The 72,089-nt window shown below is 41.3% G+C and overlaps 2 protein-coding genes across 2 annotated transcripts; both read left to right on the top strand.

Annotated features, from left to right (window-relative positions):
- The first annotated feature begins 15,202 nt into the window (after window positions 1-15,202).
- On the top strand, window positions 15,203-24,226 carry CAV2 (caveolin 2). Its single transcript, XM_027731070.2, has 3 exons — window positions 15,203-15,420; window positions 15,545-15,732; window positions 22,679-24,226. Exons 1-3 carry the CDS (start codon window positions 15,271-15,273, stop codon window positions 22,827-22,829), a joined length of 489 nt encoding a protein of 162 aa, XP_027586871.2. The 5' UTR covers window positions 15,203-15,270; the 3' UTR covers window positions 22,830-24,226.
- A 6,621-nt stretch (window positions 24,227-30,847) lies between these two features.
- Window positions 30,848-50,246, top strand: CAV1 (caveolin 1). The gene is made up of 3 exons (XM_027731073.2): window positions 30,848-30,984; window positions 31,784-31,948; window positions 47,915-50,246. Exons 1-3 carry the CDS (start codon window positions 30,955-30,957, stop codon window positions 48,254-48,256), a joined length of 537 nt encoding a protein of 178 aa, XP_027586874.1. The 5' UTR covers window positions 30,848-30,954; the 3' UTR covers window positions 48,257-50,246.
- Window positions 50,247-72,089: the final 21,843 nt, after the last annotated feature.

The raw sequence follows: 72,089 nt of genomic DNA on the forward strand, positions 1-72,089 counted from the left end.
GTTAATCCAGACAGTTCCATCATAGGATATTTCATGAAGCTATGTACTTCTTTTTCTGACTTCTCACATGGCCACGTTACATCAATTAACAGTGAGCAGTCCCTGGGTTCACTTCAATCCAAGAACTGCAATTCAAACCATCCCTGTTGTTGCAGACTACACAAGATGGAAATGTCTTCACTGTCTGCACCAGCATTGCCTCTCATGTAAAGTCCTGGAGTGTCCAGCTCACGAGGGTTATGTCTCATCCATGGGAGCAGGAAGGGTTTCTGAGCTGCAGGACCCACACACCCAGTCCCCACTCGTGAGGGTGCTGTGTCTACCCTGTCCCTCCCTAGCATGATGTGGCTCCCACAGGAATGCAGCCTGCCTAAGCTGGCTGGCTGGAGGCTGCAGCACATTCCTGACAGATCTAAGGTACAAAACACATAAACAGGCAGTATAGCCCTTATTCTATTCTCAGTTACCCAGACATCAAACAACACCCAGACTTCTATTGTGTAGGGATTGTATCTTGATGGGTAAAAGAACAAAGAAATGTGTCAAAACATACAGGAATGTTTCTTCCGATATGTTCGCATTTTTTGGAGTGTTAATTAAATAAGCTCAGGTGGCTTTCACTGATTGTTTACACTTGAACTTTCCATTGGCTTAATATTCCATAAACCTAACTAGACAAATTATTCATTCATAGATTTTTAAAAATGGGTGCACTTTGTTTCAAGATACAGATGCTGGTATAATAAAATACTAACAGATCTCTCAGTATGAATAAACAGGAATCAGTGTTTATGCATGATACAGAGAATTGTGTAGGGAGTTCTCCACATTTAAATGGTAAACTAAGAGCAATTTAATTACAGCTTGAAAGCCAAAGGGAAGTATGTTACTATCTTATCCTGCAGGACACAAGGTAATTTAAAAAAACAGTGGCATGTCAGTGATAGCATAAACAGAAATACAAATTCAGACTAGGCACTATTTGGAATGCTTCATACCTATACAGATCTGTTTCTGTTTCCAGTGATGATTTGCTGGCTTGGCCACTTCCAAAAACCAAAAGAAAAAAAAAGATATTTTTTAAAAGCTGTCCTAAAGAACACTCCATATATCTCCACCATATAATACTGGAAAAGAAATTGAAATGCATATAATATACTTTTTTATTGTAAGACAGTTTATACAAGTTCTGGATTGATGTTCTGCAATGAAACAAAGAGCAAACACTTGTAAAGACAATTACATTTTCTTTCTTCTAACAAGAAATTAGGAACAATAAGCTTTCTTTGTTTCCTTGCATGGTGACAAAAGGCTGTAAAAAAAGATATTAAGAAACTGGGCCACCAGTGTGGGCACCAGACTGTAAAAGTCATAGCACTGATAACTCTGCTGATGCTGCGAAAGGCAGCATTTTGGACACATATTTGTTTTGGTTAGTTTTTTTAATCATTATTTTTTCTGAAGGTGTTTCAAAAAGGAGCTGAGTTTGTCTCCCTTGTTGCTTAGCAGCAAAACAAATTCACAGTCTAAACAAATCCCCCTGCTAAATTTTTAAGCTAAAAGTACAGTAAGATGTCTCCATAAGTGAAAATAATGCATTATGTTATTAAAACACCTTTGGCATCTAGGTTCTCCTACTTATTCTCACCCATTGGTATTGTTTTCTGGTTGAGATAAGCTGGTATATTTCCAGCTGGTATATTGCTAAAACAATTTGCAAAGTAGATATTCCTGCAGTCAGCATATATTAATAGCTCTGAGACCAGAACAGTCTGTGATGCTGCCTACCTTTGCACAATGACACCGTGGTTAGCAGAACCACTCTATAAATAAGCTGTGAGTTCTGTGTTCTTGGCTTTTTCAGTCTCAGGAGGCTGGAAATTAAAGCCTGAAAATCACAGGGAAGTGCATTAACCAACCAACACAGGGGAAGAAGCAGGATATTGTAATTTTTATTGGCACACAAGACAAATAGTCTAGCTGTTCCCACCTAGCTGAAAATTTTAAAAAGAATTTTATCAAAATAATATTAGATGCCAATTTTTCAGCAAAAATGGCTGAGCCAAATAAGAGCACCCAGAGTTAACTCCAAATCAATATCCAAGAAGCCTATGAATAAAGCAATCTATCAAACCTCACACAAACCAAACTTTAGATATGATGGTGTCACACAACCACATGAAAGAAATTACAAACATTTTTACAGTCCACAGAATTAAACCACTACAAACAAAGGTTCCCTTAAATGAGTGCCAAGGAACCAGAAACCACAACAGCCACCTCTGAGTCTGCCACTCTGTTCTCCTCACAGTGGCTGAACCTTTCTGTTACGTCCCTGGAATTAACCTCTGCAGGTCGGCACTTTGCCAGGTCCCATCAAACAATATTTACATCTCTCTTATCTGGTCATAAATTGTTAAATTTGATCTTTTGGCATACTCAAAACAATTACCTACCTGTCACAAAAGTGTGCAGTGCATTGCTAGGGCCATAAAAGAATCTCTATTATGTTTGCAAGCTTGTGCTGGTAGATGGAGTCAGTAGACAGAGAGACCGCCTTTCCTGAATGAATGGACTGAGTTCCCAATCTTGAGTTCTGATCTGGTGAATGGAATTGAGATGCTTAACCAACCACCCAATCAGTTGTTAGCATAGTTGTTACCTAACCTGACCTACTCCAGAGCTCTTCAAAAACCACCAGGACCCCTTAGCAGTGAGAATAGTTAGTATCAAGGGAATGGGACTTCAGTGGATCACTGATTTTGAAGTCTATCTGCTAGACTATTAACATATGTGGGCATACTTAAGCACATTTCAATGTAAAAATGCTTTATTTTTTTTCCTTTTTTTTCTACTGTCCAAAACTGGAATCCAGGGATAGATGTTTCTCTTGTAATGCCAGACTTCACTGCTGCCCTGTGCCTAGCAAGCAAATGGGCTTGAGTTTCTGCTTTGGTTACCGTACTTGTGTCCCCAGTTCTTCTCGGTTCAGATTGTAGAGAGGTGCTGTGCATGAACAGGTCTTCAGTGACTCTAATTGATATACTGGCAGAGCTGACACCCTGCTTTGAAAGACAGTGTGAATATAGGGAACTTTAAACAGTTATTTTCGCAGGTTATTTTCCCTATCAAACTCTTTGATCATTAACAGAGGAACAGATATTGTTTCACTAGTTAACCTCAATCACTGCATTATACAGTTAATAAACCACAAGCAGCTTGTTTCACAGGAAGCCTCTACCATATGGATCTCTACTTCAGTATCTTTCAAATCCTCCTCACAGAGAAATCAGACCAAATTAGTCTGTCTTACATAGAAAAGAATAGGAATAGGTGGTCTCAGCCTTTCAACCTCTCCATCCCTCAGGTTTTCAAAAGACTGAGCCACCCTGATTTCAACCTACAAAAGGGCAGCCCCAGAATGTAAACAATTTCTTTGTGCTGAATCTCTTTTTGCTTTCCCTGAACTTGAGTTGACATGAAATATTTGGCTGAGCTGTGCGCAGACTCCGAAAACCAAGTCCCTTTCTCTCTGACAAGCATGTTGAGATAAAAACACAGATAAGATTCATAGTTCCTGTAACTTCTGTACCTGGGAAATACAAAACCTTGGCAGCATTCAGCTTCTTTTGGACACTGTGTAAAAGCCACTAGAGTGGCACACAAGTGGCAAAATTCTTCTTCATCGAGATTGTTCTATAAATTCCTGCTACAGAGGTTATTAGTGGAGATTTGTATAATGTCCAAAAGGTATGATATGAGGCTTTTCACCTTCCCTGTATTTCATTTTTACCCATTCTCTACCATTCCAGCTTGAGTGATGCTGTTTACCTTATTTTGCTACAGTGTCTGCTTTCTTGCAGCCATCAGGACTTGGACGCCCAGAGCACACACACTGCCAGGGCTGATAAGAGAGAACGAGTTTATCAGTGGGCAGGATGGCATAGCCAGTACTGTACTCTTCTGATTCTTTATTTGTTAGTCATAGTCTGCAGATGTTATAGAGAAAATAGCTTTGCAACTTCTTCAAACATTGCACACAGAGAAAGCATGTGGCACTTCTCTGCAAACGCAGGAATGTTTGGCCAGCATTACCCACTGCCCAATTGGCTTGTACAGAGCACTTAGAAAGGAACAAATTATTTTGGTTGTTAAGGGTATACTTATTGCAAAAACATCCTTCCGCTAACCATGTCAGGCTTCAGCTCTGTTCCTGAATTTTTTTTAGATTTTTGCCCACCGCCCACTCCTTGGTGAGCTCTGGGTAAATGCTCTCATTGTCTATTGTTAATCATCTTTGCATACATGATGATAGCTGGTTTTTGATCAGTGTCTGAACAAGAACCTTTTCTGGATGGGTCATGAAATAGGGTGGAATTTATGAGACATCTTTCTCCAGATTATATTGCCTACAGATATGTTCTCTCAGAGACACTCTGTAATACTGTGTAAACACATTCTCTTTCATGTCACAGTGATTTGGAAATAATGTCTCTGAATGGAAAAAAATGGAAAGAAAAGACGTTTTCTCACAGGTCTGTGTCAAAATGGTATTTTTAAAAATATCAGAATAATCTGTAATATCAGAATAAATATCAGAATAATCTATGCAACAGGTGAAGGTGAACTTTTTTTCCTTCTGACACCTACAAGAGGGACAGTTAGACTGCACAGCCCTTGTTCTGCAACTGCAGTCTCATTTATTTTTTAAAGATCCCTCCTAGTCAGCCTCTCACAGGTGGTCTTTCCAGGCAGACTGAGCATTTTTGGTAAAATACATCCTTGTCAATCTGCAGAATATCTGGCCCTAAGGCGCCTTGGCGCCTCAGCTTTCCTCCCAGCATTAACAAAAGTCATCGCAAGCAACAACTCCACAGGGAAACTAGTCATCTGCTTCCTAACAATGGGATGGGCAGGCAGTGAGTTAGGAAAAGAGTGGTGGTTTTTTGACCCTACCCATACCATTGACCTGATCAACTGCAAATCAAGGACTGGACAAAGTATATCTCCACTGGAACAAGAGAAAAACCAGTAAACATCCTGATACGCTGGTTTTTCATCAGACATCGTGTTGATCCCAAAGTTGAGTCTGTACTGTATTTTCAAACTCACTTTGAAAATGCAGGTTGCATCCATTTTATCACATGCAACAGGCAGAGACTATTTAAAACAGCTTTCTCACTCCTCATAGATTTCCTACCAAGCACGCTGAACTGCACTTTTCCTTACTACACATCAGTTCAAGAAGCAAAAGATATACCAGTGAGGCAAACTAAGTGGCTGAAAATATTTAATATACTGTTTCTGAGAATTTGGGTACTTATACAGTATCACACTATGACAATATAGTCCGAGGATGTGGACTATAAAATTAAACTAAGAGAAAAGGACAGTCTGTCAGAAAGTTTTGAATCTTCATGGTACAACTGGAAGTGAGGTACCCAGTATTGTGCAGTACAAACTAACATGTTTTTAAATGGCACACTGGGCATGTATAAAGGCAATTGTGTTCCCTGATATGCTTCACAGGATTAATAAACATGAGCTTGACAAAACTGCAATTCATTCCCACACAATGTAATGGTGATGAGTTACACAGATAAAGACAATATAGCACAAAAAGCCCAGTTGTCTTGCCAGAAATTATATATAGAGAAAAACAACTCTGATCTACCAGCTTTCAGCGTTCAGTCACCATACTGATGCTTTCATATTTATGTCAGAAGGTCCTCAAGAGATGTGTTCTCTTGTCTTCTCTTTTAGTAACAAATTTGAAGTAAACTAGAAATCTTACAATTAAAAGAGTTAAATCTAAAATACTTGGTTAAGACACCAAAATAAACCTGGAGCTGCTGCAATGGAAAACAATGAGTCATAATCCAAGAAATTCCTCAGGGTTACCATGCTCTCAATATATGTCAATAATAAACCTGATGTTCAAAGGTTCAGAGTGGCCAGCATATGTTTTAGACAGTTACCAACATGAAAACAAAGTGTAGATATATATGAAGCTTCGTTGCCCTTGTGCTTTGGGGACGTGCTTCCCGTGTGTTTCCTTAGAAGGGCCCCAGTATCCTTCTCAAAGCATTTCTTGGCCCAGTGTGAGAAGGATTTTTAAGGAACCAGAGTTCAGTTCAAGGGAACATTACCTCAAAGGGCAAGAGGGATCTAAGTCTCAGGAGTGGCCTAGAGTTCAGATTATCGCCTGTGTTGTTTTACCATATATAGCCTGGACAGAGGCTTTGACATTCAAGGCTCTGATTTTGCTGTCATTCTCAAAAGTTTAGCTGGAAAATCTGGAGCTCTGACTTATTTCAGCTCTATGATCTACAGGTTTCTAACAGAAGGATAAGGGTCTTCATGCAGAATTCTCTGTCAAAGAGAAAAAGAAGAAAGTCATAGAAAAAGTCAAGAACATACGCAGATAAAAAAATAACAAAAACTCATCTATAAATTGAAGCAGCCTACAGAAAATAAAAGGGACAAACCTTCAGCTGGTATAAACCAAAGCACTGACTAATCTTAAAGCTATAACGACTGAGAGAGAGCTCACACAAAAAATAAATGCACTGCTTGCAGTACAAACAAAATAGTTTTGAGCTGTTTTCACAAACACAAGACAAAAAGAAGAGAGGCGAAAATCTATCTATAGATTACTTTACTCCCTGTGTGCCTGTCAGGAATTTTACAGGTAGTTATAGCTGTTTAACTATCAGAAAGACTGAGTGAGAAAATGGAAAGAATCCAGAAAACAGCAAAAATGATCAGAGAGCTGGAGAGACTGATATGTAGCGGGTGACTAAAATAGAACTGAATTTTTAAGACATTGGCACTATGACATTTAAAGAGATACAGCAATCTACAGTCTGAAAGGCATGAATACAAAAAGAGAGGGACCTTTATAGAAAAAGAGGAAGGGAAACTAAACAAGAGAAAAAAATGCATGTTGGATTTTCAAAGTAGACTGAAGTAGCCTCTCAAGAATGGAATGTGTAAAAGATTTGCCAGTCTAGGACTAAAAATGTTCTCTTTTCTCAGATCTATCTACAGTAGGTGTCTTAAAAATTTCTTATTCCTGTTCTTATTAATTCATCTCCACAGTTCAGTGTTCCTTGCTACTAAGACTGAGTAGTAGCTAGCATTTTATTCAAGGATCATCTGGCTCTGGTCAAAACAGTTTTTGAGAACAAACCAATCCCTAACTTAGTCCCTGTTCTCTGCTATGTCTCCTGCCACTGCCGCCGCAAACATAAACATTGAAGGAAATTTTAAGATGCAAGCATCACATACACAATACTTTCTTTCAGCACACGTTGAACTCACTGGCTGCTGCCGACTCTTCAGGCAAGGGTTTCCTCATTACCCTCGGATTTAATAGAAAGCTGTGTGATAGACAGAAAGAGGAAGAGCTCATAGCCTTGGGAGGAAGTAACCTGGAGGGGAAAAAAAATGGAAGCAGCCAATTGGACATTAACCACAGTTTGCTAGACTTTGACTACTGATCATGTGTATCCTGTCTGGAAAGCAACTTTGAATTCTATCTGCACCTATCTCCTTTCTTTGAATAAGCTGAACACAGCAAAACACTGTAATACATTCATACATATAATGTGTATATATATTATATATGCAGGTGTTGTAATACGTGGACCAGTTGCACTGACATTACAGGGGCAGGCCAACTCATACTAGAAAAGTCTTAACAGAGAGAAGGAATGTAATCCAATGCACCTTTAAGAATTGGAACAACTACACTTCTAATCTAAATGATTAGAAAAATTATCAGTTGCTCACATGAGCATTTGTCTTCCATTCTCATCTCTTTTTTCAGTGGAGTCTTCAAAGTATTTTTCAATTTTAAAGGCATTTTTAAATTGTATGTCCTTTGAAAAAGTATTCTGCAAATTCTACTTTTCTCAAAGGAGCAGCCAGATAATTCCTAAAAAACCCAGATGACAACTTTATGGAACGCGTCCTAAGAGAGCTGACTCAGAAAAATGCCCTCCCTGATCTGCTGCTTGTCAACAGAGTGGGTCCTGTGAGCAAAGTGGAGATTGGTAGCTGTCTTGGCCACAGCAACCACAAAGAGATTAAGTTTAAAACCTATGCTGACAGGAGCAAAAGTGCCAGCAACACCTCAGCTTTGGACATGAGGACAGCAGACTTCAGGTTGCTCAGGGAATTAGTAAAGTCCCCTAGGAAAATGTTTTTGCAGCTACTGGGGTCCATCACTGCTAGTCACTTTTCAAACATGATCTCCTAAGGGCAGAGAAGCAGCAATTCCCAAATGTCAGAAGTCAAGCAGGTGAGGCAGAAGGCTGGCTTGGCTGAGCAGGGATCTTCTCTTGAAAATAAGGCAAAAAAAGGAAGGTCTATGCCCAGTGGAAGCAAGGTCAAGTGATGTGGGAAGAATACAGAGATGCTGGTTACAGATGTAGGGAGCAAATTCATGCAGCCAAAGCTCAGCTGGAGTTGAAGCTGGCCAGAAATGTGGGGAAAATAAAAAAAGTATTTTCACATATATTAATTGCAATAGGCAGTATAGAAACATCATCAGCCTGTTACAGGATGCAGATGGTCTCCTCACCAACAGGAAGAGAGACAAGGCAGAGGTATTTAACACTTTCTTTGCCTCTGTCTCCAACATGGATGACAGACCAAGGGTGTCTCAGTACCCTAGGCTGGAGGACCATAACTGCGAGAATGATCACCTTCCAGTCGACCCTGAAATTATGTGGAATCTGCTGCTCCAGATGGATTCCTAAAAATCTGTGGGGCCTGATGGGATTCATCCCAGAATCCTCAAAGAGCTGGATGATGTCATTGTAAAACCTCTCTCAGTGATTTTTAAGCAGTCTTGGGAATCCAGAGAGGTCCCAGCTGACTGGAAACCAGCAAATGTTGTCCTGATTTTCAAGAAGAGCAAGAAGGAAGACCCCAGAAACTACAAACCTGTCAACCTGACACAGTTTATCAAAGGAAGCCAGTTGATGTAATCTTTTTGGATTTCAGTAAAGCTTTTGATACTGTTTCACACAGGATCCTTTTGGATAAAATATCCAGCACAGTTGGATAAACACATCACATGATGGGTAAGCAATTGGCTCAGGTCGAGCACAGAGGGTAATAGTGAATGAGGTAACATCAGATTGGTGACCTGTCACTAGTGGGGTTCCACAGGGCTCCATCTTCATCCCAGTGATCTTCAGCATCTTCATAAATTACTTGGACTCAGGACTGGAAGGGATCCTAAGCAAGTTTGCAAGTGATACAAAACCGGGAGGAGCTATTGACTCCCTCAAAGGCAGGGAGGCCCTGCAGAGAGACCTTGACAAGTTAGAGGACTGGCACTCACCAACCGGATGAAATTCAACAAGGGATAGGGCACCTGGGATAGGGCAACTCTGGATGTTTGCATAGACTGGGGAATGAGATGCTGGAAAGCAGTGCCATGGAAAGGGACCTGGGAGTCCTGGTCGATGGCAAGTTGAATATGAGTCAGCAGTGCCCTGGCAGCCAGGAGGGCAAACCGTGCCCTGGGGGGCATCAGGCAAAGCATCACCAGCTGGTTGAGGGAGGTGATTGTCCTGTTCTGCTCTGCACTGGTGTGGCCTCACCTTGAATATTGTGTGCAGTTTTGGGCACCATATTATAAGAAAGATATTAAGCTCTTAGAGAGCATCCAAAGGAGGTCAATGAAGATGGTGAAGGGCCTTGAGGGGAAGCTGTACAAGGAGCGGCTGAAGTCACTCGGTCTGTTCAGCCTGGAGAAGAGGAGACTGAGGGGAGACCTCATTGCGGTCTACAACTTCCTCATGAGGGGAGGAGGAGGGGCAGGCACTGATCTCTTCTCTGTGGTTACCAGTGACAGGACCCAAGGGAATGGCCAGAAGTTGTGTCAAGGAAGATTTAGGTTAGACATTAGAAGGAGGTTCTTCATCCAGATGGTGGTTGGGCACTGGAACAGGCTCCCCAGGCTTGGTCACAGCACCAAGCCTGACAGAGTTCAAGAAGCTAATTAGCACCTAATTAGCTAACTAATTAGCATCGTGCAAAGTGACACTTCATCAGTAGAAGAACGAATAAAACAACCATTAGCAGAGTCCTATTTAAAACAGAGCATTTAGCAATCTCCAGAAAACATGGTGCGATCCAAGGTAAAGGAAGCTCCTTCACTGACAGCTAATCACAGAATCTTTGCAGCAGAGAGGTACAAGAACAATTACTGCTTTTATCATGATTTTCACTCAGAATCTGGTTTAACTGTTGGATGCTCATGGAGAAATCCCCTGTTCTTCCTGCAGACCCCACCAGCACCAGAGCTGTTTCTGTATCTCCTCCACAATATCCTCTTTCCTTTTTCATTTCAGTAGGCAAATAGCCCAAGCTCTGAACTTCTGATGAATATTCAGATTCTGGTTTCATGCTACACCAAAGTTTAATGCCCTTCTTTGCTCTGCTTATATGAATAAACAGTCATAAACACTTGGGTTACCACATTTTTACAAGCTACCACGAGTCAGCTGAACAGTGGCAGCTGTTGGACCACCATGCTGCAAGGTTAAAGCAGATGGTTCTCCTCCCCAACTCTGGCAAGGCTGAGGCACGAACAGGCTCTCCATCATTGTTGAGTTGCCATCCAGCATTGAGTAGCTCTCCATACCCTACATTCCTTTCTCACCTTTTACAATGTACAGCTGACCCACCAGCAGGAAGCCCATTAGGGTTTCTTATAATCTTTAACAGTCCCTATACTGTTGCAAATGTTGAAGTGGCCAGCAGGACTAGAGAAGTGATTGTGCCTCTGTGCTCAGCACTGGTGAGAAAGACATTGAGGTGCTGGAGCGTGTCCAGAGAATGGCAGTGAAGCCGGTAAAGGGTCTAGAGAGAAAGTCATTCGAGGAGCGGATGAGATTTAGATGGGAGAAAAGGAGGCTTAGGGGAGACCTTATCACTCTCTACAACTACCTGAAAGGAAGTTGTGGCCCGGTGGGGGTTCTCCCAGGCAACTAGGGATGGGAAAAGAGAAAATGTACTCAAGCTACACCAAGGGAGGTTCACACTGGACATCAAGAAGAATTTCTTCACTGAAAGGGTGGTCAGGCATTGGAACAGGCTGCCCAGGGAGCATCCGTGGAAGTGTTCAAGAAATGGATGTGGCACTATGGTTTAGTTTAGGTGTTCAGTCAAAGGTTGGACTCGATGATCTTGGGCGTCTTTTACAACCTTAATGATTCTATGATTCTATGATTTAATACATATCACACGTGCAGTCAGCCTCCGAATCCCAGCCTGGGATCTTTTCAACTAGATCACCACTTCTTTCATCATTCAGATCTGAGTCTCACAGAATCATCGTGAGTTTTACTCTGTAACATGTGCTAACACATTAATAACAGTTCTGCTGATACATCCTAGAAACTGCAGTGAGAACCAAAGATTAAAAAAAATAAAAACACACAAGACTGAATTTTGAAAACACTCTAAAAACGTTTCCAGACTTGTACTGAAGGGAAAAAAGAAAAAGAAAGTATTAAAAAATGTATGAGCCCAGCCCCTTTGCTATTCCCTGTGCTCTCCATCTGCTGACGAGGAACCGTATTCCCATTGTCAGCATTAAACAGCAAACTCACCCCTCGCTGGAAAGTATTTGAGCACTAACTAGTAAATCATCAAAACAGTAACTCAGGAGACCTCATGGGAGTACTTTCTTTCTTCCTTTCTCATATCAGAAATCAGAGGCACGCTGAAAGGTACTATAAACGTCTCTATTACTACTAACCTAGCTTAGCTAAAAGAGATCCAGAAAGTCCTAAAACCAGTTCTTGACCTGAACATATTTATCGTGTCATTTCTACTCTGACTCTCGAAGCAGATTTCACTCCAACACATATAAAACCAGCCTTCGTAGAAGCATTTGGCTTAAACTCAGCAGCGTTGTATATAATTCAGCCAGCAGCGTTGTATATAATTCAGCCAGCAGCGTTGTATATAATTCAGCAAAATAAATACAAATGTTTAGCCATTGCTTACATTTATTTGCATTGACTGGTCAATGAAAATGCTGAATTTTACACTCCACAGGACAAAAAATGACAAGAAAACGAACTGAGAGCAAGGGAGTTTCCACACACAGGGGCAGGATCTAATTATGCTTTTAAATTGAACAAGTCAAGGGTCATTGCTTCAGTGGTGACAAACTGGCATACATATGATGCACATACTTTTTTCTAAAAGTCTCCCATCAGGTTTTCTTACACATACTCTTCAAACATGTAGTCTATGAAACAATTTTTTTCTTGAACAGATATCAATATCAATACAATATTTTAGAGTTTACAGGTAAAACCTCTCTATATGTGTCAAATTTGAATATTTAAACTGCCCACTGTGTAAACAAGAAAATCTACATTCTAATCAATATATGTAATCTGCAAGATCCTTCAGGTTTTGCTTCATTTTAACACATCTCGCATATCCCTGAATGCCACACAAATTTCTGAGTTCTCTATACCTGCTTCCTTCATGTGGATTTCCATCCAGGTATACATTTATGAGAAGGAAAACTGGGGAAAGGGTTTGCAACTTGTCCACTAACACTGCCTGGTTCACTTGTTGAAATCTCAGCTGTGCAGCTGCCTTTCCCTTCCACCCTGCTGCATGGCCAGGGGAGGGCTGTAGCCACTGTTTTTACATCTCACTCCTAATGTAAATAAGTACTTAGAGCCCATCTGAACTTTTTATATGCCAGTATATTGTCTATCTGTGAAATGGTAGTAACAAAAATTCCCCAGATATGTCATAGAGATATGAGGGTAAAATAAAAGACTCTTTTCACAGCTCCTCTGAAATCATTCAGATTTTCAATACTCATCTTGAAAAGGGAATAACATATCTGAAGTACACATCTGTTAAAACTCCCAACAAAATTACAATGGAAATAAATTGGTATCCTTTATCTCTTTGAAAATATAAAGTGCTATTTATATTATAATCCTATATGGTACTTTTAGATTAAATTAAAAATATTTTTTAAAGGGAAAGGAGAGAGAAAACAGGAAAAGGACACCCTGAGAGCTGAACTCATCCTGACAAGCAAAATAGAATGGATGAGGCCCAAGTGGCCATTGTCTATGTCTTGTTGCAAAGACAGAGGTTTTCTCAAATGCAAAATATAATTGTGAAAGCTTTTGCCAAAAGACATATAACTGACATCCCTGCTGTGGTCAAGAAAGACAGTTTCTATCTGTATATAAAGCACTACAATAATCAAAGCAATGCTCAAAGCTTAAACAAGAATATCCTTATAAAACAAATATGCTTTTTTCATAAAAAATATTCTTTCAGGAGCAATTGCATTGCTTTATTTTAAATCCTCAGAGATTACAAAGGTAAACACTTCATTTTCCATGGTGCTGTCTCAACATTTATCAGTCATTACAATAACAGATTTCAAAAAGCAGGTGGACATGAACAAGAGAGTGCTATTTGCTTTTTATAAGGGCGGCTGGTACTGCAAGCCCACTCTCCACTGGCAGATGGTGATTTGGGAGATCTTGCAAAAAGAACCACTCCCTAGCTGTCAGCAAAGTTGGAACTGAGCAACAGAGCTACAGTCGCTGCTCCAGCTGGTTGGGTAGACTGAGATGCAGCAGAAGTGGTTGGGAAATGGGCTGACCTGTTCAAAAGCAGCTCCATGGTTGTGCACTCGCACCCCAATCCTCGCCTCTAGTGAGGGGAGAGGTAGGAAGTAGTTGGTATAAAGGAGTATGGTCTGACTTGTGTAACCAAGGGGCTAGTTTGGGATCCTCTGTTGGTTGCTCCTACCTTGGTTTTCAGCAGCACTAAACTATATTTCTGTCCCTGACCCAAGTAGCCTCCAGAAGCCTGATGAGTGCCTTTGAGCTGCACTCAGCCCCTGTATCTATAGGCTAAAAAAATAATAGTTTCTAGACAGAAGCATCCTGAAGGATGGGGCTGGACCTTGACTCTGTCAACTGGCCTTTTTATTCCTCTCACTCACGGAGCAAAGAGGAATTAGGGGAGTAGAAATGCAGCTCATAAGCATGAGTCATCACGCTGTTTCTTTGGTTGCCTTTGAACCTATTGTAAACTTGTATTTTCAGGCTTTTAGCCTTTAAGAGCCACAGCTACATTGCATTTACGTGACAGCAGTATCAGTAAACTCATCAACATGGGAGAAAAAAAGTGTCAACATGAGTAAGACATAGATGCAAAGCTTTTCTGCAGAAGTCAAAAACAATGCAATGTGGTCCAGAGCACTGTAATAGGTGATTTCCTGCCCAAACTTTAAGTAATTTTTATATCACTTTCCTGTGAGCTTTTCAAAGCGTAAAGCTATCCTTAATTTAATGCAGTGGTGAAAACTCAAGAAAGTTACCCCTAGCAACTTGCTTTTTAATTTAACAAGCCTGGATTATTGGTTAGTAATATCATTTCTCTCTGAGAGTGATGGTGGTAGTGGTTATTGAATGCAGCAAGAATGAATTTCTGGCAGCTCATAAGCTCACACTGCATATCAATATTTTCAGATACTTTTAGCAGTATTACAATAATTTACCTTATATAGACCACTTTTAGGCTTAAAACATGTTCGCAAATAAAACAAGAGGAAATAATTTGTATGGACTGAAGCTAAAACCCAAAGAGGTCACGAAAATAGCTTGTAATGGCAGATTCAGTATTTTATTGCAGCAAAAATTATGCAGTTTAGGGAGAAAGAGTCAAGTAAATCACGCTGGAGTTGACGGGCCGGTGGGGCCGGACATGGGAACTCGGTGGGCAGTGGCGACACCTCCCTTCCCCTCCTCTTTCCCTGTTTTCCCTACAGCTGCAAAGGGTCGGCAGATACGGTCCAACATGGCCCAATGCATAATCCCCTACGCTTTTTGTTCCCGCTGCCCGTTGTTGCGATGCCACAAACGCTGACAAAGGCCCGTCACGCCGCGGTGACAGCCCGGCACCGCAGGGAACGGGGAAACCGAGCGCACCGGGCGGCGCCGGGCGGCCGGGGGACCCTTTTGGAGGTCTGAGCGCCCACGGAGCAGCTGCCGAGCCGGGGGGCGGGCGGGATGCAGGCAGGCACACACCCTGAGCCCAGCTCGGGGCTCCCCGTCGCTCCCACCGCCGGCCCCGGCGCGGCCCGCGGGGCGTGTCCCGGGCAGCCCCGCTCCGCCCCGGCCCGGCCCGGCGGGGCCGCCGCGGCGGACGGGGCAGGGCCGGCCGGAGCCGCGGAGCGGCGGCAGCGCCATGGGGTTGGAGACGGAGAAGGTGGACACCCGCATCTTCATGGACGACGACAACTTCCCGCGGAGCGGCGGGCCCGTGCTCTCGGAGGCGGAGAAGTGTGCGGAGGACGAGCTGGACCGCGACCCCCACGGGATGAACGCCCACCTTCAGGTGCGGGCCGGGCCGGGGGCTGAAGGGGCCGGGGCCGGGTCTCGGGTCCACAGTGAGCGGGGGGTCCCCGGCGGGCTCCCCGCGCCCCAGCCCCGGGTGACGGCAAAGCCGCCTCTCGTTCCAGCTGGGGTTCGAGGATGTGATCGCGGAGCCCGAGCTCACCCACTCCTTCGACAGAGTCTGGATCTGCAGCCACGCTCTGTTTGAGCTCAGCAAGTATGTGATCTACAAACTCCTGACGCTGGTCCTTGCCATACCCCTGGCCCTGGTCGTGGGGATCATCTTCGCGGCACTCAGCTGCCTGCACATCTGGTAAGCCCGTGTTGTGTCTGCCGACAGCTCCGCAGAGCTCTCCGCCTGTAGCATGCGTTACTGCCCAGCCAGCGATCTCCGTCTTTACAACCGGTAGTCAATCAGCTGCTTTATTTTTGAAGGGAGAGAAAAGAAAACAGTGTTTTCGCTGTGATTCAGTTCCCTGCCTTGCTTTTACCAGCAGTCCGTCATGACTATGTAAGCTCCTTGGGGCAGAGAGCTCATATTGCCATTTGGATGGCACCTACAGCTATGCATTCCAGCCTTGGCTGGCTTCTGGAGTAATAGTAATGACTGCGTTTTTTTAAAAACAGAAGTACATAATTTATTCAAAGGTGTATTTTAAATGAAAATGTAGAAGTATTACTAACACCTGACATCTCTTTAGTACAGTTACCTCTTTCATTTTTTTCCTCGCAGACTGAAGAAAGCTTTTGGGGGCCCAGCCCGCTCTTTGTTAGTGCCACAAAATGTACTGGCACTGTCTTCAATCTGGTACATGGCTATCTCTAGATGCAGTGCCCCAAAGCCCTTCCACCTAAGCAGAAAACCCTGCTGAGCTCAGAAAAGCTGCTTCTGGCCATGGCCCAAGTTCACAGACAAATACAGTGGCCCTCCAAGTCACACCAACCTGATGTACTTTAAATATAATACACTGGCAAAATATTAGGGAAGAGTACCTTGAGACCACGAAAGGAGATGACTGTGGAGAAGGTAGAAAGACAGGGAAAAGAATGAGATTGGGGAAAGAACTGAGAATCCAGCAGGCTGCAGAGGAAGTGATGATTGCATATACATGAGTTTTGGGCAAAGTCTCATTTGACTTGGGTAACACTGGAATCATGAAGAAGTTGTTAAGGAAAGCAAAATACAATACAGTGACTGGAAGCAAACTCAAAGCACTACAAATACATTGATTATCTGAACCGTAGTGTCAATCTTGTGGATGCAGATTTCAGTTTTTGAAAGTGGAAGTTTGGCTTGATGACATCATCATTACCCACTTTGAAAACTGATTAACTTGAATTTTGGAGCATAGTATTTGCATAATACCCAAAGGAGCTGTAATGCAGTTTAGAGCTGCCCACCTGTTACACCTCTGGTTCCCAAATTGTTATGAACAAACAGTGCATAGTGTGCCCAGATTTTTAGGTCTGTCAGCTGTCACTGTGCCATAGTGTACAGTGTGACTGCTTAAGGGTACAGTGAGTATATATAAGTTTCCAGTAGTGGGACATCTATGGAAAAATTCATCAGTGTCAAATTTATAAAAACTGTGGTACTTTATTGTGCTTCACAATGATCTTGTATCTGGGTTTCACAGTCTGGATACATAGACATGAGTTTCACTGATCCAGGACTCAGAGGTCAGTTTCTATTTATGCAAGTAGTCCCTAGTGACTGTCTCAGGAACTGTGGGTTCTCAGTACATCTGAAATAGGACTGTCTGAATGTGGCACTTAATTTGAAAAGTTTCCCCTGACTTTCTGTGAACACCCTTGCTTCCTCAGCAACTTATTTTCTTTCCCTGCATTTGTTGTCACTACAGAAGGGATCTCTCCCTTTGATCTTCCTTGCACCTGGGATGGGTGTGAAAGGATCATGTAATTCAGTAGTACTATCTACACCTCCTTGAGCCCCATCCAGTGCTGCCATCCAAAGCCAATAGTCTCATCTTCCCACAAACCCAAGCTGGATTTGTTTCAACACAGAAGTGGAACACACCGAAACTAAGTTGGCTTCTCTGCTGTTATTAGTGTTCCAGATTTCATGGGAGTAAGAAGTTCAACATTTCTGCATTTAAGAGGGTAGTGCAGGAGTAGTGCAGGTACAGAGGCCCTAAACACATGGTATTGGCTCCCTTGTAGCCCCATCGGGTCTGAAAAAAAAGTAACTTCTTGTTTTGTGGGTTAAGGGAAGGGAATTCCATTATAACTCTGTCTTCAGCTGTTTAAATGTCATGGGAAAACCCTGGGCACACCCTCCCAGAAGGCTGCCACTCAGAGTCTCTGTGCCTCACGTTCATCATCCAAACCAGTGAGATGATGATGATATCGCATAAGGGAGCCTTTCCTGAGGGTAAATTCAAAAGTGTTTCAACAACTTTTGGAAGTACTCAAGTACAAAGCTCTGTTGATTGTCACACATGTTGCAGTTGCATGATAAAATCCACAGAAGTCTGACTCAACATTTCTCATGCTCAAGAACACCTTGCAAGTTGCCCCCCTCATACCTGATGGTAAATGTTTTCTTTCATCAGAAAAATGATTGCTGTAGAAGGAAGTAAATATATGAGTCTTCCTGAAGAGCAAAAAGGAAGCTGAGTAAGAAATACGTAATAATACTTTAATTTTTTCTGTTCCTGTTCTCAAACTGGCTTCTTGAGCCAGAATCTGCTTTTACGCTACCTGGTAAAAGATACTTATGGGCTGAAACAGGGCCAGCTAGCAGGTTGGTGATCTATATATAAGCCAGTTCAAGGAAGTCTGCTTCAATTTTCCTTTGCAGATGACTGTCATTCTCACCCCAGACTATACATGGCAGAAATTTCCAGACTGAGCTTTAACATCTTCCTGTGAAAATTAGCAAGCTTTTAAATATGTCCTTAGATTGCAGCTGTTAAGGTTATTGGTTTTTGAACATGAGCAGAACACTTCTGGTTTTTCAGGCAGCACATGCAAACCCATTATATTTATTATAGATCAGTGGCTGATTCTTGTTCCAAGCCACATACTTGCCACCTCTTGGAAATTAAAACTTGGATTTCATATATGCTTTTTTGTAGTCTTACCTGAATAGTTTTTGGGTATGTCGCATATTGACACTAGTAAACAGTGGTTCATTTGAGGATCCATAGCTTGAGTCTGGGATCTGAAATGGACTGTAAACCACAAGGACTCACACAGCTTTATACTCTTACCATCTTGGCTTGAGCTTCCATTCACAGTGCTAAGATGTAGCCAGGGACTCCCATGCAGAGAAGCACATATGGACATGCATAATTTCTTACCTTTTTTTTATGCCACAACTTCATTTACTTAACTTACTACTATCATACTCAACTCTAAAACCATCTCCCTACTGACTGCCTGAAATCAAAATAAATTATAGTGCAGCTATGCCATGAAGACCTGGTGGTGTTGCACCTTATGACGTGGTGGTGTTGCCTTGATGCCTCTTCTTTGATGTCCAATACATATCCCTTGGTTTGTGAAGAGGAAGTAGGTGGATGTTCTCTTGTCTCCTTTATAGTAATTTTATCTTTTCCAGTGTACCCAGGTCTTGGAATAGATAATGTTTGGTTATAATGCACTTCATATACTGCATAGGAGTTGTGAAAGACTTTGGTGGTTATCTGTTGCCTCACTCTTCCCAAGGGTTAATGGGACACAACAAGAAACTGTACAATTCTAGGTGATAGTTAGCCATCTTTTCACAATGCTTGCTTGTATTGTAGAGCCGTACAAGACTTCTAATTCAAAATCATGATGTAGTATGTGTGCATACTTGTAGTTAGGTAGTTTAAGCACAGAAACATGTGGGATCTGAAAAATAGCATTAAGACATGTCTGAGGTTCCATTTTGAAAAACATTACAAGAGAAGATGTGATTGTTCACTTTGAAGCAGGAATCTGAACTAACAGTGCGTGACTACTCCAACCTCATTGCCCAAGTATTTGACAAGTTGATTTTCCTTATTAGTGGGAGTTAAACTGTGCTCTGCCGTTTCCAAGAGGTGTTTGGTTCTTGACAACATTCGCTCAGGAATTAGGAGGAAAAAAAAGAAATGTGAGTAAAAGTGAGAAAGTTTGAAGGGTATGATTTTGTAAATGTCATGCCTTGAACAGAATGAAGACAAAATAGGATAGGATGGAAAAAAATGGGGTAATTTGCTTTTTTCAGTTCAACGGTTCCCAAAAGATACAATTCATTCTACTTAGTGAAAGGATGGGTGTTTTATAATAAATACATACATAGCAAGATTCAATGAGAGGTCATATAGGTAGCTGTCTTCAGCTTAGATGACAAATTCAACAGAGCTTTCACTTTCTTCCCAGTGCTGTACTACATGGTAACACTAGTAGTACCAGTATTTGGCATCAGTGTTGATATCCTTGGGATATGCTACCTTTAATTTCACTGTTAGACATTATTCAAGCAAGCAGTTACCACATCTGTGAATAGAAGTGCAGACTGGAGTAAACCCACAGCGTTGTGAGTAAAGAATGTGTATGTTATATTTGTCAGGTCACAAAACAAATACATGGCTTCTAATGGCATTTGGTTATTTATTTTTTGAGTGTGCCTGGTCACTCCACAGAAGACACATCGCACCCTCTGATGATTTGGAAATACTGCACCATAGAATAACCTGTCCCATGCAGAACAGGATGCGGACTTACATACATGTAAATACATATATACACACACTCATATTTTAAAAGCTAGAAAATACCTTTTACGGCTCTCTTGGCTGTAAAGGATTTTCTTCTCTGAGGAAAGGTGTTTGAGTAATTGTTGTCTAAGTAGACTGACTTTTATTTTAAAATTGAAAGTTATTTACATTCATTAGCTTTGGTTGCTATTATGTCTCATGTATCGTCCCTGTGGAATTAGCCTACATTGGTTTTTGCATGCATTTACCATAAAATTGGATAGCAAGTGCTAAAAGATTATAAAGCATTACCAAAACATTTTAATGTTTATTTTATTTAAAATTATCAATATAGGTTGAGTTCTGGTACTGTGTGAATGACCCCTACAGCAGTTGTAAGTAGTATGATCACTGCATTTCCAGCCTTCTACATCTTTCTATGAAACCTCTGCATAGTGTGGTGTCTGTTTAGTTTGTATTTTGTGTAATCCTGTCAACAGAGGGTCCAGTAGAAATGTCAGCTTCTCTGCTTCTCTCCAGTTCAATTAGATTTAAAAAAAAAGTCATGCCAAATTAATTTTAGATGACAGCAAAGGACAATGACATAACTGAAATGGAAAAGAGTTGAAGTCAACACAAGCTGAGTAGCCATTTCTGGCATTTTCCCTGTGTTGCTTGGAGAAATACCAATTATTTTTTTCCTTTGCATTGCTGATGTTTATCAGCTGTATTCCAACAGGTGAAGGCCTGATTTTATTCTCTAGAAATCATCGATTCTATATGCAGTGGTATTATAGGTGGTTATAAAGCACATAGTTTACAGTGTTCGGTTAAAAACTAGAGACACATTATTCCAGTAACACCCACAGTTCTATATGGGGTGTATATTACTAGCTGTTTCAGCAGAGACAAAAGAGAAGGTTTTAGAAAAACTATTCTCGTTTAAATCCATCTGGGCTAGCTTAGACTGCAGCATGGACATACTAGTATATGGCTTGTATTGTGTGACAAAAGCTGAGAATCCAGTTAGATAAACAGTGAAAGTAATTAATTTTGACTCTGTGCATTTCTAACCTTCAACATTTTTGAATGGGTCAGGGTTTTTTTCTACACTGTTATTCTGAGAGGCACACAATGTAAATGCACAGTACTTTTTTTTTATTTTTTCAGACCTATGATGAAATAGTAAATTGAATATTTTTTGTCATTCCCACCAAAGTCATTGAGAGTTTTGCAGCAGAATTGTGTTGATGCAAGATTGGGGATTTAAATTTTGAATGCAACAACAAACTAGAACAGAATTTATTATCTTTATCAAAAGAATCTATAGCTTCTTTTACCTAATTTAGGAAATAAATGTCTTCTATATGGCACAGAGATTCTTTTAAAACTTTGCTCTAGTACACTTCAGCATTACATAAGTTATTTACACATTTAATTTTTCCGCACCAAAGTAAGAACATCCAGCTTAGTGAAATGACCAGGGGTTTAGGCTGGTAAATAATTAAGAAAGGAGAATAACTTAAAATAGTGTGGTCAGTTATCATGTACCCACTGGCCCTCGTGAGCTGCCCATAGGTGCAATTCAGGCTCACCTGCTTTGTTAGTGTGCTTGGCTAAAGGCACCACTAAAGACATTGCTTTGGAATTGGCACATATGGAGTGTTGCTTACCAGTTGCTTACCAGTGCTCAGGAGATGAAAGCACAATACTATCAAGTATGCACCCTGAGTAAATAAGATGATCTTTTCCCCTGACGAGGCATTTTGACCTCATTCTACGTTAATTTCTCACCCACAAATGAAGAAATTTACAGGATCAGCCCATTTTTCTGCAGTGCGGCATGTCTCTGTACTGGAGTAATCTGATGTAACTGGATATTGCTTTCCTTTTCTGTTTTATTGTAGCAACTTGTAACAGGGATGTTAGGTTGGCAGGATTGAGACACCAATGGTGATGTGCACGTGTGCCTGTGTATTTGTGGGGGGGGGAGAGAGACAGATAGGAGAAACACCAGAAGAGACAGCAGAGCAAGAACAGATTGTAAAGAGCACTGTTTTCAGTCAATCAAAGTGGGGAACACGGTGTTTCTGTCTAGCCCCAAAGACCCACATTCAGATATTACCACAGCGCAAGTAAGTCTTTAGGAGATGAGTCTGCTCTTCAGCCACAGCTGGTGGCAGCAGGGCTACAGCGTATCATGTACGCCAGCCCTGCCAGCAGCAGCGAGAGAACAGCAAAATATCATCATTCTAAAAGGCATGTAAAAAAATTTCTGACTAGGAAGCAGAGAGATGATGAAAAGAAAGCTGGTGTCTCCTGTACTGCACACAATTTATTCTGGCCTGAGGACCACATGCATCATGGTGCTTCCGCATGTGCAGGTATGAGGCTGTAAGCAAACAAAATTGATGGAGAAGGACTGCAAGAGAGTGAAATCAACTTGTTTAAATATTTTGAGTTATAAAATCACTTCCTTTGCCATAAGATGTCACACTTGTGTTTCATTATCCTTATTTCCCCCTGCTGTAGCAGCACCAATCTTCACATCTTTAATTTTCTCTTTTACAGGATTGTGGTGCCTTTTGTGAAAACCTGTCTCATGGTCTTGCCTTCAGTGCAAACTGTATGGAAGAGCCTGACAGATGTTTTTGCTGTACCGTTCTTTCAGAGCCTAGGCCGATGCTTTGCCATGGTTAATATACGCCTGGACCAAGAGTAAACATCAGGGATGTGACACTGCAGTAGTCAGGGCTGGTGTTATACTTCTTTGCTAACCTAACATACAAGCACTTACCCTTCATTCCAAACTGTTATTTACAATGGCTGGTTTAAGTGGGAACATGCTATTTTTATTAAAACTCATTTTTTATCAGGGAGATCCGTTTAAGAATAAGTAGGCAGTTTTCATAGCTTGCTGTTTTAACGACAGTGGTTGCAGAGTATATTGACAACACTTTATTTTAATGGTACATTGATTGCTAGATTACAGGAGAATTCTCATGGAGGTTTAACAGCCACCACAGTGATATGATTGGCATTATTACTATAAATATTTCGATGAATAGGCTGTCATACCTTAGACAAAACTGATCTCTAGGGTTTCACATTGACTTTGCTGCAGTTCCACCAGGGATCATTTTTGGCTTCACTGTGCAAAATGATAAACACAGTCCTCTGTTATCAGCAGTTAAAGTGAATGTGACTCATTGCATAAACATACAGGGAAAGGAACTGTTGTGTAATTCTCCTATATTGAAGGTGAGGGGGAAGCTCCCTAGAAGTTTATCATTTAAAATAAGGTGTTAGCTAATGATTTGTAACATCAGCTAATCTGTATATTTTATTTAATGAGAGGTTAACTTTGCTGTATATTTTGTACCTTTGTAAATTACACTTGATTGGTTTTCTTTGATGCATTATTTCTCTAGTATTTGAATTCTAACCAACTTATTAAGCAGCAAGAGTGAGATGCTGCAAAAAATAACTTTAGATTAAACTAACTTAATTAGATAACTTAAGTAAATTTTGTGCAATTCTAGTATATTAATTATAAATGATTGCGTGTAAAAGCAAAAATTATAAGTGTTTTCATACACAACTGTGCAAAAGAGCTGGAAATATCTGTTTATGAGAAATGGTTTTTATTAAAATGGGGTATAGTAAATGCAACCCTGCCTATTTCTGTATATTATTGGTGTGAACACTGTGATATTTAAAGCGATAGACACTATATTAGTACTTTAAGTAGGTAGCAAGCTCTTAAAGAAGGCAAGTGAATGTAATTGGTATCCTTGTCTAATTCTCCTAACCTATTGACTTGACTGTCTGTGTTGCTTATTTACTACTTCAAAGCCTAACTCCCCCAAAAAAGCCTTTCTTTCTTCTGCACCTAGGCAGAATATGACATTTTAAATCAGAATAACAGAACATATGCAGAGGTACCTTAAAATTACATTAGCCTTCTGATGGGCTTATGCTGCTGTTTCCTTTAAATACAGATGGTAAGTTGCAATTGTAAAATGTTTGTATGATTTAGAATGCTATTTTCTAAAATGATGTCTCAAATTTCTTATCAAACACAAGATATATAAATAAAACATCAACCGTTTCCCTTTTCGACTTGATCTTTCTTTTTTTTCAGATTTATCAGCTTTAAAAAAAACTCTTAAAATGCCAAACAGCATAGAGTACTATGCAGTTCTTCCAAAATATGTGAGAGGTAAAAAAATGGATGAGCATCAATACAATTTCACTATTATTGACTGCATTTAACATGTTTATAGTAGAAAATTACGTATCTCTGTGTGTTTATTAAGCCCATACAGAACGATCACTTTCTCTGAAGCAGGTCTCTGCAGAATTTTGGCAACATTCAAAAAAATGCTTAATTCTTTTTACAGGCACATGCTTTTTTTACAGATGAGCTACAGAATTGTCCTTTTCTTGCTTATTGGCCTATTGAAGCTAGCTGACACTGCATATTCTTCATACATTAAGAAAATCTTTGTATATTAAAAGTATTTTTAGCATTTATAACATTTATAGAGGGATTCATATGGCTTTCAAAAACTGGATCTTAATGATTAGTGCCCATGGAAACTTCCCTTGTTTTTTTTTTATTCATCAAGAAGTTAGCTTGTTAAAAATGGAAATAACTGTTTTGAAAATAAAAATTGGCCAGTCTAGACTTGAACTCTTTTGAGAGTTATTTTCTTTTACAGTGTCCAAGGATTTTTACAAAGATATTTTCCACTGAAAAATGTTCCCTTGATGAATTCATTTAAAAGAAAATAAATCTATCAGTACTAGTTCTTATGTCTAAAAGGAGCCCTATAAAAGCCTAAAGTCCAGATATGAAGTTTTGAGAATGAGGCCATTCCCCAGAGAAAAATGTATAATTTTCTGTTTTGTACTCTTGGATATATGCATTCTTAAATAAGTTACTGAAGTCATTTGGCTCTAGCTACCTCAGACAATTAAGTGGAATGGTTTTGGTTTGTTCTTATTTTGATTTAGGCTTGTCATTAATTAGTCCTGTTCACCATTTCTCTAGCTGCTACAAGACTCAAGCAAACTTGTAATTAAATAATTAAAGCTGTTAGTTTCTTATAGACTTTATAGCTGTATCTTTCTCTGGAACAGATGTGCTTTTACTATAAGAAAATACAAATTGCACTGTTAGACTTTGGGTAAAATATTAGATGCTTGGCCATTACATTTAATTTATCTATAAAAGGAGTGGAAGGAAGCATGAATATATACAGACTCTCCAATACTTAGGTGTGAATCTTCCCCGGGCAACTCTGGCTGGCAAGTATTCTCAGGATTTTGTGGATTTGACAGTTCTGACAGATATCCTGAAGCTCTGGCACAGTTGATACTGTGAATAGTTTACAACACTGCTGGACATCAGGGACTGTATTGGCACTGGCACTGAACTGTGCACTTCGATGTAGGAGTAGGTTCCTTATGTTCATCTCCAAATTTTTTGAAATCTGGACAAACCGTCCCAGTTGATCTCTTAATAGAAACTTACAAATGAGAATTTAGACAAGAAGGGAGTCCAGAAACTTGGTCTCATTGTCTGCAACAAATGTAGGAAAATTTACACCTGATTCGGGTCATCTACTTTGATGCATCCTCTCTATGGAATGTAGAAAATATAACTCTTAACAAGAGTAGACTTCACGTCATCGTGGTAGAGCTATTATAAATAATAAGACATTCCAAATCCAAATCCAAGCCTGTCTCTTGTTATTGCAGACCTTAGATCTACAGTCATGAGCTGGAGACTCAGTTCTGACATGCAAAATATTTCAGCAGTTTGTTTTTCATGAAAATCACAACTAACATACAGAACTAACCCTGGATTTGTGTTTATGGGCTTTTTTCTTTTAATTCGCAAAGAAGTTTAACCTGCTTCCTTACAAGAGCTGTTTCCTAAAATCCTCCAAATCTGACTCTGGAGCATTTATACTTGTACCTTATGTTTCCCCACCCTACTTGTTCACCATATAAATTGAAATAAATTCTTAACAGAAACTTTAATGTATTAGTAAATGAAGAGCCTGTTCCCACCTATCCAAAAAGTTCACTTAGGCATTCACTGCCTAAAAAGTTCAGAACATCCCTGCAGCTCTGGGACCTCAGACCACACACTCGTATTTAGTGGAAGCCAAAGAATGGTAAATCCCTTATTTTTACAGGGTGTGATCATTCCCCCACCTGCAGAGATAAAACTATTGTAGTTATTAACTCTCTTTTAAAAAGACATGGAAAAATACATGTGTTTGGGGTTTTTTAAATAAAAATGCAAACGGAACAGGGTCAAACACCGGACATTTTACCAGTCTTGTTTGTTGTCTGTCTGTGCTCATAAAACTTACAGTTAAAGGCCTCCAGTGGGTATGCTGAACCAGCAGTTATGCATTAAAAATAAAGGTGCTTTCTTCATGCAGGGATTTACCAATTAAAGGTGAATTAATAAAGGCTAATTTTAGCCTGGTGACACTAATCTCCTAAGCTTATTGCAACAAAAGGAAAATGTCTTCTGAGAGGCAATTCAGAGGATCTAAGATAGGTTTCTGCTCTGAATCATCATCCAGAGAAGACACTCTGCATTGATTAATGCAAAATTTTGGGCTTGGCTTGGCTTCTTTGCTACATTAATAGTTGTATTTGATGCAGAAGTTGGAAAGACTGATGGAAGCAACGAGAGCTTCATGTAAGTAGCGAGGCAGGTTCTTTTCTACATGCTTCTCTCACAACTTGAGGCCAAGGGTGAGTGTCACCTGTGTTAGATGTTTTGTCTGTTGCCTGGGTTCCCCTTCCAGCTGCAAGTGGGAGAAAGAAGGACCCCTTCACATAGCACTGAATCAAATCCTACTTTAGGCACTTAAATTGAATAAAATGTAGAGATTCACACTTTTATTTCAAACCTCAAGGAAAGCTTGTCTACTTTTCCAGCTGCCTCAGTTCAATAAGAGTGGCTTTTTTACGCCATGTACCTACCTCATCTTGCTTTACTTTACACTGTCAGAGCTAACACAATGCTACAACTATCAGATAGTTTTGACTATGAAATTCTTAGGTAACGAAGCTTGGTGACAATACATAAGCCTTAAGGAGCTGGTATTCAAGTCCCATTAATGAGATTAGTTCTCACTAGTCTGATTTTTCTATAAAACACCTGAACACTTAATAATAAGGTAGAACCAACAGAATGGTTCAGAACAGTGTTGACATAGACCAGTGTTCATGGTCCAGCTCAGTCGTAAGGAATTTGATACTGAAAAGCGCTGAGAACAGAGTGACTTGATTTGCACAAGGTCTGGCAGAACTAAAGCTTCCAATCTTTGCCTCTGCAGCCAAGGCAGTTACAAGGTATCTTGATCAAGACCTTCAAGGACTAGCTCTAATAAAATATGTACACACCTACAACAACAGGATTGAAGTGAGAGAAAGCCAGGCATTTCAATCCAAAATTGTAATCCCTGCTCAGCTGCCACCCAACCAGGAACATGTCTGAACTCGGAAGGCACCTCCCTTTCGTATAACCCCTCTTAGTACCTACAGTTTTATTTCTGTCATGCCCAGAACTGCCCTTATTTGAGCAACTTGGCATCTTACATCTAAGCCCAGTCAGAGTCCCAAAAGAAGGGAAGAGACTGCCTTAGACTCCTTAAAATACACTTACTGCACATCAGCATAATAAGGTACTTCCCGGAATATACTTTCCCAGGAGTGAGTCCATATGCATTGGCACATCTCAGGCAAAATTGATTTCAGGTTTCTGCAGTGTTGGTTTACTTCTTCTAGCCCTTAGGCTATTGTGAAATGTTTTATGGCAGCAGCACGTCCACATAAAATGAAATCACTCCTAGCTAGAGGTTGCGAGAAGGAAGGAACGCAAGAGGAGCTACCCATCTCTCCTGGAAAACTATTCCTTTGATGCCAGAAACAAATAAGCCAAATAACAAATGCATACATGAAAGTGTAGACCTGTATATTAGGGGCAAGGGACACCTATCTCCAAGGAAAAGTTCTGATCCAGGGACTCACAATTTAAAATACAGAAATTCTCCAGAGAGTGGGGACAGGGTGACCATTGTGAGTTCTCCAGGATTACAAGTCTATAAATAATGGAATGAGGAATACATTGGCCTGCATGTTAAACCCATGCTAGGGCTTGTTATCAGGCAGCAGGGTGAGGGCAGTAGGATGGCTCAGAAAAGTTCGGTGCCAACAATTCTGGCAGCTAAGGCTTTCATCCAGCAAAACATAAAAAAATGCACATAAAATTATGTGATTAGGCAGTTGAACAGAAGATACACAAAAAAGCAATGATCTTCCACTCCTAAGCCTCAGGTTTGTAAGTGCTCTGCATAAGGCAGGCTGCTAACGTACAGCCTCTGTTATCTGCAGCCTTGTTGCTGTTGAAACTATACATAAAGAAAACAGTTTCCCAGGACTGATTTTGATCTTGCTGACATTGGAATATATCAGGAGTATTGCTAATACCATAACTGGAATAATTACACAAGCTTAAAAAAAAGGGGAGTTGAGGATGGAGGAAGAAGGAGTGTTTGATACCAGACAAAGACACTCAGTGAGCAGTCATCCACATTCAGTTCAGTTTTTTGTGACTCATTTTCTGACACCACGAATTTTTTCCAACCTTTTTTTTTTTGCACTGGCTTTTTGGAAGGCATGTTTACTACCCATACTAAAACCTTTCCTCTTCTCAAAACAGAAAAAAAACAGATCATAACTCACACACAAATTGCTCCAGGTTTAGAGCAAGTTCTCAATTAAGAATAAGAGCTATACTCTTATTTTGAATGTAATAGGAACTCCTTGTAGAACTCCTGTGTGCACCCACGCCAAGTCTCTGGCTGCTAAGTTTGTGTGCATTGTGTGCAATGGGCCATGGCTCCATCCCTCTCCATCTCTGCAGGTGTAACTTGCTCACTCTTACAGCTTGGTAGTACCCATGTCATTTTCTCTGTAGGCTGTCTCCTTGATATTTCTTCAGCTCAAGAAAACACCACTAAGTTTCATCAGATGTGATGGGTCATTTCACTTTGTATGCAGCCTATTCCAGAATTCATCTCATAAAACTTATAAATTCCACTAGCTTCTGATATTCTTCTAGCTGCAGTGGTGTTGTGTGATTCAGAAATGTCTTTTAAAGGGGGCTGTGGTTCTGCAGAAACAATTCCAGAACCAATTCATCATTTCAAATTAACAAGTATCTCTTTTTTCAATCATCCTTGAAATACACTGTAATACTGAATGATGAATCAAAATGTTCTGATTTATGCGCAGGACAGGGACTAATTGAAAAACTTTCCTAGGTATGAGAACAAGTAACTGTCTTGTGGTTTTTTTCAGATGGGTATGTCCTTCAATACACTCATTTGACTCCATATACACACTCCAATGTGTGGACAGATGAAGATATTTTAATGATGGTTTAAGTAAATTATTGCATCAGTTAGAAAGTTACTTTTAAAAGTTACGACTCACTTGGAAAGTTGGAAAACTTCCATCCAAAGCATTTGTTCTAAAGTTTATGAGCAATATAAACTCCTAAAGAAAGTTGACTGCTAACTGATGACCCTATAAGCAATACATGTCTATGTGGACTGCATTTTCAAACAGGTGCAGTTATTTACATCTGTGGAGCCTACATCCATCTTAGCCAGTGGCTTTTCCAAGGTCATTTCTCTGTTGAATTGCCAAAGCCAAATATACTGCAGTTAAGAATTTTCTACTTCTGTTGCTGCAATTCTGTGCTAAACTAACACTAAGGTCACTATTTTTCTGTTAATGTTATAAATGTTTCACCACACTCTGATTTCCTAATACAAAACTAATGGCTGGAAGCACAAAAAAAAAAAAAAATAAATTCTTAGCTTGCAGATGTACAGTGATGTTACAACCCTAACCTGAGCCATCTTGAATACAGTGATGAATCTTTACAGCATTTACACCAACATATGCCTCTGAGCTTACAAAGAACCTTGAGGACACAGCATGGCAAGGCGTCGGTGTCCCACCATTCCCCTTTAAAAGTAAATCCCAGAGTTTAATATGCATGGCAGACACGCATGGATCAATTCTCCTCCCGGGAAAAATATAGCACTGTTAAAGTTCAGAACTCTTAAATATTTGCATAGTTTTGAAATGAACCATTTGAGAAAATCTCTTTTTCTTCATCCCAAGGATGTCCAAGTTTCCACAATTGCTCCTGGAGCAGCGATGCTTCTGTGTAAACTATTGTCAGTGCCGGGAGGGGGGAGCCCGACAAACGCCTCGCTCGCTCTGGACGTGATACTAAATTTTCCATGTCCTCATTGCTTCCTCGCCCCCTCACCCCTGCCCTCGTATCTCTGTCACACGCAGCCACTGTCGCCCCCTGCAATCAGCGGCGGGGACCCTCTGTGGCGGGGGGTGGCGACCGGCCGGGACAGGGCGGGCGACGCGGAGGGAAGCCTGTCCCTAATCACTATCCCCTATCCCTGTCCCGGTAGTGTCCCTGTCTCTGCAAGCGTGGCCCAAGCATCCGGGACCGGGACCACCAGCTCCCAGGTTGCCGGGGCAGGTCTACTTTCTCCTCCCACCCCCGGCAGCTCCCGGCTGCCCTGCTGTGTGCGGGGCCGTATCGCGGCTGTCATCCACCCCAGCCGGAGTCAGGGAGCCGCCCTGGCCACCGGCCAGCCCTCTCCTCGCAGCTACCTCCCCCGGCCGGCTGCTCCGCTGAGCGGGATCTTCCTGCGTCCGGTCCTACAAGTCACAGGGCAGAGTCACTCGCGGTAGAGCCGTCAGCAGCCCGCGGCAGCATGTCCGGCACCAAATACGTAGACTCGGAGGTAGGACCGCCAGGGGATGGGGCCAGGATGCTGCTCCGTTGCCCTCCCGCCCGCCGCCGCCGTCGCTGCCGAGTACCTGCAGCGGCTCGGTCCCCCAAGCTCCTCGACCCGTCGGAGGAGCAGGGCCCAGGCGGCTGGGCGGCAGGAGGGCGGACAGCCGGGCACCTGCGGGCAGGGACAGTGGGAGCCGGGGGGCTTGTCCCCCGCGGGACAGGGGGACGGGGGCTGCTGGAGTCCGTGGAGGGCGGTATATGGAGGCGGTATATGGAGGGTGCTACATGGAGGGCACTACGGCGGGTGCGCCGGGATGGAGGAGGCACAGTGATGGCTCTGCGTGGAGGGCAATACCGTGGGGTCAGTGTAGTGAGGACAGTACGGTGAGGGCGCCGTGCTCCAGTCAGCGCGGCGAGGGCGGTATGGCGAGGGCAGCGTGGGGAGGGCGCTGCGCGGGGATCCCCGGCCGCTCTCAGCTGTGCCCGCGGGGGCCGCGGGAGCGCCCTCCCCGCAGAGGGGGGGCCCGCTCCGCCCTGAGGGAACGCCGCTGGCCGGGTGCGGGTGGTGCGGGACCGGGGCCGCCTGGCGGCGGGAGCCGTGCCTGGCACCGCGGGGGTGTGGTGTGCGCCCCGCGGCCACAGTTAAATAGCTGGGCGAGGGCCTCCCCGCTGCCAGGATACTGCCGCCCGCGGGAGCGGGGCCGCCTCCCCCAGCCCGCCCCCCCCTGCGCGGAGCTGACCGGCCCTGCCCTCCCTGCTTCAGCTGGGCTCTCCCATCCCGCCCGCACTCCCTTTCCTTCCCGCAGGGCTTTTTGTACACGGCGCCCGTCCGGGAGCAGGGCAACATCTACAAGCCCAACAACAAGATGATGGCAGATGAGCTGAGCGAAAAGGCAGTGCACGACGTGCACACCAAAGAGATCGACCTGGTCAACCGAGACCCTAAGCACCTCAACGACGACGTGGTTAAGGTGAGGGGCCGAGGCGGGACGGGGCGGGGGGCGATGCCAGGTCCTGCGGAAGCAAGGTACGTGGATACTGTTGGGGCGGCAGCAGCTAATCGCATCCTTCCACCTGCTGCAAGAGGAAACGGGCCAGGGGCTGATTATATATAGTTTAGGTTTTGTTTTATCGTTTTTTTTTTTTTCAAAGAAAGGGGGCAGACAGCCGGAGAGAGGCGGGCAGCAGGCAGAGCAGCCCGCCGGAGCTCGTCGCTCCAGTGCGGTGCGCGGCTCCCCTGCCGCGGGCTGTCCGCCTTCTCCTGCCGGGGCGCACCGGGCTGCGCTCGCAGCGCCCGCCGGGGAGCGGGGTGGCTCCCGCCGCGGTGTGTGCCGGCACTCAGCTCCGCAGCCAGGACGTCCCGCCCGGGGCCGAGGGAGCAGGGGGATGAGTTATGTGACCTTGTGTAACGTCGTCAGAAGGGTTTTCCTTCCCCGAAGCACGCACAGAGGCAGGGCAGGGAGATGGCACAAACCGGATCGCTTTCCCTAAGCCTGGCGGGTGCAAAATCAGAGGTCCTGGTGGTCGTTTGGATTTGTGTCGTTCAAAAGCTGATAAAGGGAAGAAGGCTAAGCAAAATCTAAGTATGTCCTTGTCTAGATTTTTTTGTTTGGGTTTATAAATCAGTTTGACTATCTTCACAGGTCAGGGTCGATGGAGACTTTTGCTTGAAGTCACTTTGGTCAGAAAAATCAGAGCTTAATTTTTCTCTTAGCAGACAAACTTTACACTGTGCATGTGAAAATTGAGGATGCTGTCATCTGGACTTGTCAGACCCTAGGAAAAATGGGAGCTGCCCCGTTGTAGTGGATGACTAAGCCACTAACTGGGTTGTTTAGTGTCCAGCGGTGTCAGAGTGTGTGCAGTTCGCCATGTTTCTTGGTCATGAAGACCCGTTATTTATAAAGAGGAATATTGTATTGTTTCTAGAGAATCAAGAAGCTAGACTCTGGTTTCTGAATGTGTATCTGTAAAATTATTCATGCTATGTGCAGACAGTTTAGCAAGGTCCCCAGTAACCTCAAATTCCAGACTTCAACACAATTTGAAGGTGCTGGATATGACTAACCATCATGCTGGATCAATGCTAAGAATTACTCTTCAAAGCAGTCTATACCTTTAAGGAGCCATTGTCAGCTTTGCTGTTTAGAAAGAAAAGGCATGAAGTTGTTACTTGTTTAGAAAAATTCATCTTGGTACAAAACTTCCACTAAAATGGGTGATTTTAAAAGGAAGAGAGAAGTTCTTTTTTCTTCTAACCATGAAGGAGCAGCTGAGTAGACAGGGAATGAAAGAGCTGATGAAGGAGACTGCATCATGGCTTATTTCATACACCAACAGAAGTCCCCAAAGCAACCAGACCTTCTGAGGATGAGTCATAGCCCCCAGGCAAGTCAGAATCCTGGTGTCCACAAACTTAACTCATGAAAGAAAGATCCTACTGGGAAAACAGGGAGACCACTGACAGCAAAAAACCCTACTGAACTTAAACTGAAGCATACAAAGCCCATCCTGCCCTCTCTGCCTCCCACAGGGGCAAGGATTGAGGAAGTTTGTTACATTCAGTCTTCTAAAAGGAACTTGGAAAATAAGAATTATAGGAATGGGAAAAGCTAGCTTTTCAGTTAGTCCTATTGAAACAATTGTGGACCAACACATTCATTGAAAAACAGCAAACAGCCAGAATACCAGTATTGCCTCTGTGTCAACAAGTGAGCTCCTGGTAGGGAACGTAGTCACATCAAGACACGGCAATATACCAAAATGAATTTGATGTTAACCAGACAGGATCCATTTTGCATCATAAAAACAGCAGTTTTTGTAAAAAATGGCATTGTAAAGCAATCTTTTCTGTTATGAGGATAAATAAGAATAACTTTGCTTTTTGTAAGTGTATCACAGATAGGTCCAACCTGAAGAGTAGAGGGAAGAATTTTGCCACAATTTGCGCTTATTTGGACACTGTGTTCAGATTCATCTGTCAGATGTAGCAATAAAATTCAGACCCAATACCTAGGGGACAGGCTTGGGTTGGGGTGAAGTTACACAGATTCTGTTCCTGTCTTAGCCATCGGTCTGTGGTCCCCTTCAGTCATGCATCTGCCTTTTGAACTTCAGCTGTAAGTCATCCAGGCAGAGTATAAAAGGTATACTTGTATAACAGAATGAGTCCCCAGTCTTAGTCAGGTACTGGAAATCAGAAAAAAAATGTTCAGGAGTGCTGTAAAGCCAGAAGTGTGGTTCAGGCTGAGCTTAATTTTGTTTTGAGTGGTTACATTTTTCTAGTTTCAGGACCCTCTGCTTTTTACCCAGTATTTTATGCATTTCTTGCTACTTGACTATGAGGCACAATAGCATGGAAACTGGGGACAAATCGGTCAGCCATGAAATAGAAATGATTAGACAGAGAATGAGGAATCTGCTCTGTAAGCAGCTCTCTAAAAGGCCTCAGTGTTGTCTGCATTCAAATACTTCCCATAGCACATTTTAAAAATAACCTTCTCTTGTGAGAAGCAGGAGACATGTTCCCTTGATTTGCAACACAAAGCATCTGCACAGCTTCCCCTGCAGCAGATACATAGTGCGGGCAGCAATAGGGTTGGGATCCAGGCAAGGGGAAGAAACCTGATCCAGACCCTCTTATAAAAACTAGATGCATGGAGCAGCTTTACACCAAAGTTGTTGGTGACTTTGCTTATGGTTTGTCTTCAAATTAGCTACCAAGTAGAAGCTAATACCTCAGAGGATTCCAGAAAATTGGGGCAAATCACTGGATTTCTGTTAAGAGAGGGATGTGAATGAGGCCTTACAGAACCTGAGGTATGCAGACAATGAAGTTGGCGACTCTGTGCTGGAGGAAGCACGATCTAGTGAAAATCACCAGAATTTCCTTCCTGTTCCAATTCCTTCAGTAGGGACCAGAAAGGAACAAGTTTCTTCTTCCTACAACTGCCCTCGTGCATCACCTTGACAGCAGGAGAACTTGTACTAGTGGTCCCTTTCCTTCAGCCACTGGCTTGTGAAGGTGGCTAATCAGGGAGGAGGCAAGGACAAAATCAGGCAAAGGAGAAACAGCCTCTGTGCACCTGGTAGCTCTCTGGGAGTACTGCTGGTGATACAGCTGGTTTGCATCACAGTTGTATCTGTTTCATGTGTCCTTCACTGGGCAATTTTACCCTTGGACTTGTATCCTGCATTTTATTTGTGTGTGATGAGATGCAACAAACAGGGTAGAAAGCTGATTGCTGGGGTTTTTTTCCTCATTTGTTCCCCAATGACCCAGCACTCACATGAAGATGCCTGAAGTTCATCCTTTGCTCTTCTTGCTTTCCAATACAATATTTGTGTTTTCCAGAGTATGGATAAATTGCAGCATTCCAACTCTGGAGTCCAAAGTTTCTCAAAGTATCTGTGGTCAAGTCTGCACAGAGTTTACTGAATTTGAAAGACACAGAGGAGGGAGCCAGTTCTCCCACATATTGCTCTTCTCAGTAACTTCCTTGCTCAGGATGGGGATGGAGCTTGCAGCCAACCCTGAAAAGTCTACTCCTTTGGGACTAGTGAGGACCAAATGTGCAGTCACATCTGCAGCCAGATTACGTTTTTTTTCCTACAGTTATGTGCTAGGAAGAAAGGCCTGTCCCTCGTCTACCATCTAGAACATATTTATTATTTTCTTTTAAACAAGTGGTGTCTGTCCACTGTTTGTTATATAGGAGTCCTTTTTGCTCTTGGAAAAAAAAAATCCAGTACTTGGCTACAGATGTGAGGATGCAGAGCCTTTGTACAAAGTTTTAAACAGTTATGTATTCATGCATTCCACTTAAAACTAATGCAGTTAAGGACAATTCAGCTCACTGCAAGGAAAAGTCTGGAGTTTTTAGTCAGATGTTGACAAATACCATAGTACCCTTATGTAGTCATTAGGGAGGAAACTATTACTCAGCCATTTTAAAGCCATTTACAATTTCTGCCTCTTTTTAATGAAAAGAGAGGGTTTTTGAAAAGCAGTTTGCCATTTTATTTAATCTTTCACAATGAAGGTATCTCCCTGTTGCAGTGAAAAAAAATGTAAGATGCACAGAGAGATGACTGGGCAAAGCACTTCCCATCCCTACACCTGAGAACCTCCTGGAAGGAAAGCAGGTGTCATCCCCTGCTCTTTTTGGACGGGAAGGCTAAGGTGTTGAGGGCTGTCATTCGGATGTGACAACAGGCAGTCAACATGAGAGGAACACAGTTCTGCTCTTCAACATAATAAAATGAGAGAAAAGCAGAGCTCAACAGGATGCTATTTCTGACACAATTAAGTGAAATTTAATGCAGAGCCTTTTTCTTTGGTTTTAGGTATTGTTAAAATCCTGAGAAAATAGATATATAATTTTAAATATAATCACGTATATATATAAATGTATAAAAATATATAGACATGCAAATGTGTGTGTGTGTGTGTGTGTTCTAATCCAAGCTTGTCATCTGGGTGCTTGCAGTTGGCAGTGATTGAAGTGAGATGCCTCTGGAGGCAGATTCACATCACAGAGTTTAGCCCTAACCATAGAATGGAACAAGCAGTGCTCTCAAAGGGCATGTTTCTCTCAATTGCTGATACATGTAGCTTAGACATGACACCTTACTTGTTCATAGCTGCGTTTAAATGTAATTATTCTCTAACTTTGTCTCCTATTAACAGGCTATGGGGTTTAGATTTAAAATGCAAGAAAATTCAAATGTTTGATTTTGGCTACCCACATGATCCAATTCTGTTTCAAATTTTTCTTCCAAGGCTAGTCTAGGAGTGAGAGATTAAAAAGTCAGCATCATTATGAATGCCAGTTTATATGAGGATTGAGTGAGGTTTTGAGAGTTCTCAAAAACACTTTTCTTGCACTTTAATTAGGAGTTCCAAGACATGGAATTTCAAAATGTCCGTAAGATTACAGCTAATAATGGCATCTGTCCTAATGAAAGCTTCTTTCTCAAAAAAATGTGTTTGTACTTAAACTCATGGTGTTATTAAAGCCTTATGCACAGTGTTCTTGCTTAGCATGATGAACATGACTCATAACTCCATAGGAAAATGTTCATTTGATGTCCATGAGGACAGAGAGCCAACAATTCGGCATGGCTGTTCCTTTTGTTAGAATTTATTGAACATTATCTCAGATTCAGAGAAGAGTAATACTTTTCAATTCTGTTAACGTCATCAGAATTCAGATTAGGTTTGAAAATTTTAACAATTTGAATTAATTGTAGAGTTTTTAGCCCATTATGTGGATAAAAACACCATCTTCTCTTGCATAGGTTATGGATATCTAAAACAAACAAACAAAAATATTGAAATACAAAACTCTCCAGGGAGAAGAGGTGTAATTTTGTACAGTAGAGTGGTCTGCCCATGAGGTCCCAAAGGGGAAATTTGATCTTTGTTGTATTTTAGGCAACAGAAAGAAGAAATGAACTTGGGTGATTCTGTAACACTTGTGATCTCTGGAGAACTGAAGACAAATATAGTTCTAAACTAAGATAAGTTCGTATTTCCCACAGCTCTCAAATACCCTTGTAATAAACAAACAGCAGGATGAAGTGTACATCAGTAATTGATTTTATGAGCTTTTTGATCCAGAACTACCATCTCTCTTTTCCAGGCAAATGACAGTAATAAAACCCATCTTGGACTTTGAACATGAAAGAGAGGTTATGCCATTTAATTTTGTTTGATTTATTGAGAAGGCAGGTTTAACCCTACTAGTCTCTTTATATTTTCCTGACAGATTTCTTATGAAAATGTCTTTTGCTAGTTTCAAAACAAACTTTGAATTTCATGCAATATCATTCTTATCAGAAATTATGTTATCAGATTAACATTTGAAAGAACAAATATTTTCAGTACCGCTATCCCCACTCTAATGAGCATGTGATAAAATACGATTTTATTCAAGATAAAGGAACTGGGCTGTACAAAGGTGGGGTTTTTCCCTAGTCTTTTATTTATTTGGCCCACATACTTTATTTTCAAATAAATAGGAACTGATAAATTCAGCTTCATAGATAAGTGAGAAGACACTCTCACAACTGAAGGTGAAAGCATCACATTCTCTGTCCAAATTCCTGCTGTGCTGAATTTATATTCACATTTTCAAAAAAGCCTAAGGGAGTCTCCTAGATGGATTGCAACACCTCCTCTGTCAACTTTGAAATCTCTTCTTGAAATTCAAACAAATGCTACAAAAAAATAATCAGTTTCCCCTCAAGATCAGGTTAGTATCTCCTGCAGATATCAGTTGTAAAGTCATCTATTGTTCTCTGAAGTCCAAGTTCATGTATCATAGAAATATAGAATGGTTTGGGCTGGAAGAGACCTTAAAGATCATCTGGTTCCAACTTCCCTGCCATGGGCTGGGATGCAACCCACTAGATCAAGTTGCTCAAAGCCCCATCTAACCTGGCCTTGAACATTTCCAGTGATGGGACATCCACAACCTCTGGGAAACCTGTTCCAGTGCCTCACTTATTAATTTCTTCTTATTATATAATCTAAACCTACACTCTTTCAGTTTGAAGCCATTCCCCCTTGTTCTGTCACTACACGCGCTCCAGCTGTCTTGTAAGCCCCCTTTATGTACTGAAAGTGCTCAATGGTCTCCCTGAACCCTTCCCTTCTCAAGGCAGAACAATCCTGAGTTTTCCTGTCTTCATAGGAGAGGTGCTCCAGCCCTCAGATCACCTTTGTGGCCCTCCTCTGGGCTTCCTCCAAGAGGTCCACATTCTTATCTTGGAGGTCCCAGAGCTGGGTGCAGCACTCCACCTGGGGTCTCATGAGAGCAGAGTGGGAGAATCACCTTCCTTGACCTGCTGGTCACACTTTTGACGCAGCCCAGAGTGCCGGTGGCTTTCTGGGTTGCAAGTGCACATTGCTGGGTCTTATTGAGCATCTCATCAACCAACACCCCCAAGTCTTTCTCTTCAGGGCTGTTCTCAGTCTATGCTCCGCCCAGCCTGTATTTATGCTTGGGATTGCCGTCAACCAGGTGCGGGAACTTGCACTTGGCCTTGTTGAACTTCATGAAGTTACATGAGACCACCTGTCAAGCTCATCCAGGTCCCACTGGATGACATCCCTTCCCTCCAGCGTGCCAACTGCACCACACAGCTTTGTGGCATCAGCATGCACTCAATCCTATCTCATAAACTAAGAGCAGAACTGTAGAATAATGATATCTTGATTTTTCTGAAATGCTAAAGAAGTAATTATCTCATAATTAGGGATCGGTAACTTAAGATCTTGCATAAGAAAGACAACCTTCTAACAGGGTGAATGTCAGGGCAAATTTTTTTTTAAAGGAACGGAGAGGCAGCTGGGCATCACTGCACACTGTCAGCAATAAGCATGTTCTGGTAGAAATGAGGTAAAAGGTGAAAACAAGTGATAGAGATTTGCAAAAAAGAATTGCAGCAGTTAACTGGAATGTGTTTATGGGTAGTATACATAGTCAAGAGTCTCCTTCCCTTAGAATCCCTTTACAAACAATAAAGAGGAAAAAATGGTTTCTAGATCTAAAACAAACCCCAAAGGTCCCTGTCTCTCTCCATGCACAGCTAAGGAGTCTGAGATCTCTACATTTCCATTTCCCATTAGTGCCTAAATTTAGGAGGGATGAAGCTACACCAAGTTCCAAAAAGTTATACTTAATAGCACTTTATTACCTTAATAGCATACAAGCATACAACCATAAAATATAAATATATCATATTTATGTTTATTAAATAAAATATAGTGTAAAATATAAAATCCGTTTACAGGATGTCTTTGCTTTTATTAAAGTTTTTGGATTCTGCTTAACTCCAGACTCCACTGAAATAAGTAAAAAAATTCCCATTATGTTTAGTGTAGTCAAAACTTCACACTGGTGTTTATGTTGACGAGTATACCTCTTTAAACATACAGATTTGACAGACATATGTGGATGTACATATATGTAGCAGGGTTCTTTGCTAAACTAGCTGTATTGAACAGGGAACTGTGAAACATGAAACAAATAATGAAACAAAGAAAACTTCTTAGGAGTTTCTGTTAGGGAAAACTGCAATAACCTCCCAGCAGCCCAGTTTCCAGGGAGGAAAACAGTAATTTTGTTTTCTAACTGCTTACTCAAGCAACATCAAGATATTTTTCAAGGAACTAGCTGACATGATATCCCCACCTGCACAGGAAGTTCTGATGTGTTGTAGAAGAGTGCAGATCTCTCCTTGAAGATGATAGTCTTTTGTTCTGCCAGACTGTATTGAGACAAAACAGGCAAGTGCTTCAGGAATAGATCTCTGGAGAACAGCTGATTGTTACAGTGCTGGCCGGTTGGTATCAGTTGCATTTTTCTCACAAGTACTTCTGCACATTTTGATGAACCTGCCCATCTGATAAAACAAAGCCCATCACCGGGGCTCTTCTGGTATGTAATCAGTAATTGGGCAGGGAGCAGGAGGTTGTTCACTCAGTAATTAGTAGCAAATTAATTTTTGGCTATTTTCATTGATTTTCAGTTTTGTGAAATGATGAGCTGCAGTCACCTTTTTCTAAGTCACGGCATCATTTAAAAATTTTCATAATCCATTTGAGTATTTTGTTATGCATGCAGTAGGAATCACTCCTGACCTGGTTTTCTTCCTTGGCTGGAAGAGTTCAGTCCTTCTATCCTGCTTTCTAACTTGAATATCTTGTTTGTCAAGCATTGTTTGCTTTTCTGGCATACTCTATAGCACTCAGGAAAAATTCACTATTTCCATTAAGAGGTCTGCCAGCAGAACACTCTTCTTGCTGTATTGTGGAAAGCGGGCTCAGGGACACAGGGAATGTAAGACAAAGTCATTGGTCAATATGAGCCAGTAACTGGGGTGCAACTGTTCTGCTTGCTTGTTTAGGCTTTCATTCACTTTGGAAGTACTTGTCATTTTTCTGCACTTAATCAGCCTCACATAAGAGCTCTGGTCCTAGCCATCTGCAGTCATGGCCTTTTTTTTTTTAATTTATTTATTATTTCTATTTTTCATTTATTTATTTATTTTTATTATTTTCAAAAGAGGAACTGTTGTACCTGGTGATCTGGCCAGTCCCCAGAAGATCAGTGTGCTCTAAAAACAAAGTTCAAGATTGACAGGCAAAGCCTAATCTTGCTGCAGCCCTGCTTGGAGGGACTCCTGGGGTTCCCTTGTTAGATGCTTGCCACCAATGCCAAGAGTCAAGGTGATGTCTTGAATGGAGCTGAACACTGCTAGGTGTTCGTGTTTTGTAGTCACTCATGCTGTAGCCTGAGGTTTATATAAATACTGTGGAATAGAATGAGTTTTGACTTTACTAAACACCTGAAAGCACCTAATGTTTGCTGTCAAAACCTGATTACGGAGGAAGTATCTCATCTAGGAATCACAAAGCTCCCTGTTTTCAGGAACAAAGTACCAGCTTCTCTACATAACTACAAGTAAACATTTGCCAGATGTTGATTAACAGTACTCTTTAAAGGGTGAATGAGTCTCCTGATGTCTGGAAGAGAAGGGAGAAGAGCAGCTTTACTCCTTTAAGTCTGAACACCTCCCCATCTTCTTTTCTGTGGATTCAGTAGAAATAGTACAAACTTTTTCATCATCTTCTGATAAACTGTGGCAGTGGTCTGGAAGACAAGCTTCAGTATATGTGGAAATATGGTATTCCAGAGAATCAAGGAAACACGTAGACGTTTAGCTTGTATCACTGATTTAACAGAAAGGTTGTGAGTTTATTGCTTGGGGTTTTTGTTCAGATGATGTGATGCCTTTCTTCTCCAGGCACTGTAACTGGAAATTTTTAAGTTTCAAATAGTATGTGGAAGTACAAAAGCTAATAATGATCTCGTATGCTCATGCATTTTCTTTTTTTTTAATAATACACACCATGGCCTTCTTCAGTGTTAGTAGTGTTGCACCTGTCCTGAACGTCACAGCCCAGATGTGACTCATGCCATAGAAAGGCATGTCATTTTGTGATATTTCATATATTTTCTTCTGTTGATTGCTTCTTTAAAGGACATTGAATACGTTGGGGATTTTTACAAATTACAAATTTACATTTGTAAAAATACCATGCTTCAAGTCTTATAAGAACACAATATAATACGGTGAAACAATATTAAAGTTACAGTCTTGGAATCAGGGAAAACCTGTTTAAAAACAGCCCAGGATAAGCAGTAAATACAGTTTCCACAGTCTGTGCAAAAAAAATAAAGAAAGCTAGCTTATGACTCTTCCTTGTATACATTCAGACTAGACTTTAACCCTGATCTGACAGAGTGTGTAAGCATATTGACCTCAGCGGGACAGTTTGCATTTTTCAGGTTGTGCCCGTATTTGTCAGGTTTCCCTGACTGGAGATAATAGTGATCAATCAAGAGATATCCAGTAACGATCTAAGCAACCTTTTACTGACTCCAAAATACATTGATGGCACTCAAAAATGTAGGTACCCTCACCGCTTGTTTGGGTTCCTCTTCAGTGGAGTAGGGGTGGTGCCTGGCAATGCAAACTGCATACTGTGAGCACAGTGTCAGCATGCAGCAACCACACACGAAGATTTGAATTAGTATAGTTACAATCACAGAAGTGTAGATCAAAGCCTAATGCTCATGGTCTTAATAATTTTTTTTCTCATAGACCCAGCACAGTAATTTTTTCTGTGTAATGGGTATTATGTACCTCAGAGAACAAACTTTTGAGGAAAACCACAACTGGTAAGTAGGTGATTTGAGGTTGGCATTTAACACGCCTTTCCAGCCTACCAGGTTTTGATGCATAGAGATTTACATTGGTAAGGTCAGAATGTCAACTGATTTCGTACATAAGACATATATTCTTGAGTCAGATGATAACACCATTAAGCTTTTTTAATTAGTAATTCTTTTCCTTAAACAGACTTTTTCCCTTTCTTGTAAAAAATCTTGTAAATAAGTCCCATACTGTTTCCCTCTCTTGTAAATAAATCTATTTTAGAATCAAAACAGGTTCCTTAATTTCCTGATAAACATATACAGAGCAAAAGAAGCTGTGTTGATTCTCATAGCAGAATAAGACAAAAGCTTCAAGCAACGTAAAACCTGGCTTTGCCAAACTGAATAGTAGGAAACAAAGAATAGCTGAAGTCAGGAAGCGTATTGTAGGCATGGTACAGGAGTTGATAATGTTTAATAGTTTAGGCTGAAACAGAAGGCTGTAGCAAGTTATTACCATCCTTTAGAGGGTCAAAACAAATTTCCTGTACTTCTCTCCTTGTCACAAGTGAACGTGCCTATATTTTCATTAGCTTATCAACAACCTCAACGTAATTTTAGAGCACACCCTGACAGCTCTGGAGGAACAAACTACACACTGAACATGCAACCTACTGAACAAGACCTGTGCCTAACCTAAGCATGCCTATATAACTGAGTTCTTCACGGATCTACATGTATGTGATGCTTTGGCAAATGTGGCCTTGAGAACAATACCCCCAAAAAGGTGTGTTATCCTTGCAAACCAGTTAGATTCATTTCCAGAATGAGTGTCTTTCTTCTGTAGCATTCTATTTCTGGCCACTTCTTTCATCTATCAGTCCTATTTTTACTTAGTTCAGTTGGACTCCCATTATCAGTCTGATGACACTCACCATCATTGAGTGCTACTGAACTAAAAATCAGAGGAGAGTAATAGGAGTGACTGAGGAGCGAGTAAGTGACCTGAGTGATGTAAATGTAACCCATAGCAAGGCAAAATGCATCCAGTCACCTGTTCTTCCTGCTGCCTGTGGAGGACTAATCCCTAGGAGTTAAAAGTAGGATCCTTCATGGGAGTGGTTTAGTGCAGGAAGAATCTGAGTGACATCTCAGTTCCTGCAGCATAAGGACTTATCTGTACTGCTTGAACAGTGAAATAATTAGATCATTTCCCAGCCAGTGCATCTCTGTGTAATCTGTTAGCAGATGAGAAGTAGAAGAGCCTAGATTACCTCAACTCCTTGTCTGTCTTTATTTAGACGTTGCTGCAGGCGAGCCTGGTTTTGGACAGCACTGCAGAGGTTCACGTGCCAGGCATAGCTGGACTTTCTTGACGTGTATGTAGTTTCATAATGTTCTTACGGCTTTCAGGGAGATAACTTCATTTTAACACTGTATTCAGCTAAGAGTCTTTTGAGTTGTCAGGCTGGTTTTCTGTCTTTTCACTCACAGGTTCCCTTATTCAAACTAGAGTAATGTGGAACATGGACTTGAGGCATAATAAAATGGGAAAGGCATAGTAGTGTTACATCAGCCATGGTTCCTACAGAGCCATCTATTCAGCTTCTGTGCATTGGTAGAAACATTCTGAGAGTTGTTGAAATTACTCCAAGAAAGTCACTGTGATAATTATTGGTGGCATGAGTATTTGCTATTTTCTTACAGACAGATTTATCCCTGAGTACTTTTAGGATAACTGTGTATGACTTGAGCTGGGAAATCCTGACCAAAGATATATCATAAATGTTCTAATATTAGCAGCGTCTCCTGAAATGAAGACAGGGCTGTCCATCTGGAAATGTTATATGGCATGATTTTCCTGTCAGCTCCCCAGGATTAACTCCATGGACATTTTGCTGAAGACAACAGGGTAACATTATTAGTTACTGAGAATTGTAGTTACAGAAAGTTTACTATTTGATTTGAAAACCAATGAGTTTATTGGCTTCCATTTCCAGTAAAACATTCATTACACTGGATTATTTTGAAAGGAATCAAATTATGGACCAGTCTTACTGTATATTTTAAAAGTTCTAGAAAATTCACTTTAACCCATGGTTTCTTTTTGCATGCCAAAAAATGCTTTTCTGATAAAAATAGGTCCCACTTAGCTAGATTAAAGATATAACCATGAAAAGTCCCATGGAACTCAATGCAAACTTGTTTTCCTTCTGAGATTTAATATTTCCCTTACCAATGAGTTGAAAAAATACAAGGTGGAGTCTACCACAACTGAACTGAATAAAAAGACTTTAGGTATGACACTGACTAGCCCTCAATGCTCTGAACTTCTAGGATTGGCTATGCTGCCTTTGCCAAGGATCACAACATCAGCTGGTGTGAAGCATGCAATAAATTGTCACAAATTTTAGAAATTAGATCTATTTTCAACCATATAGTTTTTATGTAGTAATATTTTTTGAGAAGCAATTTTCTTTGCTGTAATCATCCTGGATTTTGCCATCATATGCATATTTTTATTATCTGATTGCAAGGCAAATGTTGATGATAAGCCAAGAACACCCATTCATTTGAAAATGAACTAACATGGGATGTGGGCTACCATGAAAAGTTTGCTTTTGAATAGCAGCAGAAACAGATTCTATAAATATGCTTACTTATGTATTCCAAAAAGAAAATATTTCTGCTCCATAAACTCAGGCATACATTTTCCCAGCTTGTGTACTCAGTTTAATGAGATTGATTTCAGTGGACAATGTACAGATCTTGAGATCATCTGGAGGGGCAGGGGTGGGAATAAATGTAAGACAAAATGCCGTCATTGGTAATAATGACTTCTCCATGTATACATCTACAACCTTTCCTTCTTTCTTTCATGATGCAGTCCTAAAATCCTGTGATTGATTATACTTCAGCTAACTTTTAATGTCCTATGATGGTCAGCGTACTTCATAAAGCTAATTTTTGTCTGTTGTTTACTCTCCAGAGATGCGCATTTATATCTAATAACCCCACAAAGAAAACAGAGAGCATGTCGTTGCCTGTGATGAAATTGCATTGAAATTACAGAGCCCAAATAATTTCCAATTTCATGTCATCACTGAGCAGTGAATGTAGTGTACTTCCTACACTGTCTTTAGACTGCTTTCAAGGAACCTGTTTTCCAAGATTTGTACCAAAAATTAATTAACCTAGAAAAGCAGAGGTTATTGCATACATGTAGAACTTTTACAGAAGAGAACCATTATTCAAACTCTTTTAATTTTCTCATTTTGTAGCTATTACTTAAAATTATGCTATTCAGTTTCAGAAAGTCCAGTCAGACTTTTGGCCCTGCTTGCTGTTACAGACAAGTATGTAGAGATGACCTGTGTTCCTTGGGTACTGCACCACTGCAGAGTCTCACATTGGTTTCTGCATAGGTGGAATTTCAACTCAAATGCTATCTTTAGGTGTGATTGTGATGGTGATGGTGATGACGATGAATTCCTATCCCAAAGAATGGCTTTCAGGCCACTAGAACCTCCTTCAGAGTAGCAGACAAAGAGGAGGTTAATAGTTTGCATTACATGATGTCGAGAGAGAAGAACTGGCAGAGAAAGTGATGTTTAGGCACAATGATATGTCCAATTAAGCCAGCCTGATGTTAGGCATTCAAGATATTTGATATCACAGATGATTCAGAAATTTTCTCTCAAGGACTTTTGAGCCCTTCATGTAAGATTGCACCTAGACTGTGCACTTTTGCTTGGAATTATGTTGTTGTTGTTGTTTAAGAAGCAAGAAAGTCCAGTGGTTTTGTAGTATTTTTCCCTTTGTTATTAACTTATGTTTGGAGGTGATAAAAATTCAGCAGGAGAGAAGAAGGAGTGCTTTCCAATTATTTTGTATATTTCAGATTAAAAGAAGTGATAGTGAGCTTTTTCCCATAGTATAAGCAATACTTACACTGAGTGTGTGTATATTCATTGCTTCCAGAGTGCTAAGGTACTATTGCACAAGTTTCTGAGGCTGCTAGCCCATATCGTACTTACCCTGCTCCTGTAAATCTTCACTTTCAGCAGCGTTATCATCTCACTTTGGGATCCACTCCCAGGAATGCAAATTCTTCTTTTTTTTTATCTGATTTAAACAGTCATTTAGTTTCTTGCAGATGAATAGTGTTGTGATGTTCTCTTTCCTGCTGAATGCAGTATCTATACAATTGGTTGTGCTAACTAAATTAAATATCCTGTACTGTGGGTTATATCAAACACATCTGTGTGACATGGAGCTGAACCATCATTGCAATTCTGTTAATTTTCTAATAGAAATGTTATGACAATTAAGCTTCCTGAGCAGCTCAGTATTTCAACAGAGAGTGCTAAAATATGCCTTTTGGAATGCACTGCTTCCTTAAGTGACTTTTTGAATAGTCAAAACTACAAAATACATGGAAGAGTGTGTTCCTTCTAAATATTAACATGTTAGCCTGACTATGTCTTTCATGAACAGAGTTGTCACATAAATAGGATAGGCTAGAACAAAATAACTCTAATGTGAGTAGCCTTCTCATATTTAGTAAGATGAAAGAGTTCCCTAACACTTTAGGACTAAAGAGGAGCTCCACCTGACCCATGTCCAAGTCCATAATTTTATTTCTCAGTCTACTAGGAACTATCTATGCCTGTTTCAAAGTATGTATTTAAATAGCTAGCCTCACTGTTTATTCAGTGCCAACATTCAGCAATGGAAAGATGGCAAAATTTGGATGAATAAAACAGATTTTATTGATACGTGCTTGAGGTGTGTAAAAAGTCAAAGTAGTGACTCCATTCATAAAGATGTGAATGAGTTAGGCAATGAAAGCATGATGATTCTACTCACCTGGTTTGTCCCTGAAGCAGACTAAAGGCACTGCATACCTTAGAGCTGTAGGAGATGAAGAAAATATATTCAGCTTTGTGAAAAACTCCCATCTAGAAGTTAGATGTCTAATTTAGAGCTAATCATTGAATCTCTCTGCTAGTCAATGGAAAAAAGATAGTTACTGAAGATTCATTACTTAAATGATGTGTTATAATGGGTTGAAACCATGTTGGGATGTAAGAAGCACATGCTTTAGTGTTTTGTTGCAGGGGACCATAGCTCTCTAGGAAAGGTGTTTCTGGAATACACCCTTGATGCAAATGTCTGACTGACCTGACTTTGTGTTCTTTGCTGCAGATCGATTTTGAAGATGTGATTGCTGAGCCAGAGGGAACACACAGCTTTGATGGGATTTGGAAGGCCAGTTTTACCACCTTCACTGTAACGAAATACTGGTTTTATCGTTTACTGTCAGCAATCTTTGGTATTCCTATGGCTCTCATCTGGGGCATCTACTTTGCCATTTTGTCCTTCCTGCACATCTGGGCAGTGGTCCCGTGCATAAGGAGCTACCTGATTGAGATCCAGTGCATTAGCCGCGTCTATTCGATCTGCATCCACACATTCTGCGACCCACTGTTCGAGGCTGTAGGCAAAATGTTCAGCAGCATCCGATTCACAGTACGGAAAGAGATTTGAGGGACATGTCAAAGAGAGCCATCAGCCTAGGAAGGGGGGTTTTGTGTTGTTTGGAGTGTTTTGGTGCCAGTTTCGTGTTTCCCAAAGCAGCATACAGCAACTGGTGGTGGATATACTGGCCCAAAACAAAGAATCACTTGCTCAGTTTCTTTTTCTACTGTTTATTCTTACTGGACTACTTGCCTTTTTTTTCCCTTTCTTTTTCCTTTTTTTTTTTTTTCCTCTCCAGTCTGCATTTCAAACTAACCTTAAATGGCTATTCTTCCAAGCCAGCTGCATATCATTTTGCTGGACGTTCAATTCAGAGATTGAAGTGTTGTTGGATCCCTTTTTATCTTACCCTTCATTCCTTGTGAGATAAATCCACAGTGATACTGAAGAATGACAAAAATGCTTTCCAACACTATAAAGCCATTCATTTTATTGTGGCCAAAGAGTGCAGAGCTATCGCAGCAGAATGAACGTGACCAGCTGGCAGGTTTTAGCAGAATGTTCTTTTTCAATTGGATTGTCAGTTGACTGCAGCTATTTACAGTCATGGTCAGATATTGTGCACTATGAATAAATTAGTTAAGTAAACATATTACTGCACTAGTGTATGTCCTGAAAATTTAACACTTTATCAGGCTGTAAACATTGACACGTAAAAGCTTCGGTGGGTGCCTTTCTGTCTCATTCTCTCTTGGAAGTTTGCATCTAGTTGTTTCTCAGTCTTTGCTAGGATTGTAGAAGCAAACTGCAGTTGAGAGCTCTAAAACTGGTTATAATGGAAATGTGTTTCCTGACTATGACTTATGACACATCCCTTAGTGACCATTTAGGTGCTTATGTCATAGGCTTCTGGGGTATTTTTGCAAAGTATTCTTACAAATGCATATCGCAGGTATGCCAAAGATAATCTTGAGTTTCAAGAAAAATGAAGGTGTGCCAAACAAGCCACAGGAGGCCAGGGAGGAGCTGCCCCTGAGAGAAACTTTTCCATCATCTTTCAAAACTTCCCTATCAGCAGAAGTCAGCCTGCCACTAGCATGTAGATTGTTTTCGGGATGCTTTGCTGAGTTTAAACTTATCCATCACAAGAGATGGTTTAGAATCTTCGCATCTGTGTGTTGGTTTGTTCATTTTTTTTAGCTGACCTGCCAGGAAGTCTTAGAGGGTGTTGTGTGAAACTACCGTGTTGCAAAGTGGACGGCCTCTGTAGCAGAGCCTTTGCAACATGTTCTGATGCTGTGACCTGCAAGAGCTTTTTGCCCTCATGATAGTACTGTGTTCAGAGATGCTCTCTGCATCCTCATTGGTGTGCGTGAAGCATTTGTAAAAATAGTCGTGAGGCTAATCAGCTTTATTGTAAAGCAAGCTGGGGCCTGAGCCTGCTCCAGCTGCAATCTCCAGCAAACCAGTTCTTGCCCTCCAGGTGTGCAAGATTTGGCCCTTGGGATGAACATGGAGCTGTCTGGTACACCTATAGCTTTATTATTTAGCGCTGATATTTCACATACTGCTTTACCTAACATGGGAGAGCCTTCGGTTCTATTTCTGCCAAAGCATTGAAAACTTTAGGAAATGCTGCATTTTTTTAAGGGGGAGGGAAGAGGGAAGGGGAGAGAGGGTGCACAAAAAAATTTACAAAACTATTAACTACTATTTGCATTTAAAACAGACACTGGTATGGATATAGTTTTATGTTTTTCTATGTACATAATGAAGAGTGTACTATTATAGATTTTTTCAGTATTAAAAACAAGCAAGATTGTAAACAAGAAATATTTTATCTTTTTATGAGGAAAATCACTCTGAAAGAAACCTTGATTTACGATACAAACTGTGTATCCTGAAAGATGTCTGTTCACTTAGATTCTTAGTCCCTAATCTAAATACATTGCTGATCCAAACATTTACATTGTTGTTATACGCTTACAGATATAACTGGCACTTTTTTTTTAATTCTGCATGTACATTAAAGACTACAATAAAAAGATGCTTAATGATAGCTCCTGTCTGACTTCTTTTTCCTTGTGGACAAACATTGGTCAAAGCTTTCTTTGTCAGTCCAGTCGAAACAGGATTTTTCCTAATAAAAGCTCACTAGCTGAAGCATTTAATGTATGGAAATAGGGGAATGACAGCTTTTATTCAGCCATGCAAAGACCTAACTTGTGACAGGACAGTTTTTTTCTATGGTTTTATTGCACAATACCTGTCATGCTGTTAAGTTAGTATACACAAAAGCCCAACAAAACAGGCTATTACAAATGGCTTACAAATCTGTTAACAGTATTTTAATGTTCAAATGGCAGATAACAAATAAATGTAGTCGACTGTATGTTTTCCAATAGCAGAATGGTGTATTTAGCAGTGGTTAATAGGCTAGTGGTAGCAAATAGTGTGTTGGATTGGACTGTGAGAAAATGTAAAATATTGTAGAAGATAAAAGGGAGGTTGTAATGTGAAAGTAAAGCAAATACACCTTCAGTATTCAAAAATATCTTGACAAAGCCTGATATATTCAGGCTTAACCATTTGTAATGTCATGACTACAAGACTTTATGGGAGAGATGTGCAAATTCACGCTGTGATCACACTGTCCCTGGCACTTCGCTGAGCAGCAGTCACAGGGCTGTGCTGTGGCTGGATCTCATATCAGTGCTCCTGCTATAACACTTAAGACCTATACGACAGCCATGATACAACCCATAGTAAGATTCAGGTTTGTCTACTAGAGGATTAGACATTGGGTGTTGGACAGTAGCACCAGGCAATCTCCTGTCATAGCTGTAAACGTGGCGTAGACTGTCTTACACTGCTGGATACAAAAGTCAGGGCCTGTGCGCTCAGGTGGGCTCAACATCTCTTTTTCCTCCTCCTAGAAAACTTTCTTAGCTGTCATTGGTCACTCATCCTCTGAGTCACCAGTTCTTAAATTTTGCCATGTAGCTTGAACTGTTTTACTTTGACTACCTTGAGACCATGTATCAGGGAGCTGGACACTCCAAACCAGCTGGAGCACTCAAGTATTGAGAAATGAGAAAGTGTCAATTGTCTGGCTTTGTGGTTGATTCCTCTGATTGAGCTTTATTTGATTGAGAACAAACTAAATATAGACATTTTATTAAAAATATTTTTATTGGGATGAAGTTGCAACAAGATGTAGTGACAAACCTTAGGCTTTTAATAATGATCGAGAATTTCCATAGCTGTACCCAAGCTGCCTTTTGACCCTCTCTTAGGTCAAAATAGAACTGTTCTTTGTTCACTTGTTTGCTTTGATTGCCTCATGTGTCTGCTGCATCCTCTTGTTTCCTCATCTCCCAAGGAGGGGAAAAGAAGCACAGAATAAAAGTCTTTGCTAGGCTAGAACACCTTTGTTATCTTCATTCTTACAAACTTTGATTTTTTCACTTCATGTTACCTGGCATTAGGACATCATGTAACATAGTTTTTTTTTATTTCTATCTTGCTCTCTTCTGTAGAATTTTTAATTAAAATTTCACTTGTATTGTACAACCAGCACATCCTGTCTCAAAGATGGTTTTTTCAGTTACGGCTTTCTGAAGGCATAGTGGTAAAATGCACATTCGATAACTATGACAAGATATAAATGCACAGTATTTTCACCAGATTTATAACTACTTTTAATAAGTAGTGTATATATCAAAAATAGCATGGCCAGCAGGCCTAGGGAGGTGATTTTCCCCCAGTACTCAGTACTGGTGTGGTCACACCTTGAGTGCTATGTCCAGTTCTAGGTCCCTCACTGAAAGAAAGAGATTGAGAGGTGCTGGAGCATGTCCAGAGAAGGGCAATGGAGCTGGTGAAGGGTCCAGAGAGCAGGTCCTGTGCAGAGCAGCTGAGGGAGCTGAGGTTGTTTAGGCTGGAGGAAAGGAGCCTCAGGGGAGGCTACCTGAAAGGAGGTTGTAGCCAGGTGAGGGTTGGCCTCTTCTCCAACAGGACAAGAGGAAATGGCTTCAGTCTGCCAGGGGAGGTTCAGATTAGACATCAGGAAGAATTCTCCCCTGAAACAGTGATCAGGCCCTGTAGTGGGTTGACCCTGGCCGGGTACCAGGTACCCACTAAAGCCACTCTCTCACTCTCCCTCTGCAAGTGAACCGAGGAGAGAGAAAAAGAAACAGCTAAGGACTCATGAGTAGAGATAAGAGCTGGGAGAGGTCACTTACTGATTACCTTCACAGGCAAAACAGAAGCGGGGATAGTACTTAAATTTATTACTTAACAGGATAAGAGCCAAAGAGTGAGAAATAAAACAGTCTTAAAAACACTTTCCCCCCATCCCTCCTTCCTTCCATGTTCTCCCTCCTCCTCCCAAGTGGTGCGGGGGATAGGGAATGGTGGTTACAGTCAGTTGTTTCTGCTGCTGCTCAGGGAGAGGAGTCCTTCCCCTGCTCCCATGGGGTCCTTCCCATGGGAGACAGTCCTTGATGGACCTCTCCAGCGTGAGTCCATCCCTCAGGCAGCAGTTCTTCCCAAACTGCTATCCTGTGGGTCACTCCTCCATGGGGTGCATGAGCTGTACCGACGTGGGTCTCCCACAGGGGCCACAAGTCCTACCCAGGAAAAAACTTGCTCCAGCTTGGGCTTCCTTCTCCATGGGCTGCAGGTCCCTGGCAGGACCCTGCTCCATCTTAGACCTCCTGCGGGGTCACAGCCTCCTTCAGATATCCACCTGCTCCAACATGGGCTCCTCCATGGGCTGCAGGGGCACAGCTGCTCCACCATGGGCTGCACCACGGGCTGCAGGGGCCTCAGCTCTGGCACCTGGAGAACCTCCTCCCCCTCCTTCTGCACTGACCTTGGTGTCTACCTTGTTGTTCCCATGTTCTCACTCCACTATTCCCTGGCCGGAGTTTCTTCTCCACAACAACCTTCTGTTCTTAAATATGTTATCACAGAGGCATTACTATCACTCCTGATTGGCTCGGCCTTGGCCAGAGGCAGGAAGTCCGTCCTGTAGCTGGCTGGCATTGGCTTCATGGGACAGGGGAAGTTTCTAGCAGCTTCTAACAGAAGCCACCCCTGTAGCCCCTCCCGCTACCAAAACCCAGCCACAGAAACCCATTACAGGCACTAAAACAGGCTGTCCGGAGAAGTGGTGGAGTCACATCCCTGGAAGTGTTCAAGAAATGACTGGATGTGGTACTTAGTGCTATGATTTGGTTGATGTAATAGTGTTTAGTCACAGGGCTGGATTCAATGGTCTTGGAGATCTTTTCCCTCCTTAACGATTCTATGATTCTACAGAAGATAGTGATTAGACTGAATACAAGCATGTGCTCTCTCTCATAATCAAGGCACATTTTAGTGTTGATTCAAGACACAATCCACAGTCCCTAGGCTCAATTTCAGTAGATAATTTGCTTTTGTTCTGAGAACCTGAATTTCCTTGGCAAATAATTGTCAGTAAAACTCACTGAAAAGGTGCCCAGGTCACACCTACATACTGCAGGGAAGTACAAATGAGGTGTTATTCTGACACCTTCTCCTGTAGGAACTGGAGATAATAGGTGTTCTCAGGGATAACTAACAAGTGCTGGGAAATGATGCCTCTCTGAGGCTTGTAGTCTAACATCTCGCTCCTTGAGACAGAGGAGCCTTAAACTCCTCTCACTGCACTCCCAGATGTAAACTTCAGATGCTTACCACTCAGTATGCTGACTACTATGAATCCAATTTTTATAAGACTGATTCTCCTTGTGTCCTCTGCAGGAACTAACCATAGATCCCTGATGTGGCATGATGACTTCCAATGGGAGCCAGGTCACTTTAAAGGCACTACCTGAGCTGTGAGATACTATCATTGATCTAAAGCCTTCAGAATCCAGATTTTCCCTTTTATCAAGTGATTAACAGTGCATTATAAAGGCATTATGGTCTCCAGTTCTAGCCCTTCTAGAGATAATTCTGTTTTCCCACTTGAAAACTAGAGATCTAGGCTGAAGGTTGTTCTGCAGACAGATAGAAGCTCTCAGGAGTTGTTTTGGCACCCAGGGACTAACTTAAGTGTAAGGCTGTCATAGGTGCAACCTTCTCAGTTGACCATATCTCTGAAACTTTATTCAGAATATTGAGTACCCCTGCAGCACATCTAGGTACTGACAGTCTTTTCTTGGCTATTTATTCTGAGCTAGAAAATGCTTTACACCAGAGGATTCACTCAGAGGAAACTGAAAGGATGAAGGGCTCTGTCGTTGTATAACTCTTTGGCAACGACCGGAATATAGGCGTTCATCTGTGACTGTTACTCATCAAAACATTCGGCCTGCTGATCTCCAGCAACCAGAGCTTTAGATGTAGCTTGCCAGATGTACATGTGGCCAGAAACCCCACTGGTAGAAAATTCCAAGTGAAAAAACTGATGTGGAAACTAGCTGGTGCAATTGAAAAAAAAACCCAAAAACCAGAAAAAGGAATGTCATCAAACGGAGCAGATATATTCTATACAGAGAACAAGTGGATGAGAGATCTCAGGGTTCTGCCTTTCATATCCAAGGAATGACTCGAAGCTGTGCAGAAGACGCACTTCCATCTGGAAGTGATGGATGGAGATTTCTGAAAGAAAAAAAGGAGAGGCATGACTCTTCATACCTTTTTTCAGTTCCTGCGTATAACTTTTTGCAGGTAAATTTTGAACCAAAAGAGAATGTACAGAAGAGCAAATATGAACAACGCAGTGATAGGTACAAGTAGACACAGCAATAACCAAGGCATTAATGTATCATTAAGATATGCGAACTCCTACTTAAGTGTGAGGTGCCTTGAAGGGAAATCAGTAGGTATGGTCAGGTAGGGTTATATTTAAATGCAGAGATAAGTAAGCTCAGAACTTACCTTGGATGTGGTATGTATGATGAGATTCATACAGCAGGAGCCTGGCTGGACAGACAACAGGCCTGGAAGCTGCTTCCTGTCCTTGTGAAGCACACTGGGAAGCAGGCTGGGGAATCACCCTGAACTACCAGCAGCAGTCAGACTCATGCATGAAAACCCTCTGCATGCAACCCCAATGCGCAACCCAGATGTGCTGGTGGGTGATGCTTACCCTGTGTTTCCTGTGATAAGCATTTGCTGCCTTGTCAGATTACTCATATTACAGATATTCTCTGTCTCCCTGACATAAATCTTCTGTTGTAGCCTAGATTCCTTGCAGGACACTAAATAATAATAGGAATCGGCAATTGAATAGAGCATATGAGTTCTTGTAGGTTTAGACAAGTGCCTTTGACATTTGTTTGTACTTTGTCAACTCCTGACTTTTAATATTTCAGCTCGTACAGTATTTTATCTCTTTATTTCATGATATGTAGACTCCAATTCGAATGTTACAGACATTTGTCAATTCAGCTGTCTTCTCTTAACAAAAGCAGGTGTTCTTACTCTGTGCTAAAGAATGATTAATGATTCAACTACATTTGAAAGCAGCTAAAATTCTGCTTTTTCGTTTGTGCTGAAACAGCCCACAGAAACCTATGACACAAAGATGCTTAGGCACAAAAAAATGGAACAGTTTTTGTCATATTTTAGCAGGATTGGATCTTTTGGTCTGAATTTTAGTATCTTTGGAGCATCATTTCTATAGTTTAAAAAATTGCTTTGTGTATCCCTAACAAATATCCTTTGAAGGATGCCACTAAAAATACAGATTTACTCCTCTAGGTTGCAAAATTGTCTTACCAAATACCAGTATGCAGCACAGAGAGGTAAAAGCCAGCACTCTCCAGCTCTTCAGTAGCGTGAGGAAAGCCTTTCTGTTGTGGATTCCTCAGAAAAACTTGGACCTCACCATGTATCAGTTTACTCCTTCCTAGCTGAGAGACTAAAAATTTTACAATTGAAACTGCCCTGCTGGTAGATAGTCATTCAAAATGAAATAAAAAAACCCCAACACCAAACTTAATTTTCAGTGACCTGTTGCATCATGGATTACTGAGGACTGAAACTCAAAGCAACCCTGTTGCTGATAGCAACAAGAACTAGACTGATATGCAGAGGGATTCATCTTAGCACTAGCAAAAGCCTCCAGTTTGAATTCTCGAGTCTTGGGGTCACTGAACCCTGACTCTCAATAAGCAATATTTGTCATTCAGAACATTAAGCCTGTATAGAGACAAGAGAAAGCAAAATAAACTTGGGAAGAATTAACAATGCTGAATTAATCATATATTTTTATTAGCAACAATGAAAGGCTCATGCTGTATTTCTTTGCCCTAAACCTTTTAGTCAGTTTCACAGTGCCCACAACCGTGGTACTTCCTTCAGCTATCGCCCTTTCGTGGTCACTACTGACATTCCAGCAAGCCCTTCTCCCTATTTCACCATCAGTGTTAAACCACCACAACATCCAGGAATACCTTCATTCACCCAGACATGTCACTAGCTGATAGGAATGCTCAGCCCTACCCCACTTGTTTCAAGACACAGGGAATTCACAAAGCCATGCTACTCTACTCAGCAGCTTCAGCTCAAGGTATTTCTTTCCCTCCGAAGTCATCTCCATATTCACTCATGACAATCTTGCAGAAGGTCTACAACTTGCAGGAGTCTCAAAGAAAGTCCTTACTCTGTTTCTGTTTTAATCTCTGTTGTACTCTGCCTCCATTTCAGCATGAGCTTCCAGCAGTTACGTAGATGATTCTCAATAGAAAGCTTATACAAATAGAATCACAGAATCAATTAAGTTGAAAAAGACCTCCGAGATCATCAAATCCAACCTGAGACTGAACACCACCAAGTTAATTAGATCGTGGCACCAAGTGGGGAATAAAAGCCCTCTCTAGCTGATCTTCTCCCTGTTCCACAATATTTCATAAGCTTCTCATAGGTGGAGCTTGCATTCTTTTTGTCTCCATTTACAGACACCAGCTTGAAACAAAAAGACTTTATTCCTTTAAGGAAAACAGATTAAATGTGGCTAAAACCTACTAGCTAACCATTTTATTCCTCTTTGTTGAGTCCTAGTACTATGTTTCTAAATGCCCATCAGATAATGACTGATGTAATCAGGTAGCAATGATGGATTGGGTCCCATGGCTCCAAGGGTCACATCCAATGCAAATTTTAAATTGCTCCCCAAAACTAAGCTGTCCAGGTGGGTTAACAAACACTGCTATGGATGAAAGCCTGTTAAGAAATAATGCTTTTATTTTTAGAAATACCAGTTTATCTGTCAACCAAGGATAGGTGGGTGGTTGAGGCCCAGATGAGCAGTCATGCTGATCTATTTTCACGGCACATACTATCAAATTTCATATGTATAAACACCAAATGATTTTTTGAGGCAGAACATAAGTCCCTTAGGAGCTTTACAGTCAGCAACTTAATTTTGCATAAAGAATGTAACAGGTGCAAATACTTGGCATAATGCATGTCTGAATATTTCTAAAGCCAGTTCAATAATCTTGGAAAAGGGTATGAAATGGAATAGTTCTCACAAAACCAGTTGTCTGTTTCCAGAACAAATATTGGTACACATGACAGAAATAAAAACACTTTCATATTGCCCTGCAGCATTGTCTATCCCATATCTTTTCAAAGGGCTTGTTCTCATGGTAAAGAAATAAGCTGCAGGATTTTTTTTCCATACCCAGATGTGATCATGGTGAATCCAATCTCTAGTGTGCGGCACTTCTGGTGGAAATAAGCTCTATTTATCTAATTAAAGTTAGAATAATTTATTTTGTATTTCTTCCACTGGTAACTATTTTGTAGTTAAACACAACAAAATGCAGAAAAGAATAAGTGTAATTTTAAATGTTTGGCTGAAAAATTGTATAAGATACTCCTAGTTCAAGGCTGCTAATTCATGTAGTTACCACAGCTATTGTAAAAAATTATTTGGTTTGGTTTCTAACAGAAATATTGCAGCCAGCCAAAAGTCCCATGGAGGTTGTACAGGATAAGAGTAAATCATCAGCTAACAAAATATCTCCCAACCAAATGGTAATCCAGCATGACCATAATTCTGTCTTAATCAAGTCTGGTCTCATATAATTTGCTGAGGAAACTTATAAATCTGACACTACATAAAAGCTTTGCTGAAAATGGGACTCATTCATAGAAATCTTTGACCACGGTGCTTGTTACCATTTTGTACTGAATTCTGCATGGATGTTGAAGGTGAAAAGTAGGACCAGCTCAGACATCAGCTCTCCACTGATGGATGCCTTGCAGTTTGTGTCTCCAGGAAGCACAGAATAGCTTGGAGATAAATAGAGAACACAGAGCTCTTAAGGAGGTCAAAACTGAGCCCAAAGTATCAGATCAGGCCCTTTGCTACTCCCATCTATAAAGCCCATGAAGGGGGTATTAGGGTTCCTTGTGAGAGCTGATGGGAAGGGAGCCAGTGCCTTACTGAGAGCTGTGTTGCCATGTCAGAGCAGTGCACAGCTGATAGGCCCCAGTAACTTGTGTTCACCACTGCTCTTCCGTAGCCACACATATTGACCAGTCTCAAGCAGGGGCTGAACACCCTCACTGTGCCTAAATTGCGACTCTAGAGTGCTAATTACCCTCCGTAGTGAAATGTAGTATAATTTAGCATGTATTTTTCTGTCTCCCATGACATCAGAACCCTTCTCATGTTGTATATAATTATAAAAATGTCCCTCTGACTTCTTGTTGCTGAAAATACATGGGTTGTTTTGTTTTCAAAAAAACAACATGTTCTCTCCCTCTTGTTTGTCTATTTTTGGCACATTCTACCATGAAAACTGTGGCAATTACTACAGCTGTAAGCTCGAGTAAGACTTATAAGCTTATAGCTTTCCTCCCAGGATTAATACTGGGGGTCTTTATGTAGTGCTCCTAAACAGAAGATGAAACACACTACTTATGTGTAACTGGTGCTAAGATCCTACTAGCTGTATCCACAGAGAAAACTATCACTGCAGAGTGAGATACACAGCAGCAGAAGGGGAGTAGGCACTGAAGTACACAATGCAGAAGCCTGAGTAATGGGCAAAAAATGGGAGTGTAACCCTATGACCATATTTAGTTTCCACATGTGAGTCTTGGCTGGCTGAATCCTACCCCGAATGCCAGTGAAGCCTGAGAAGCTGGAAATCTTTTGCTCTGTGCATACAAGTAGTCATGACTCATGCAGAAGAGAAACAGTTTTCTTTTGCAAGAGGAACATTTTTCATTATTGGCCAGGGAGACACCCAAAAATAGCTTTGATTTCTGAGTGATTCTGTCAATTCACAGCAACAATGTGGAGGTATGAAAACCAAGAAAAGCATTTACAGCTCCAGGAATTTGCTAATAAGAACCAGAAATCTCTGTTCAAAGACAGCCAGCCAAAATCACTATTTTAGTCAACTCCTTAAAGACAATTAATTAAACTGAGAGTAATTCAGATTGTTCAATAAATTTCAAATGTCAGACAAAGAAATTAAATTAAGGAAGAAATAATATTAATGCAAGATATTTAAAATTATGTGCAATTTAATCTCTTTGAGTAGGGAGCTCAGTGTATAATCGCATTTGCACTGGGCTTTATTTCTGATGCAGTACATTTTCAGCATCAAAAATGGTGAAGCATTAAGCTTCTGCAGAAGATAGAGCTCTCTCAATCACAGAAGGATGATGTTTCTCGGAAAGGTGGGACACTTCCGAGAATCCCAGATTACTGGAGTTTATTTCCACCAAAGCCGCTGGAATTTTCCGAGTTACTTCAATGGAAACTGAAGTAAGCCAACAAAAGTCCCATTCCATAGTGAGGGAGAACATCATTAAAAGGTGTTAGTAATCAGAGAAAGCAAAGAGTACTGATTTTAATGCTTGCTCTTTCTCTCTCTTGATTTGCTCCAATGACCTTCTACTTCTTACATTTATGAATGACAGTGACTTAAACTAGCTGAAAATTAGGTGCTCATCTGCCAAACTGAGCTTCCCAAGCTTAGTGCGTCTCCCATCGTGCCCCCCTCGTTGCCATCCCGCTTTCCCCACGGCCCCACACTTCGCTTTGAAAGTGGCCGCAGGAGCCGCCCGGGCAGCAAGGCAAAGCCTTTCCCTGACAATGCCCCTTCGTCTTTCCCTTAAATCCATGGCAACCCAGTGTTTTATTTTTGTGCTTAACGAGGGGGAATTTCCACTCCTCTCGGAAGCGCCCGGAGCCGAGCCGGCTCTGCCGAGCCGAGGCTGCCACCTCCCGGCGCTCCCCCGGCCGCAGCGCGCCGGGAGGCGCTCCTATGGAGCTCCGACAGGAAATCCATGCGGTCCTGCTTAAGCCCTTACTTTATTTATCGAAACACCCCGGTGTACATCTGGCAGCAGGGCTCTGCTATACTCGCTCGAACTTACAGGGGAGGGTTAAGGATGCATTTAAAATTATTCATTACTCTACAATTCGTCTGTGATAAAAATGCTTCAATGACTACATGCCCTTGTAAAAAGTCTCTTTCCAGCTCTCCTGAAGGTTCCCTTTAAGTACTGGAAGGCTGCTTTAAAGTTTCCCTGAACCCTTCTCTTCTTCAGGCAGAACAACCTCAAGTAGTGACAGAACAAGGGGTAATGGCTTTAAACTGAAAGCGTGTAGGCTTAGATTATATATTAGGAAGAAATTCTTTACTGTGGGGGTGGTGAGACACTGGAACAGGTTGTCCAGAGAGGCTGTGGATGCCCCATCCCTGGAAGTGTTAATTGGATGGGGCTTTGAGCAACCTGATCTAGTGGAAGTTTTCCCTGCCTCTCGCAAGGGGGTTGGAACTAAATGATCTTTAAGGTCTCTCCCAACACAAAACATTCTGTGATTCTATGATTCTATGAAAAGACTCCCTTGAGGACAGCAAAAATGAATCCCGCAGCGCGAACTATGGATTGACTGAAATTAGTAGCAGGCTTTCCACACCAGGAAAGTGCAGTCAAAAAGAGAACAGAGAAGGCAAAAAATTAGACAAGCAGACCTCTCACCTATTAATCATTCACAGCAGAGAGATAAAGCCAAAGCAAGATTGAAAAGAGCTTTTTTTTTTCTGCTGGTCTTCCCTGGAAATTTTGTTTGAGTTTGAGCTGAGCTAGTGGCCCCAGAGATGCCAGGTAGTGCTGTAGTAGGTAAACCCTTTAATAGGTGAACCCTTTAATCCTATGCTATGCTTATGAGTCCGTGGGGGGTTGACCCTGTCTGGGTGCCAGATACCCATGAAAGCCTCCCTATCACTTCCCTCCTCATGTGTACAGGGGAGAGAAAATACAGCAAAAGGCTCTTGGGGTTGGGATAAGGACCGGGGGGAGATCACTCATCCCTTACCATCATGGACAAAACAGACTCAGCTGGGGGAAAATAATTAAATTTATTACCAATCAATTTAGAGCAGGAATATGAGAAATACAACTAAATCTTAAAACACCTTGCTCGCACCCCTTCCTATTCTCAGGCACAACTTTACTCCTGAATTCTCTAGCTCCTACCCTCAAGCAGCACAGGGGGATGGGGAATGGGGGCTGTGGTAAGTGCATCACACATTGTCCCTGTCACTCCTTCCTCCTCTGGTGGGAGAACTGCTCCAGCATGGGCTCCTCTCTCCCCAGGGCCACAGGTCCTGCCAGGAGCCTGCTGCAGCACAAGATTCCCCTGGGTTCCTATGGAGTAGATAAAATATATTCCCCAGGGGAGATGGTAGTTTTACCTCTAACTGCTATTTTCTGCAAGAATCTGAGATCCTTTAAGGGAATAACAGTGTTCTGAGAAGACCAGTCCTCTGCATCAGAAGCAGTGGTGCTGCCAGGAGGTAAGCTTAGGCACTCCCATGTTTGCTCAAGTTTTAGAGGAATAAAACTACTTGAGTAGTTGCTGGTTAACATCTAGCTGTTTTGTTCTTCTTCCAATATCATGAAACAGCCCTAGGCCTCAATTCACCAGCTGGGTTCAATCAAGCAGGCAGATCCTCTGTTTTCAGAGCCACACTAGGCACCAGGAGCAGATTGGTGACTCTGGCACAACATCTATTAATAAATAAAAGCATCAGGCTTTGCATTTGAATAGGCCCTTTTCTTTGGCAGATCTCGAAGTAATTTCTAAAGAAGGGCAAGCATTATAATCTCCATTATGGGGCTACGTTATATGACAAGTTCTCAGTTGGGGACTGGGCAGGATCTTGGCTCTCCAATAAGCAACAGCTGCTCCCTTGGTTAAATGCCACACACCAGCAGTCCTGAAAGTTGTCAGGTCCTGGCCAAGCACAGAGAGCCTGTCAGCCAGATGGGCAAGAGCAAGCGCTGGAAAGCTGGTCCCATTACCCAGTCCATACTTGAGGTAAGTAAAACTTCACTGAAGTCTTGTCCAGAATCCCAGACAAGCAGTACTAGTTTTTAACATGATTTAACTTTTATTTAGTTTTTTTTGCTTCGTCATGCTCAGTTTTTAAAGAGTACTCGCTTTTCCTTAGGCAGGAATCCAAACTGACCTGCTGCGGGGAAGACATATACCTTTTCATTTCAAAATGTTCTGTTAGGGAAAGTTTTAAACCTCTTTCCATTTTCTGGGTTTGTTGTAGGCTTTCAAATATTTCTACAATGCTGGAAAACGTGGTATCCTTGCAGGAAGACTGCCCTGCAGGGAGCCTGTTTAATTTGCATGCTTCCTATAGAAACACTGTCTATACACATCATAGCTGGTGTTGTAGCTATTAGGTCGTGTTATATGTTAAATGAAAGACTTATCACAGTCATTTCTGATTTTAAATGAAGATGTCAAGCCAGCATCTCTCCTTTTGCAAAATATAAATAAAGTGTAGAGTCTAGTTAATAGTTCATTAAGTTACTTTAAGATATACACATTAACTTGGTCTTTTAGCTAGTGAGCCAGAGCAATGCAAACTGTGGTTTGCAAACCACAGCACAGGGTAATATGTACCTTTACGTGAGCCGTTCAGTGCATTCATTAACAAAGAGAAGAGCTGCTTCCCAGCACAGGGTGGGTCAGAAGTTACACATGCACAACACAAACACATACACACAACGAAAACAGGCTCCTGCTGTTGGATATTGGCATTCGTTATCATCTGACAGCTGCTGTGAACCAGATGGGAAACAGCCATTCCAGTTCTGCTGTAAGCCACATCCCAACACCAGCATCACTGCAGACTCCCAGACTAGCATCTCAACCAAAGGGCAGCAGGGTGAGCGAGCAAAGAAGCCAAATCCCCCCTCCTCGGTGCCAGTGTCATCCCTTCAGGAAAGAAATGAGGCATATTTCGTGTGGAGAGGAGAGAAGCAGAGAGCAGTAGGCTTTTAGATACTGCACTTGGAAAGATATGACCACATTTGTTCTGTACACAGGGAATGTCTGGGTCCAGCGTTGACAATCTGGCAGTGACTGAAAGCTGTCGACTTCCTTGAGACACGATAAACAGAAGAAAAAAAAAGTAACAAGTCATCACTAAAAGCAGTAGTTCCCAACCCATGAGTCAAGCCCTCTTAGTGAGGCATGACAGCATTAAAGATAAGATATAGAAGAGAGAGCAGAGGTACTGCTGCGACTGAAGAACAGAAGAAAGAGAATTGTTAGGTTATGTTTCTTCACCTCCTCTTACACTCTCAGTTCCAAATCTAAGAGAAAAAGAACACACTGCTTGGTGGCAAGGAAATATAGTGCTATAGATCTCTGAAGGCAGGGACCGAGGAGTCATGGGTCATGGGATGATGGAGGAGAGGAGGAAAAAAGAATATAATAAAGAGCTGCAGCTGTGAGGTGTACCTAAAACCAATGAGCATTACTGCCCTGAAAAAAAGTATTACTCTGAAGCACTTCCATATTTAGAATAGTAAAATCAGGAAAATCCAAAACATTCTTATTAAAACAGGGAGTTGGACTCAGCTCCACCTGAAGTCCAGTGAAATTCTAGAAAAAAAAAAATAACATTCTCAGCCTTTAAAATTAAGTGTTGGCAGTTATTTCCCCTCAAATTGTATCATTCTGGGACCCTGCACAAAGATAAGCTGTAAGTTGATCATATGTTAAAAATCCCACTCAAACAGAGAGGTTTAGAACATAGTAGGAGTGTAAACTTTTATGTATATCAGCAACTTGATACTCATAAAAAACCTTTTTGTTCTATAAATAAGTGTGCTTCCCTAGATCCATCAAGTTACTGATTATCTCAAGAGTATCAAAGCTAAAAAAGAGAAAGCTCATATCTTTCCCTTTTGTTCAAATTTGAGGATTCCATTAGACTTCCAAGACACTTTTGATGTTCCAGTTTCACTGCATAATAAACATCTTGTAGTTTTGTTAAGTCCAAATCTGTGTTTGTTTTATGATTTAATAGCTACAAAAGGCATGAGGTTTCACCTTGGATTTCTATCTTTCATGAATACGCTGGAAGAAATCATCAAAAAATGGGTAATAATTGTTGGTGCTGATGTCCTGTTTATTTGACCAGCAGTTCCAGTGCAATGTAAACATTAGCTGTTGGCCTTGCCCTATACTAAAAATCAGATGATTTCTTCATTTGCAAGATAATCATCATTCACCTGTGGGATGATACTCAAGCCTATAAATTCAAGGGGATTGTCTTTCATTGGCTTTGGGGTTAGTTTTGCATCCACAGTTCCTCTGTTAAAACTTCCCTCCAGGATCTCCAGTATTAAATGCCTGTTCTGTTTATAGTTCACATATTCTAGTCCACTCCCTTTAATGCCTTTAATCCAGTGTGGGCCACGTCGAGACTTGAAAAACCTGCATGAAAGAAAAACTGTGGTCATAAAACATATAAAGAGAAAAACTGCTACATTCAGTTCAGTTATTTTTGCTTTCTGGAGACCCAGGACTTACCTCATCAAATAAAGATGTGAGTAAAGCTCTCCTCCTATATAAGCAATGCAAAACCCAGCAAGTTTCAAAGGGCTACTACAAACACCTGTCCCTGGACAGTGGTCCTTTCACTGCCTTAGGCATCTATCATAGGATGGGATGTCTACAGAGGGAGTCTATACACCTGTGGTTTTTTTCACTGACTACAGAAAGAGCCACGATGATGAACTTGTAGTCGTCTGACTTTACATGGGCCAACAACGGGGGAGGTTGATCCCACTCACTGGATCCAGAGATGTTCTTTAGTATGTTGGGAGCATAATATTGCTCCCAATATAAGTAACTACCTTAGACAGGTGAAATACTCTTTTTTTTTTTTCTTTCATAATGGTGGAGCATCATATTGAAATAATTTCTGAAAATGGAAACCTAAAATAAATGTTCTCCACTGTGAAGCAGTGCTGCATTCCTTACCTAACATATGATTAAATCATCAGGGTGCTGAGAAGTATTAACATGCAGACAGAGAAGTGCTGCGTGCAGAAGCACAAACCACAACATTTGCTCATCTTTTTGTAATACAGACAGGAGTATGATGCACATATATGAAGAGATACAATAAGCTGCTTGCACAGACACAGACATACACACCTTGTTTGTACAAGGATGAATGATATCACCCTCAATATGCAAACAAATATACACAAAGTTAACATGCAGCCCAGATGGGAATAAACATTTAATATAAATGGCCTGAACACATACTCCTACACTCAGAGGACACATAGATAAGTAATAATCTATAATAATTTTAAATGCTAATAAGTAAAAAAGACCAACTGTACTCAGACAGAGAAAATAGCCAGTGAAATTTTCTGTGCCCTGGTGACCGATGTGGTGCCAGTTTGGGTCCCAGCAGGTGAGATTATAAAGAAGAAATCAGCAAATGGTATGGGAAAATGCACTTGTCGAAGGTATCACTTTGATGTGCGATGAGACATGACAGCCATGCACTGACCGAAAACCTTGGGAGGCTTCTTCTGCCTCAGAAGCCATAAGAGCAAAAAGGGTGCTGGAATGGCAGCCCTGGCAGGGCAGAGGCACAGAGCAACCTTCCCCAGGCCACGGCCAGGTCACGGGGCTTGTGACAGGCAGGAAAATTATTGCTTACACTGCTGGAACTGTCAGGTACACTGACTAGGGACATCAGGCAGAAAAAAATAAATCGAAAAATCATTAGTTGTGATATTACACCCACAGCTTCTGGGGCAGGTGTGGATGTTCGGCTCCTCTCTGCTTGGGGGAGCTCAGCTCTTGCAGCACTGGAACAGGAGTAGCAGGGGCGATAAAATCAGGAGTGATAAAATCAGAAAACAAAGCTGTGCACAACAAGCTCTGTTGACAATTTACTTTCTTCTGGAAAATATGTGCACGCTGTGAGGAGCAGGCTGCAGACCTGCTGTGCTCTCGAGAAGGATGCTCACCCTGGGGCAGTACTGCTGCAGTGAATGCAATGAAGTTCCTGAGGGGGGGTCCCCCAAAGCTGCAGCAAAAGACCACGTAGTTCTGAGAAGATAAGTGACCACAGTAAGCTGTATTTGTGCAAAAATATTGTATTCAAAGGTTAGATGTGGAGAAAGTGCTGTGAGCCAGTGTTAATTCAACCATCTGAAGTAGCAAAACACTGGCACAGGTTGCCCAAAGAGGTGGTAGACATGCCATCTGGGAAAACATTCAAGGTCAGTTTGAACCTGGACATAACTTGCTCAGGGTTAGACCAGATGACCTTTGAAGGTCGCTTCCAACCCAAACTATTCTATGATTCCATATGGAAAAACAACTGCATCCCACAAAATAACCATGGATGGGATTTCTAGGCCTTGAAGAAAGAAGACTTAAAGGGATTTATCAAGGAAAAGTGACAGATGTTTGTGGATCAAAAAGCAGTGGAGAAGTAATATTTTCCACATCAATAATAAAGGACTTTTACTTGGTGCTTTTACCTGAGTGGATCAATAAAGGTTACAAATGTTACGGACAAAGCAATATATTCACTGCTCAAAATGCTGAGAGTTTAGGCAGAGAGCCAGGTTTAATAAAAATGAAATAAAAGCCGTGGTTTGACTAAATCATTCTTTTGGATTTCTAGACAACACTATAAAGTGTTAGTGGCTACAGTAAAGAGCACTTTGAGGGTATGATTCATGGCTATTTTACTATAGTCGTACACTAGCTAAATATCCCTGGACTCAATAAGCACCATAGAGAATCAGACATGAAAGCTGTCAAGAGAAAGGAAACACAGAATGCAATGATCTTTATCACTAATCTGGTTAATATCGTGGTACACTGATCCTGAAGTCATGATGAAGGATCTTTGTGTCAGGCACATTGCTACCAGCCTTCAGCTCTAATTGTGATTATTGTTTTCCTTGTTGTTCTTCCTTAAGCTCCCATGTTCTCAAGTCATATGATTAAATAAAAGCTGTTGGGTTTGTGGTGGTGTAATTTTTTTTAAAAGGAGCTCTCTAGCCCTCATAGGACTGATGGATAAACCTGAATAATAAAGTTCAGAAGTGCAAGAGACAAATAAAAAGGAACTGTGTTTTTACTCTCACTATTTTTAAAGGCTTCCAATTTTAAGCTACAGTAGTCCTGGAAGGTCCTGATACATCATTTTGTAGAGCCTAGAGCACTCACTGATTTGGCATATACATGGTCCAAATTTAATATTTCAGAGTTAGATATCGCTTGTTAGACTCTGAAACAGTTAAAGTTAAGGGAGAATGACCTAAATAAAGGTAGCAAAGGTCAACATGGAAAATAACAAGACAAACCAGTAGCACAGATCTACCTTGAAGATTTATAACCTCACTTTGCCGGATTTATTGCTGAGGCCATTAACTGCTGTGCCCAACTACAAAAACTAATGAGACCATTAAGGGGAAAACTAAGGTAAGGCAGAGACAACGTGACTTCTTTTGTAACTTACTGCTTGTAACTAGATTGTTAAATTGTTAGCATTGCCATTTGGTACTGGATTTAGGTAACCTTGTTGCCTGGACTTTGGGGGTATTAATATGAGGTAATGGACTGATCTGCCAATTAACACAGTAGAGAGCTCAGTCTGCTGGGGAGAAACAAGAGCCTGATTCTCTTGATAAGAACTGCACAAAAGGCCATGATTCTCATGTTGAAAGAAATCGTAGGAAACATTTAGCTAAATAAATTCAGATCAGTGAGCTGTCAACAGACAGTTTTGGAAGTTGTTTGCTGTTAAATGTAAAACACATTTGACAAATAGTTGTTATCAGCACTGATTCATGATGCAGCCTGCAGCTTGCAAACAGCCCTTTTGCTCATATTGTCCTCACCTTCCCAAGGTATAAGATGTTCTGCAATATCCTGAAGCAGTTCAATGCAAATTGTAGTTTCCAGGATGGGATCGTGCATAGAGGCTTTTCAGTGATGTTGTCTGTAAGAGGTCTACTTGGGACACCAGCAATCTGTGGCCCTGAAGACTGGATGGAGATTCTACAGGGGCTTTAAGAGCCTGGTGATTCTAAAAAGATTTGCAAAATGGGTGCCACAGAAGGAAAACACTTTTTATTTTTATTCATTTAATTCAGTTACACAACCAGAGGTCTGTTCAGTGCAAACACTGTACACTCAATGCACACATCTCTAAGTGTGTGTGAATTAGCATTAATATTCTCACACAAGGCTAGATGTCAGTTTTAACGTCTTCTTATATATTTTTTCAATAAATTTTAAAGCCAATCTTCAGTCCAAAGCTATGTCTGTAGGCTTCAGATGGGACTTATTTTAGACTCACTGGCAGCAAAAAGTGACGTAGTAAGTAGTTCTGTGCTGGGTTTACTCTTTTGTTAGTAGTAGGGTTTAGAAGTGTTACGGTGGAGCTTCCAAATCATCAGGTGTGTAATGACTCTTCTCAACTAAGCAAAAACAGGGCTTATGCTACAAAGACATAATCATCAGAGAAGAACTTAATATGTGGATGTTGAAGAGGGAATGAATGGATATAGACCTATGGTAAACCTCCTCTAGCCAGGTGTGCCTGCTGGTTCAGTCTGCAGTTCAGATGGCTGCTCAGAAGCGTAGCCAGCAGTGTACAATTGCAGTGGGTGATGCTGGAAGCTGCACAGTTCTGTGTTCCTCCACACAGCTAAACCCACTGATGCTATTCTGGTTGTTAAAAGAGTACACTGTGTCAAATAAAATCAAAACCTTACAGGTACAAAGTGAGTCCCAAATTCTTGTCTCGGTGACATAGAGCCGTTATTAGTATCCTCTGTGGTGTATGAAGAGAATAGCAACGAAGTGGCCAGGCTCTGTCAGACACTCAGAAGACATCTTTTCCAGATCTTCTGTAGAGTGAGCTTTTTACTTTTGGTCCTTGAGCTACAAAGATGAGATGTGACAGGAGCGGCTGTCACTTTCGGTTGACAGTGCTTTGCCAGGTCAGCAGCTTCCAGCTCACCGGGGAGCACTCAGACTCTGTGGGTGCCATGGGCAAAGTCGAGACCCTTCACTGTCTCATTCCATCTCTTCAGTAGAGCAGGGTTCAGTTGCTCTGATAGAGATTTTCCTGCACCTGGATCACTGCATACTCTCAAGGGTACTTCCACCTCTTGGTGTCAGTGAGAACTGTGGAACTCCTGTAGCCAGAGTACATTTCATTGCAATTGTACCATGGCTGTATTACAAGGATCAACAACGTGATCATAGTTTTTGGGACAGGCACATCAAATTTTTCCTTTCTGTTAAACACAATGCAGTGTTGTTTTGCTGTTGATACAATTGGCAGACCTTCAAAAAGTGTTGGGCAAAATTAAAAGCTTGCAAGAAATGCATCTTTCTGTGTTCATAAGACTTGCAAAAGAACATTTTGCCTCTGTGTTTCATTAAAAGTCAAATATCCAGAAAGTCATCCATATAGATGGGGAAAGCTTAATGTATTTTAGAGACAAGAGAAAGAGAAGTTTCTAAAGGAAGGTCCACTCTGTGAGTTACTTACTAGCTGTATCCCCATAGCTGACTGGGAAAGAGTAGGTTGGTTGATCTTTAATGTTCCACGGTCTGTAAGTGTCTGGATCTCCCTTACGTTCAGTTACCTTCTTCTGGTCATTGTAGTAGAAATTCACAGCCTTCAATCTTGCCAGAAAAAAAAAAAAAAGATTTTAGGCCGGATCTGACCCACATTTTTAAATTTCATAATATTCAGTAGGTCATTAGCAAAGTAAAAGGCCTCCTCAGGACTTCAATACTTTTCATAAAGCAGCAAAATCCATGTTACTTATTACCTTCAGAGCTCTTAAAAGCTGTTTCAGGTTAACAGGTAACAGATTTGTACATTGTTAGATATACTATAGATTTTCAGCAGTGCTTCATGTGTGGACTCCTGGAAAATTCTTCAGTCTTCATTCTGGATGGGTAACACTTTATCTGCTCCTTTCCAGGGCGTATCAAGCATCTACAATTAAAGCCTTATTTTTTGTCTTTCAAGTATGTGGCTTACATACACCTGTATGTACAGGTATATGGTATATGTGACTATATACACCTGTATACCCTGTGGCTGTATGGTAGCCCCGTAATTCTGGGCCTGTTTGCCTTTGTAAAGAGGCAAATTTTTTTAAATTTTAGTAAAATGTTTGTAAAATTTTTTTCCAAGCAATTGATGAAGGAAACATCACTGGGCAATCACAGTATTCTTTCTGCCACACAGTATCTTCTGCTACCTTGCTGATCATCTCCTTCCTAGTGCAAAAACTTGACTATGTGAAGTTAAGGAAAATCCATGCTGAAGTGTTTTATTTACATATAAAGAGGACCCTTGGAGCATCTAAATCAGATGCTTGCATTTGCGGACTGTCTTTCCTAGGCATCCTGCCTGGAGGACAATGCCGAGCACCCAGGCTGAACTTTCCTCCTGCACTGCTGCATGCACTACCTGCAACCAAAAAAGCCTCCTTAAAAAAGGTATTTTTAAAAAGAGTGGTTCAAAATTAAATAGCCTCACAAATCACCAGCAGGATTCAGTATTCCAATTGCTATTGTATTTTTTCAACTGGAAGCAGAGTTTCAGATAAATCAAAAATATTCAGTAGCCACTTTTTCATTTCATTGGACTTAAAAATCTTGTTGCAAATTGATTTCTACAATGTTGAAACAATTCAGTGTTATCATTTCAGCTTTTCTGCCTCATGTAACATGCATTCTCAAATGTTTCACTAGGATCAGTCAGCTAAGAATATATGAATTCCTACAGAGCAGGACTTCTTTTTTCTAGCCTGCTTTATAGCAGGCTGTAGGAGAGAGGAAATCTGCACAGATCCCTCCCTCCACAAGGCACTTCTTTGGGGAATCTTGTGTAAACAAAGCTAACATCTATTAGGCTGTCCTAGGACTGAAAACAGAATAAAAAGACCTGGAAGACAGTATATAATGATATTTTTTCATGTATTTATGAAATCCTGGTTGCCATAATTCCACTGACTTTGGCTAGAGCAGGTTTAAACTTTATCTAAGCATATTGAGTCTGTACCTCATGCCCAGATTTGGAGAACTAAGCATTCTTCACAAGGCACTAAGCATTACCCTCAGGGATCATTTTCAAGAAAAGTTGAGGGTGTCCTGGGAAAAAGTATTTGAATCTGTTTGGAAGAGACTTTACCTTTGAAAATGCAGATAGTTCTTTGGAAAACTTAAGTAATGTAGCAAAACTTTTACATCTCCCTGATTCAGAAGTGAACAAACTCAAGGTCCTCTCTGTGCCTGTGCATTAGTAATTATACTGGCTTTCCATTGCCTTGTGAGGGAGGTATTGTGCACCTTAGCACACCTGCCCTGCTGCACCCTGCCCTCACACCTTCACTAGAGGCACAGGGCTGCCTGGTGTCCCACACTGCCCCAGTCCCAGCCCAGCCACCCAGAGAACATGAGAACAGGGCCTCATGCTAAATGCTTCTGGTCAACACCTTTCTCATGCACATACACCTGGCCCATTTCGGGAGTCACTGGAGATGGGCAATAATCTTCTCAACTGAG

Source organism: Pipra filicauda, unplaced genomic scaffold, assembly GCF_003945595.2.
Source record: "Pipra filicauda isolate LSUMZ 115617 unplaced genomic scaffold, ASM394559v2 scaffold210_size2929891_pilon, whole genome shotgun sequence".
Taxonomy (NCBI): Eukaryota; Metazoa; Chordata; class Aves; order Passeriformes; family Pipridae; genus Pipra; species Pipra filicauda.

Coding starts and splice junctions, on each gene's coding strand:
- CAV2 (XM_027731070.2), top strand. CDS start 15,271: ATGGGGTTGGAGACGGAGAAGGTGGACACCCGCATCTTCATGGACGAC. Junction 15,421..15,544: donor GGATGAACGCCCACCTTCAG/GTGCGGGCCGGG, acceptor CTCTCGTTCCAG/CTGGGGTTCGAGGATGTGAT. Junction 15,733..22,678: donor CTCAGCTGCCTGCACATCTG/GTAAGCCCGTGT, acceptor TCTCTTTTACAG/GATTGTGGTGCCTTTTGTGA.
- CAV1 (XM_027731073.2), top strand. CDS start 30,955: ATGTCCGGCACCAAATACGTAGACTCGGAG. Junction 30,985..31,783: donor CCAAATACGTAGACTCGGAG/GTAGGACCGCCA, acceptor TCCTTCCCGCAG/GGCTTTTTGTACACGGCGCC. Junction 31,949..47,914: donor TCAACGACGACGTGGTTAAG/GTGAGGGGCCGA, acceptor TCTTTGCTGCAG/ATCGATTTTGAAGATGTGAT.